Genomic DNA, 72,089 nt, shown 5'->3' on the forward strand with positions numbered 1-72,089 from the left:
TCCATATGCAAGCACCAAACCTCAAATCAACTCCAGGCCTTTTAACTGCTTAATTGATAATGACATAGCGATGGACTTGCCCACACCTGCTTATGCAATAGCCTTTGAGTCAATTGTCCAATTACATTTGAGCCCATGAAATGAAGAGATTATGCTAAAAAATGCTTTTTTATGAAATGTTATGCATGTTAAGAATTAAAACTGAAAGTCTGCACTTCAACTGCATCTGGGTTGTTTCATTTAAAATTCATTGTGTCAATGTACAGAGCCAAAATTAGAAAAAATAAGTTTTCTCCGTCCAAATACTGCTTGCTTGGCAGTTGGAAACAAAACAATGCAATGAGGATCACAGACAGGAAACTGTCAGGCCTATGGCCCTGACACCAAACCGTGGGAGGGGTTTCACCACAATATCAGCCAAACAGACCCCCTGATGATCTATTTAAGAAAAGGTAAAGATTTCTTGTGGAGAAGGAGGTATCGGATACTGATTGAGGTGAAGTTCAATCTTGGGTTAAAGTTATTCTTGAATTGACCAGTTGAGGGAAGAACCAGGCAAACATGAAAGAAACCCATGTAAAAATGGGAGCAACGTCATGTTGTCATTATCTATTTTGGCCATTGACTCAAAGGATACCTTCGTTTTAAAAGTATCTGCTAATTGACACTGTGTGTGTGAGGGGAGTTGTGCATAGGCTTACCTCACCTCCTGTGGCCCAGCGTCTTTCTCCATTTTCCCGCAATCCTCCTCGTTCTATGGGTCCTGGTTGGCGCCCACTGACCAGAACATAATATGCCGCGCATGTGCAGTTTGCGTGCACGCTCACGTCATATGGACTTGCTAGGGAGCAAAGTGGCAAGATGCTCAAGCGGGCATACTGCGCATGGGCAGCGTAGTATGTCCGGGTCAGAGGGAGCTGACTTTAGAACAGGTTGGATTAGGGGAAAACAGGGGCAGACGTCAAACCACAGGAGGTGCGGTGAGCCAATGCCAGAGGATAGCAGGAAAAACGGGTGCCTGCTGAGGGTGGACAAAAAGGGCGCCGCCATAGACTCTAATGCAATTATCGTTAATACTAAAAGGGCACCACAATAGATATCGTTAACAACATTAGAACATTGAAGTTTTTGAAGTATGTTATCGTTTTAGAAGCTTGCAATGTTATAGTTTTTTTTATAATATTATTTCATTTGTATGCACAGATATTACATTATCAAAGATATTATCATTTCTATGTGTAAAGGGGTGTTTCTGCAGAGGGAGTGGTTAGGGTTAGGCACCACCAGGGGGAGTGGTTAGGGTTAGGCACCACCAGGCGATTGGTTAGTTTTAGGCACCCCCAAGGGAGGGTTCTGTGTGAGAGTAGGGTTGGATTAAGCTGTATTGTTGAATTACGTAACAATTTTTAATGCTAATATTTTTTCGTTATTATTTTCCGTCGATTTTTACAACAACATTTATCGTTAACCAAGTTTGACAACGATGTTTATCGTTATCAGATTTTGTTATCCACTGACACCATTTCGTTACCCAGCTAGGCCCATTTCTCATGCACGCATGCAGAGGTATCTAGACCTAGAAAAAATGAGAACCTCCACCGGCATTTTTAAGTTTAGAAGCATTCAGAATTTTTTGCAGAAGGGGGTAAAAAAACCCAATAACCTGAGACTGTAAAACAATGCTATTATATGATAGCAAGTTTTGAAAGGCTGAGCGGTGTGTGTTTACACAAAGGGATGGGAAAGGAAGCTATAACAGGACATATGGATGTAATGTAGAAGGCTTTCTGCCAAACACAGTGTTAGAGTTCAGCAAAGGCCAGGCTGATCAGGAAGCAGGTACCTCCAGTGACGTCAAGGAAACTTGGTGGAGTAGCGTTAAATTACTGTACAAGACCACTCAGCAAAATATAGCTTATGTCTTGGCCAAACATCCAGATGATAATTTTCCATAAAATGTGCTCCAAATGGCAATATTTATGAACCTTCACTTCCAATTAAAAGTAGCAAAATGGAATAGAGAGGGAAATGAACTGTAGCAAGTTTCTGCGTACAAGTACAGATAGTGTATGTTTGGGGTAGTATTATTTTTATTATTTTTTTTTTCTAAAATAATATAAAGTAGTCATTTATAAATTTAAATCACCATATTTATCAGCGTGCAAAATGGGTTTAGAGGGTAAAAACCATGGAAATATATATATATATATATATATATATATATATATATATATATATACTACACTAATCCTGGTGTGTCCATGGCCCAGGAGCATCTTGTAGATGTTCTCCCCCAATTATTGTGTCCTCCTGTGTCCCCTTCTGTCCCCAGTGTGGCCCCTTCTGTCTCCCATTTTGACCCCTGTGTGCCCCGTTTTGCCGCCCCTTTCCTGTGTTTTGCCTCCTCTGTCCCATTTGTCTCCTTTGTCCCCCCCCCATGTGTCCCCCACTCCCCGTATATCCTCCTCTGCCCCCGTGTGTAAGCATGAGAAGCAGCAAGGCGGCTCACCTCATCAACGGCTCCAGCGGCGAACACTGATCTCTCCTCTCCTGCATGGCTCCCCCAGCGACGCTTCAGCTGATGACACGATCGGCAGAAGCCATCACTAGGGGAGCTATGCAGGCTACATGGGGTATTATTATTATTATTGACTTATAAAGTGCCAACATATTCCGTGGCGCTGTACAAAGTAAGAAACAAACATGGGGTACATAATAATACAGACAATAGTATACACCAAAATACAAGATACATAATTAGTGACAAAATACAAAGAATGATACAAAATACAAATTATAGAAGTGGTAATGACAGTGATAAAATTAACATGATGAATAAAATGTATAATGGTTACCAAGACACAAAAGGGGAGAGAGCCCTGCCCTTGTGAGCTTACAATCTAAAGGGAATGGGGGGGGGGGGGACAGGAGGAGCAACAAATATATAGAGGCTGTGAGTTTTAGGATACCTAGTAGGAGTGCAATTGTCTTAGGACAAAGGGAAGTGGCCTAAGGTAGAGCATATGCTTGTCGGAACAAATGTGTTTTTAGAGAGCGTTTAAAGGTAACAAAGGTTGGCGAGTGACGGATGTGTTGTGGGAGGGCATTTCGGAGGAGGGGTGAAGCGCGTGCGAAGTCTTGTAAACGTGAATGTGAGGAGTTGATTCTAGAGGAGGACAACAGAAGATCATGTGCCGATCTGAGATTGCGATTGGGTTTGTATCTGGAAATTAGTGAGGATATGTACCGGGGAGAGAGATTGTGGAGAGCTTTGTAGGTTAGGGTTAGGAGTTTGAACTGAATCTTCTGGTTAATTAGCAGCCAGTGAAGAGCTTGACAAAGAGGGTTGTTTTATTGTTACTTCAGGCAGGGAGGTGGACAGAGACGGTGGAAACATTTTTAGTTCTGTTTTACTCATATTAAGTTTTAGGAAGCGAGAGGACATGAAGGAGGATATAGCAGACAAGCAGTCAGGAACACGTTTAAGGAGGGAGTTAAGGTCTGGGGCAGAGAGGTACAGTTGTGTATCGTCTGAATAGAGGTGGTATTGAAACTCGAATGAGTTGATTAAATCACCAAGACCGTGCATGTAGATGGAAAAAAGGAGGGGACACAGGACAGAGCCTTGGGGAACCGCGAAACAAAGCATGAGGAGAAAAGATCTGATCTGAGTAGGAGACTGTGAAGGACCTTCCAGAGAGGTAGGAAGATAACCATGTGAGAGCAAGGCCCTTTATTCCTACATTTGAAAGTATTTGTAGGAGTAAGGTGTGGTCTACAGTATCAAATGCTAATGACAGGTCAAGAAGGATGAGTATGGAAAATTGACCTTCGGATTTGGCTGTAAGAAGGTCATTGGCCACTTTGGTAAGGGCTGTTTCCGTGGAGTGGTTGGAGCGAAAGCCAGACTGGAACAGATCAAGTAGGGAGTTAGCAGATCAATAATGGCTTAATTCTGCATGTATATGGCGTTCAAGTAGATTGGATGCAAATGGGAGAAGTGACACTGGGTGGTAGTTGGCAAGTGTGGTAGGATCTAGAGAAGGTTTTTTAAGTAGTGGTGTCACAACAGCTTTTTTGAGTGGGGACGGAAAGATGCCAGTAGAGAGGGACAGGTTAAATAGCGTTGTTAGTGCAGGCAAGAGAGATGAGGATAGCTGTGAAATGAAATGGGAGGGAATAGGATCCAAAGAACAGGTGGTTAAATTAGCTTTGGCAATTATAGAGCAGAGAGAGTGTTCAGAGAGTGGATAGAAGGCAGTTAGAGAACAGTCAATGAGAGGTGTGGAGGTGAGATTTGAGGGCTGCAAGGAGAATTCACTTCGGATTTTGTCAATTTTATCAGTGAAGTTTGTTGCAAATTCTTCAGCTGATAAGCAAGATGAAGGAGGAGGAGGAGGGGGGTGGAGAACGGAGTTGAAGGTGCTGAACAAGCGTTTTGGATTGTGTAAATGGGCGGATATTAGGGAAGAAAAATATAACTTTTTTTGCCACAAATAGTGCGTTTCTGAAGTTGTTCAAGGCAATTTTATATGAGATGAAGTCCTCACTTGTGTTACTTTTCCTCCATCGCCGTTCAGCTGCTCTAGAGCATCTTTTTAACCGTTTAGTGTCTTTGGTCATCCAGGGTTGGCGACTGACACGGTGAGGGCGGACATTGATGAGGGGGTGAAGTCATCCATGACTTTTGTAATGGAGCTGTTGTAGTGTATAGCAGCCGAGTCTGGGTCAGTGAAGGATTGTGTGAGGAGAGGTGCCAGGGCATCAGAGACACTTTGAATGTCTAGATTGCGATAGTTTCTTTGAGTATGTGAGCGGGCTTGTGCTAGGGTGGTAGGAAAAGAGGAGGAGAGAGAGAAGCTAAGTAGGTTATGGTCAGAGAGTGGTAGTGGATCATTAGTAAAGTCAGTGACAGAACATAAACGAGTGAATACGAGGTCAAGCGTATGGCCATCAGTGTGGGTTGAGGTAGAGGACCACTGAGACAAGCCATAGGAGGAAGTGAGTGATAGAAGTTTTTTGGAGACAGTGTTATCGGTGTCAATAGGAATGTTAAAATCACCCATGATGATGGTAGAGATGTCACAGGATAGGAACTGGAGAAGCCAGGCAGAGAAATGATCTACGAAATCAGAAACAGGGCCTGGAGGGCGGTAAATAACTGCAATTTGGAGGTTCGAGGGAGAGTATAGTCGGACTGCATGGACTTCAAAGGATGGCAGGGAGAGAGAGGGAATAGGAGTGAGAGGCTTGAAGGAGCATTTATCTGAGAGGAGAATGCCCACACCACCACCATGCTTATTCCCACTTCTAGGAGTGTGGCTAAAGTGGAAACCTCCATAGGAGAGGGCGGCAGGTGAGACTGTGTCAGAAGGGGTCAGTGATCCCAAAGAATGTGAAAGCATTGGAAATTAAAAGATCATGGATAAAGGGCAGTTTGTTGCAGACTGAGCGGGCATTCTATAGGATCCAGTGCCTAACCTCTCCTTATGTATCTGATTTTTTTTTGTAATTTTTGCTTCAGTTTTACTTTAAAAACATTTTTGGGATACAAAAAATGTAACTATAGGGCAGCCATGATTCTCTTTATGCAAAAAACACTGACCTTTTTAATAAAGTCCAACACTACCTGCATGCCTAAAGGCATCTAATTTAACACTGGGGTCATCTGAAAATTTATGGAACTGGGCTGGGAGAAATAGGAAAGAAGAATCATTCTTACGTGAGCCAATTCGAAGCCTTTGCAATCTGCTCTCTGAACAGCACACAGCTCACATGAGCTCCACCTGCTGGCTGCATAAGAAACATTCTAAATATTTACAACTGATAGTTCATATTAAAATATTTTAGTTGAGTACTGATAAGGAATTACAGGCATAAAGTACTTTGCTCTAGGAAGCCCAGTTCTCTGCCAGGAGAGGATAGATAAAAAGGTCAATAGTTCATATATTTGAGCATTCTGAAGCCTCGTACCCACGAGGTGATATTTGGGCCAGTGTTTCCCGACATCGGGGAACATTGTTTAACATAATCATGTTAAAAACGATGTTTCCCCCCACGGCAACCGCGCGTCGGTATGCGACTGACACGGTGGATCTGATCTTTAAGATCCCCGAAGACTCAGAGAACTGTGATTGCTTACTTTCCATTTGCGCCCGTTGTGTAGTCACGTGACGTTGGGAGCAGGAAGAGGCGTCGCTTTACGACCATCATCAAGAGTTTGTAGCTTGAGACAGACTCTTACATTCAGCTTAGAAAAAAAATAAATATGCTTTTTTTAAAGTTTTTAAAAATACCATAAAACTGTGAGATATCTAAAAGTCATTTTTAGAAGTAGGAGGATAGATACAAGTGTTTACCTCTTTATTTTGTTTTCACTTAAAGAGAACCCGAGGTGGGTTTGAAGAATATTATCTGCATACAGAGGCTGGATCTGCCTATACAGCCCAGCCTCTGTTGCTATCCCAAACCCCCCTAATGAAAAAGAGAAGAACCGAGAGCCCGATATGGTGTAGTATGTCAAGATAATTGGATTATTAGAAAGAGTATGAATTGTATACTCACAAACCAGGGTTACCTCCAGGTAACCACTGTATAGGCAGGTGAGGAGATTAGCCTGTCCCCACTCAGGATTAAGAAGTCGCTCTCTGTAGGCTTGAAAAACAAGAAGGGGTATCCCCCTCCACCAAAGGTGGATACAATCAGTATTATGATAGAGAACAGAGGCGCCAAAAGGATAAAAACAATATTTAAAAGTTTTAAAATTATTGCTTAGGAGGCAGTGGTGGACTCACCTCCCACAAGCAGACACAACAACTGTGTATTCACAAAAGGGAAATTTATTGGTATACTCCAGATAGGATCGCAACGCGTTTCGCAGGTCAAACGCGCTTCACCAGGCAATTACAGGAAGGAGCACACAACAGCAGTATGTCCAGATAGCACCTGGCGCCTCAGGTGCTATCTGGACATACTGCTGTTGTGTGCTCCTTCCTGTAATTGCCTGGTGAAGCGGGTTTGACCTGCGAAACGCGTTGCGATCCTATCTGGAGTATACCAATAAATTTCCCTTTTGTGAATACACAGTTGTTGTGTCTGCTTGTGGGAGGTGAGTCCACCACTGCCTCCTAAGCAATAATTTTAAAACTTTTAAATATTGTTTTTATCCTTTTGGCGCCTCTGTTCTCTATCATAACAAACCCCCCTAAGGTCCCCCTGCACTCTGCAATGCCTCATAAATCACAGCCACGCTGCTGACAAACAGCTTGTCAGAGCTGGCTGTGTTTATCTCTATAGTGTCAGTCTGCTGCTCTCCCCGCCATCTGCAGAACTCCAGTCCCCGCCTGCATCCCTTCCCTCCCTGCTGATTGGAGGGAAGGAACAGGGGCAGGGACCGGAGCTATGCAGGAAGCGGGGGAGCAGCTGAGACTGACACTACAGATGTAAACACAGCCTCACAGCACAGCTGTGATTTATGAGGGATTGTAGAGTGCAGGGGGACCTTAATGGGGTTTGGGATAGCAACAGAGGCTGGGCTGTATAAGCAGATCCAGCCTCTGTATGCAGATAACATTCTTTAAACACACCTCGGGTTCTCTTTAAGGAGGAGCCATCAGCCATACTATCGCAGGAAAAAAAAATATATATAAGTAGATAAATACTTGCTCTACTTAAATAACATATGTATTGCACTGTCCACGTTATGATTCCTGTGAATTTTATAAAGGAAAAGTAGAGAATCCTATTCTAGACAGTTTCCATATTTACTGTGGCTATTTTGAAGCCAGTCGTGATGTAATATCTGCCCTTAGTCTCCTCTGCCAGATTTGCCCACCCTTCACTATAGAAAGTACATTGTTTCAGCCTGAGAAATTTTGGCCAATCAGAGAGGAACAGAGGTGTGGGAGGGGAAAACAGGAGGGAAAGAGGCTCCAGCCAATCAGGCTGCATTAGCTAAAGGCTCGTACACACGGCGGATTTTTTCAAACGACCCGTCGTTTGGATGTCCGGTCATTCAGTTGTCCGGACGTCAAATCGGACGTGTGTACAGTCCGTCGTTCAGCTGATAAGACTGGACTTGAACAATCCGCGGATCGTTCAAGAGTAGACCAGTCTTATCAGCTGAACGACGGACTGTACACACGCCCGATTTGACGTCCGGACGACTGAAAAATCAAAAAAATCCGACGTGTGTATGCACCTTAAGTCTGAGGAGAACTAGAGAAGCAAAAAAAAGACAACCCAGCATGCCCTGCAACTTCTCTTTTGTGTACCAAATTTTCTGTTTACCAAATAAGAGTCAGGTAAACTGGGGAATGATAATTTATCAACAAGAAAAGTAATAGAGATTTTAACTTTTGGATTGCCTGATTAGCCTCCTTATTACTTGTTTACCAGATAAAAATAAAGAATTGATTTTTGATTTTATGCCCGACAGTTACTCTTTAAGTATCACTTTAAGCAGTCACATGTGTAAACACTTGCATTGGACAAATCACGTTTATATATAAGGTGGAACTGTGAAACGATAGGAGATTCCATGTTGGCTGCCAGAACATGTCATGATGATAACACTGTCAATTTAGCCGCAAGGAGTTTTTAGAATTCCTAAAACAATACTCTTGTTTCCATGACAACACATGAGTGAGCGCCCCCCTCCCCCCAAGGGATGGACAAAGCTATTTTGTTTTCATTGTTACAAGATTCATGAAGCAAAAAAATCATTGTCATACAGCAAGTGTGTGGCTTGCTGAAGCAATCCCCCCCAAAAAAATCTGATTTAATGCTAAAAAAAAGCTAAACCTCCCTCATCCAATTTCCCAGCATCCCGACCGATCTCCACAAACACGCCTCGTCTTTTCCTGTCAGAAGAGCTTCAGACGTCAGTGTCCTGATTGACAGCCTGAATCTCCTGTTGCTATGATACACGGCAAAGCCATTAAATATGCTTCATGAAAACAGCCATGTTAACATCTTCCAAATAATCCACTCTGGCTGCTATTCGTGGGTTTGCTTTATATTTCGGTGTGAGGATATTTCATTCTCTGGCAGTAATGTGAGAGGAACATGGCGTTATTGCATCTATCCTGTAATATTTATTACAGCTGGTTCTCAATGACTCGGTAATATAATATAATTAGACATTGCGCAAGCATAATGTGTCTACAATACACATGTATGATTGAAGTCTTTCACTGCTCGATCTACAGCTGGCTGTTCGCTGGTGTCAGATGGAAGCAACAGTTACAACACACAGTGTAACTCTGCAGTACAAACAAACAAATAAAAGACTATACAAGGCATTTGAGTGTCACTAGCACAATTAGGAACAGTCATATACTGCTACTGCTGATATACAGTATGTATCATTGTGTAGAGTAAATCTTTTTTGTGTGTTTTATTTTTTATAAATAATTTGGTATTGTACACTTTTGTACATAATTCTGTGCAAGTTCTATCACTTGAATGGCTACTATTATGCACATTTGTACCTAATTGTGTGTTAGTAATGTTCCTTCAAAGAGGGAAACAACATTCAATAAAAATGTGTTTTCCTACTTTTTATTACCCATACAATATAGTTACCACATTTGCTTTTGTGCACAAGTATGTTTACTTGTCTGTTTACTAATTCACAAAGTACTGTTTATCTGCTCTGAAAGCTGCCATTGCATTTTATTGCATAGCTGCTGTGTGTGTATATATAAAGTTAACATCCTGTGCTTACAAATTAGCTGCTCTGCCCAGGCAACCAGCTGACACAGCTGAGAGATCAGAATACAGTTGTGATTAGAGACAAATGAGGGGGCATTAGACAGGCTAAACTTTTGGAGGGACAGTCCCTCTTTGGGAGCCCTGTCCCCCTGCCCCTCTTTCTTCCTCATGTTTCCCTTTTTCAGGACTTTGTCCTATATATATATTTCTCTACTAAAAATGTGTTTGATTGACTTTATTCCCATCCTTTAAATTGATATATTATTAATTTTAAAATGTTTATATGAATGAAAATGAACCAGGATAGAAAGGACCAGTGTGGTTTGAGTTATAAAACAACATATTTTTCTTATGAAATCTTTATGGTATACGTGACTAGGGGTGTGAAGGGAGAGTGATCAAGCTATAGCAGGGGCATGGCTTAAGTGTCCCTCTTTCTCATTTCAAAAAGTTGTGAGGTATGTAAAACTCTAAATACATGCAAGGTGTTTTTATTCTGTCCTGTGCAAGAATGCAGGTCCACTTTAAACAAATCTCATTACATAGAAAGGCAGATATTTACCCTTGGTGGTGTTGGAGCAAAGGACGCTCAGTGCAGAACACTGTGCTCATTTCCTATTGTTCTATAAAAACACTGCACATTATCTCAGCATTGGCACTGGTTTTAAGACATCAAAAACTTGGAAGTATTAATAAGCTTTTAGGCCTAGGAAATGTTTATTGATTCAGCCATTATCTTAAATATTTGATATTGGTGCAGAGATGTCCTGCAGGAGATGTCGGCGGATGAGGAAACAGGATGTAGCTGTGGTTTATCAGCTGGGAGGAATACAAAACACTCCGCACATTTTCTCTTGTCTGTCTGATGAACCTGAGTGGCCTCCCCAGTGCGATACGGAGGTGACAGCCACACCGCTGTCTGACTCGCTGATAGATTTCAGTCATCATTGCCATTGGCTCTCTAAGGACATAAGTATGTTTTGGAATTTCTTCAGTACATAGAAAATTTTAAAAATACCTACATGGATAAAGATTTCAGCAAGGCTTGGTGTACAGAGGCGCCAGAGTAGAATAAAAACGTTTAAAAACCGTCTAAAAGAGGGGGATGTTCAGGTGGCCTTACCTCCCTCGAAAATATAAAACTCAATTGAGTCACAATATATCAATACAATTTTTTTTTATTTAACTCCACTTAGTGCAACGCGTTTCGCAGGTGTGGTCCTGCCTCATCAGGCAAACAGGAGCATAACTCAATGGGTCTAAATGCAGAAGTGAGCGCCTCTGCTTCTGCATTTAGACCCATTTAGACCCATTGAGTTATGCTCCTGTTTGGAAGTCCGGGGGAGACCTGGGAGGGCCAGCAGCACTCAGGGGCCCTGGGGCAATTGCCCACCTTAGCCCATATGGTATGCCTTTAATGGGAACCTTAATTGAAGTAAAAAAAAAGTAGTTTAACTCACCTAGGGCTTCTACCAGCCCCCTGCAGCCACCCTGTGCCTGCGCCGTCACTGAACGATCCTTCAGTCCCCTGCAGCGCCCCTCTTTTGGCCGGGGGACTTGGCGAGTCAAAACCTGCTGCCCATGCAATTGGCGAGGCTGCAGGTGTCCTCGATCATGCTCGCATTGCCGGGAGTGTTCTTCATATGCGCAGCAGAGATTTCCTCGTACTGCGCTTGCGCAGAGCGCTCCCAGCCACAGCAGCGTAATTAGGAGGCGCCGAACTGGGGCCGTGCATTCAAATGAAAGAGGGGCGGTGTGGGGGACTGGAGGATTGTTCAGTGACGGAGCAGGCACAGGGTGGTTGAAGGGGACTGGTGGTAGACCCAGGTAAATGAAACTCCTTTTTTTTTATTGTACTTTGATTTAGGTTCTCTTTAAAGAGACAGTGAAGCGAAAAAAAAATTATGATATAATGTATGTGTAGTACAGCTAAAAAAGAAAACATTATGAGCAGAGACATGAGTCTAATAATGTATCTAGTACAGGAAGAGTTAACAAACTCCAGTTGTTATCCATGCAAAAGAGCCATTGAGCTCCATGACTTTCAAAGTCGCAGAGAGCTCTGTCTTCTGCAGCTTGTTATCTCAACTGTCACTGTATTGTTTTTTTCTGGCAGAGGACAGTTCACAACTTCACCAGACTGCTCTGTAAAATCATTTAGAATGCTGAGTAGTGTGTAAACTGCAAATATTAGTGAATGATGCAATGTTATAAAAAAACACTATATAACTGAAAATAAAAACATGAGAATATTTTGTTTGCTACTAATGTTCTGGTAATTATCCGTACTACGCAACCAATTCATTCTATCATCATTTTGTTTCCGCTTCAGTGTCTAAAGGAAGATTAATGGAAGTCTTTAAAAACCTCATATCTACACAAGACCCCTTAGTGGGATCTTTCTCTCCATATTTCAGAGTATGTAAATATGGAAGACAGGAGGCAAAAATAGAATTCCAGGAATACTACCAGGAGAGGAGATTTAGATTATCAATACAGTTTAATCCCAGATAAAGCTGGTGAGAGTGGAGAGGCTGAGGCCAGACACAATAAAATCTATTACAGCAAAACCCCTCATATTTCCCTGTGGCCCAGTGCACACCAAAACCTCTAGCAGATCCTCAAAACGCTAGCGGTTTTTGGAGCCGATTTCATAGCGATGTTAGGCATGTTTAGAGACGTTTTCTACACATGCCTAGCGTTTTTGGGAGCGTTTTTGTGTAGCAGATTACAAATATTGTTACAGTAAAAGCTGTTACTGAACAGCTAATGTAACAAAAACGCATGGAAAACCGCTCTGATGTAGCGTTTTCCAGAGCGGTTTGCGTTTTTCCTATACTTTACATTGAGGCAGAAACGCTTCTGCAAACCGCACACGTCTAGTAGGAGGCACGTTTGCAGTTTGCTAAAAACCTCAAACCGCTGGTGTGCACCATCCCATTGAAATACATTAGCTAAGCGTTTTCACTGGCGGATGCGGTTGGCGGATCGCTCCTAAAACCGCTCGGTGTGCACCAGGCCTAAATTACAATCCCTGTAATATCAGGAAGGAGGGGGTGGGGGGGGGGAATCCTTGTGTATCATGACATTCTGCTAATCCCTGATAATCTCCTCTCAAAAGCCATGGGACACATCACAGCGATGATAATGTGTATAGTAGTGATTGTTATTAATCAACAAGTTTGGTAGAGAGAGCTGGTAATGTTGGTTGTCTGGAGTGATGGGGAGAATGCTAGGTAGATATATCCTTGCAGGTTATCTTTACTTTCTTCATGTTACACAGTGGTGTAAAAACAGTCCCTGTGAACCCTCCAACTGCAGGTGGGCCAGGGGCTATGGGGACCCACTTCTTCTTCCTCTTCTGCAGATAAAGTGCACAGGAGCAATGTAATATATACCTACTACAGTACTGAGGAGGAGGGGCCCGCTCAGGGTCATTTTTGGGGGCAGGAGGGGTCCCAGCATTGGCCTCCACATCGGCGAAGAGAGGGGCCACTCCTCTCACCTCGGGCTCTCCCCTCAGCGCTCCCCCTCCAGCATTAATTGGCAATAGGAGCAGCAGCGGCGGGAACAGCAGGAATGCCTCTAATGCCTAAGTGTCTGACGCTACTTCCTGATAAACAGGAAGTAGCGTGTGGCACTTAGACATCGGACCTCCGCGTCGGAAGCATGGAGGTATGCTTGTGTACCTGCCCCCGCTGCTCCTATTGCCGATTAATGCTGAGGGGAGAGCCTGAAGTTGCCCCCTCCCCGCCCATGTAGGTGGCCAATGCTCTCCCCTCATGCTGCGACCCCTCCTACCCCCAAAACGGCCCTGAGCTGGCCCCAGAGGTGTTCCGGGCCCTCCGCGGTTTCAGAGGCTGCAGACCCTATTGTTACGCCACTGCTGAGGAGGGAGTAGGTCAGGGGTGTAACTAGAGGGGAACAGTCCCTGTGAACACGAGGGGGGGGGGAGGAGCTGTAAGGGGGCCCTAACTACTACTTCCCTCCCTCCGATAAAGGGATCAATCCTTCAGATTAGGTATTTATGTGGCTACACTTGTTATGCCTGTGAAGATGATGGCCACACTTGTTTTAGGACCCTTGCAAGATGGGTCCCCAGACTGTGAGGGTCAGCAGGGGTAGGAAAGGGAAAAGGTGTGCACAGTTTTGCTGGGGAGGGCATGATTCGTAATTACACCACTGGAGTAGGCGTCCCAAAAATATAAAACAATTCAGAACGGTTTAAATAGTGAGCTTTACTAATGACACAAAATGACAGGTCAAAATGACTTGATTGAAAAATACACTGGACAATGCATTTCATGGGTTTCAACCCGCTTCCTCATTTCAATATCAGTGTCTATACGGAAGTGTGGCTTGGCTAGGAGTGCCTGTAGCCACAGGCAGTACAAGCTCTAACTGGTTATTATTAACGACGGAGACTGTGCTAGATGCAATTTTTGAAGCCATACCTCTACACTTTAGATTTTGGATTTTCCCATCTAAATTCCTAGACTTGCCCTTGAACTTTATGTCTGACCCAAGGGATCGGCCTCGGATCTACTGAGCCTTAGAAAAAAAAGAAGAAGAGTCAGATGCAGAGGAGAAAAGCCAAATTCCAGGCTGTGTACAGCTCTCAGAATCTCATTAAAATGAGTTATGGATTTTGGCTTCAATTTGCTAGAAGACTTCACACTCCAGACGCACCCAAGTAGGTCACGGTGGCTTTAATTAACAACTTTGTACTGTAAGAGGCTTATAAAACATCAACTTAGGGAAAAGCAATTCCGCACACAAAGTTAAAGAAATTAAAGTAGAAGTCTAAAAGACAATAAAATGAATAATAATCACATTGAGATCTGATGCTCCATCCTATAGAATGCTGCAACCAAAAGAGTACCTGTTCTCTGATCATGTGCGTAGTGTAACGATCGGTGTAACACAGAGATGATCCGATCACCGGCGATCCGCAGCATCACCGAGAACGCAGACACACACCCGATCACCGATGATCTGCAGCACCACCGACAATCAGACACATCTCCAACCTCCGGACACCCGAGTAATGAGAGTGTTTGATGCAACAGTAATACTTTGAGGACTGCACCTGGAGCAGGTACAAAAGCGGTAAAGAGTACTGCACAAATACAAGTTCCTTCCGTTAGCCTGGACTCTCCCTAGAGAGGAGTCAGGCTGAGAGTAGGAAGGACAGAACGTGAGTGACACCAATGAGGGAGTGTCACTGACAGATCTGTGAATTATCTCTAACAGGGAGATAGTTCTCGAGGTCGGGCAGGCCAGGTCGTAAACATACAGACAGATAAGGTACAGAGACAGGAGGCAGATGCGGAGTCTAAGGCAAGCAGAGTTTGGCAACAGAGTATCAGAATTACAAAGGTACAAAATCAGAGATCGGAAGAATGGTCAGGGAAGCAGAAGGTCATAACAAATAATCCACAATGCCTAAGCTAAGGTGTGAGTTCCTTAGTCGTCAACACCTAGGAAACTGATATAAAATATAATACAGATAATAACAGATTTCCTAGACTAAGGTGGGAGATCCTTGGCCATCAACACCTTGGAAACTGGTCTAATATAATACAGATAATAACAGATTTCCTAGACTAAGGTGTGAGATTCTTGGCCATCAACACCTTGGAAACTGGTCTAATAAACACAGATACTGACAAGGTCTGAGTGCTACCACGTAGTGATCGCAACGCCAGACACCAGAGGAATGACCAGCACCCAGTATATATACCCAAAGCGCTTCCCAGCGCCTCCCCTAAGTGCTGGACCAATGAGAACAGATGGTTTTGTCAGCTGACCGGCCTGGTCAGCTGTCTCTCCTCTGGGTGTCATATAAGCTTTGCCTCTCAGCGTGCGCGCGCGTCCTTCTGAACCTGTGTGGACTATCAGTCCCAGCCACACCAGAAATGTTTTGCAATGTATTAGCCTGTTCGAGCGCGGGGCCAGCCGCACCGCCAACCGAGGATGCGGCGGTTTTCCCGCGCTCAGCCACTGTGTCAGTAGTAGGCCTATGCGTACCGACTGCCGCGTCGGATGCGGATTCCGCCGCTTTGACCGCTGGGCATGCGGCGGTTTCTCCGCGTTCCGCCCCGCTAGTGGATGCGTGTCTAAACACTCCAGATGCCATGCTAGACGCGGAATCAGCCGCCTAACTCTGAGTACTTGCGGCGGCTCTTCCGTGTTTTCTCACACGTAGCCTGGGAGTTCTAATTGATGGGGATTTAAACTTCAGAACTCAAATCTCTGCTGTGGTGAAATCATCCTATTTTCACCTGAAGAACATTGCAAAAATCAAGCACTTCATCCCCCCAGAAGATCTGCCAACCTTAGTCCATGCCTTCATCACATCCCGACTGGACTACTGTAATGCTCTCTACACTGGCCTTCCAAAAAAGGTCTTGTACCGCCTACAGCTGATACAGAATACTGCTGCCAGTCTGCTAACCATCCCCGTCACTGCCACATAACGCCAGTCCTGCACTCCCTTCACTGGCTTCCTATAGAATGGAGGGTCCTATTCAAGATCGGTCTACTGACATTTAAATCCCTGAATAATCTGGGCCCTTGATACATGAAAGATATGTTGCAGCTGCGTAGCAATCCCCGCATTCTCAGATCCACAGGTTCTAATAATCTAGTCATACCCAGAGTCCACTTGGAAACTTTTGGTCCCAGAGCCTTCTGTCATGCTGCCCCTACGTTTTGGAACTCCTTACCTCAACAGATCAGGACAGCTCCATCCCTGGACGTGTTGAAATCCAGACTGAAAACCCACCTGTTCAGTTTGGCATTTGCAAAAATATAACTTTTGTTGTGTGAATACTTCATCCTACTACCAATTACTGAATCTGAGAGAGCCTAAGCGCTTTGAGTCCTATGGGAGAAAAGCGCTATAGAAATGTTATTGTATTGTACTGTAGATAATGGGGACTAACACCTAGGGTGGCCATACACCATGTGATCCTTCAAACAATTTAACAATTTAATCGAAAACTTGGACTTTGAAATCATGGTTGATAACTTGTATCATCACAAGTGAGAGACCACTTCAATCTAAATCATAATTTTCCACTTGTTTCAATCAATACGATCAATTAAAATTTAATTGGATATCAATGATCATAACAAGTCATAAAACTGGTTTAGATGTGGTCGCAAATGGAATTCTTAAAAGCTGTGGATCAATTAAATATTATTATTTTTTAGAGTTTATATAGCACTGACATCTTCCGCAGCGATGTACAGAGTAAATCTTGTCACTTAAAGGGGCATTACAGCGAAAAACTGTAAAATTTAAAATATGTGCAAACATATACAAATAAGTACAATTTTTCCAGAGTAAAATGAGCCATAAATTACTTTTCTCCTATATTGCTGTCACTACAGTAGGTAGCAGAAATCTGACAGAAGTTACAGGTTTTGGATCAGTCCATCTCTTCATAGGGGATTCTCAACAAGGCTTTTATTCTTTATAAAGATATTCCCTAAAAAGGATTTAAACAATGATGCTGGCCAGCTTCCCTGCTTGCTACACAGTTTTTTGGCAGTTGGACAGAGCAACTGTCATTCACCAAGTGCTTTTGAAAATAAATATATCCCTTAGAATCCCTTATAAAGAGATGGACTAGTCCAAAACCTGTCACTTCTGTCAGATTTCTACTATCTACTGTAAGTGACAGCAACATAGGAGAAAAGTAATTGATGGCTCATTTTACTCTGGAAAAAATGTACTCCTTATTTGTACATGTTTGAACATATTTTACATTTTACAGTTTTTCGCTGTAGTGCCCCTTTAACTGTCCTTCAGAGGGGCTCACAATTGGGGCTTATGATCTAAGTCTTCCTTTCCTTTCTGCTTATGATCTAATCCCTACCACAGTCATATGTCTATGTATCCATAGTGTAGTGTATGTATCGTAGTCTAGGGCCAATTTCAACGGGGAAGCCAATTAACTTATCTGTATGCTTTCAGGATGTGGGAGGAAACTGGAGTGCCTGGAGGAAACCCACACAGACATGAACGCAAAACTCTGTGCAACATAATGTTGCGTACAAATTGCAACACTAATAGCCTCCTCCTAGAGATGAGGCTTTAGCTAGATTTAGATAAGCCATATCAGTCAGTACATAAGTGTAGGTTATCTTCACACACTATAAGTATAATTGCATCACCTGAGCAACTTGTGACTCATTACGCACTTATCAATTGTTTACATGTCTGGAGGTATGCATGGAGAAAACATGGCATTGTATACTGCTGATGATTGATGGTGAACAGACCATCTGTGGAATGACTGTTACAGACATAGATGGATTTTTTTCACGCCCCTGGTAACATGCGTTCTACGATGTCATAAATGTGCACCTTGTTGCCCTCAAAAGAGTCAACTGTAACTTGACCATGATCGGTTCCTTTGACATGAACAGGGAATTCTTGCCCACTTCTAGGGCCTATTTGAATTTACCACTGGAACTGGTGACTCATTGCTTACCACAGCTGCAGTAAATAACCCCTTCAGTCTGAATGTATTCTGGGGAATTAAGAAAAAAGATATCTAGGGCCTGATTCACAAAGCGGTGCTAACAGTTAGCACGCTGGTGAAAAGCCCTTTATCATGCCTAAACTCAGTTTAGGCATGATAAGTTTAGGTGTGATATGTTTAGGTGTGATAAGTTTAGGCATGATAAGTTTAGGTGTGATAAGTTTAGGCATGCTAAGTTTAAGCGCCAACTGCGTTAGCACCGCAGTGCACAGCTGATCAAAAGTTTTACGCTAGCAAAGACTGGTGCACTTTGTATAAAGTTTAATGGCGCTGCTTTGCGTGCGGGACTTTGCAAGCGATCTAAACTTATCTAAACTTAGCATGCCTAAACTTATCACACCTAAACTTATCACACCTAAACTTATCACGCCTAAACTGGCTTTTCACCAGCATGGTGCAATGGTTATCATGCCTAAAGTCTTTTAGGCATGCTAACTGGGTTAGCACCGCTTTGTGAATCGAGCCCCTAATGTCAATGTTATTTCTGAGCATACTGGTGCCTTAAGATGGCCACTAACGGTCCAATTTCTAGTGAAAAATCGTTCGGGCGATCAGAAATTCTGATTGGATTGGTTGTAAATAATCTCCATTGGTGGACACAATCGATTATGAACGAGTGAAAAAAATGTTGCCGAATGAATTTTCGGCTAACCAAAATTTGGATTTTCTTGTTGGTTGTGATAGATAGGAAGCAAATATTGGTTCGATGATGGTGTAGTGAACGATGTATTACAATATTTCACTTCCGATCAGAATTTCTGATCTCTCGAACGATTTTTCGCTAGAAATTGGCCAGTTAGTGGCCAGCTTTAGGCAAATCTGACTGGCCAATTTTACCACTCGCACAGACACACACATGGATGTATGCACACGAACGTACCGGTGCATACTTAAACTAGTGTTGGGCGAACAGTGTTCGCCACTGTTCGGGTTCTGCAGAACATCACCCTGTTCGGGTGATGTTCGAGTTCGGCCGAACACCTGATTGGTGTTCAGCCAAACCGTTCGGCCACATGGCCGAACTAAGAGCGCATGGCCGAACGTTCCCCGAACGTTCGGCTAGCGCTGTGATTGGTCGACCGGGTCACGTGGTTCGGACCCGAACGCGCTCTGATTGGCCGAACTGTCACGTGGTTCGGGTAAATAAATACCCGAACCACGTCATATCTCCGCCATTTGTCTGTGGGTTTAGCTTTGGGTAGGCAGGCAGGGTAGTTCGCGCTCCAGCCACGCTAGCCAGGGTCCCCCCAGTCATTGTGTCGCTGCTGGGAATAGTAGTACACCTTTTGCTCAGCCACACTATATAGCATTGTGTTTACTGCCACTCTGTGTACCTCGCTCTGCCACACTATATAGCATTCTGTTTACTGCCACTCTGTGTCTGCTGGGAATAGTAGTACACCGCTCGCTCAGCCACACTATATAGCATTCTGTTTACTGCCACTCTGTGTACCTCGCTCAGCCACACTATATAGCATTCTGTTTACTGCCACTCTGTGTCTGCTGGGAATAGTAGTACACCGCTCGCTCAGCCACACTATATAGCATTCTGTTTACTGCCACTCTGTGTACCTCGCTCAGCCACACTATATAGCATTGTGTTTACTGCCACTCTGTGTCTGCTGGGAATAGTAGTACACCGCTCGCTCAGCCACACTATATAGCATTCTGTTTACTGCCACTCTGTGTACCTCGCTCAGCCACACTATATAGCATTCTGTTTACTGCCACTCTGTGTCTGCTGGGAATAGTAGTACACCGCTCGCTCAGCCACACTATATAGCATTCTGTTTACTGCCACTCTGTGTACCTCGCTCAGCCACACTATATAGCATTCTGTTTACTGCCACTCTGTGTACCTCGCTCAGCCACACTATATTCCTTTGAAACTTTACAATCAATTTTCTCAAAAACTATAAGCTCTTTTTCAAAAAAAAAATTTCCTCTTGTACCCACTCCCAAGGTGCACATACCCTGCAAATTTGGGGTATGTAGCATGTAAGGAAGCTTTACAAAGCACGAAAGTTCAGGTCCCCATTGACTTCCATTATGTTCGGAGTTCGGCGCGAACACCCGAACATCGCGGCGATGTTCGGCGAACGTTCGCGAACCCGAACATCTAGGTGTTCGCCCAACACTAACTTAAACAGAGAAATCACTCATTTAATTAGAATTACTTTGACCACAAGTACAAGCACTACTCACTGAAAGTTTCACAGGGGTGTTGCTCGGCTCTCAGTTTAAATAAATATATATCTCTATGTGTGTTGGGTGATAGTGTGGTGTGTGTGTGTGTGAGATGTACGTGTGTGTGTGTGTGTGTGTGTGTGTGTGTGTGTGTGTGTGTGTGTGTGTGTGTGTGTGTGTGTGTGTGTGTGTGTGTGTTGGGTGGCAGTGCCACAAATCAATCCAAGATTGTCCAGGCCAAAATGCAATGGTAGCTCCTCCCACCCCACATGACCACACTCCTACCCACCTCCCCCACCACCTGAAGCTGCTCTAGCCCCTCCCATCGGTACTCATGGGGATGGTGCAAGTAGAAACAGCTGACAGCCTTGGAGCATACCATGTGCTCACTTAAAGGACCACTCCATCGAAAAAAGTAAGTAATTAATATCTGACAGAACCAACAGGTTTTGGACTAGTCCGTCCCCTCACGCGCTATTCTCAGGGTTTTCTTTGTTTTGTATTAGGTAGCTAGAAGAAGCTCAGTATTAAGTAGTTAGAGGTGCCCCCAAGTATTATGTAGTTAGAGGTGCCCCCAACTTGAGGTAGATCTGGTCAGTGGAATGCCAAGAGCAGGGTGAGTAACCTCTTATATACACTCTCATCAGGACTCTGCATAGGGAAGGAGAGAGGGAGGCGGTCTGGTAGGGGAGTGAGCCGCCTTTCCACTATTAGGCGCCTGTAGGCACGTGCCTACAGTGCCTTATAGTAATCAGCCAACGATAGTAAATGGGCATATAGAAGAGGAGTCTAAGGGGTAGATCATGGAAATGTCAACCACCTAGGGCCCATTCTGACCCTCAGGCTCCTCAGCCAGCCAATATCTTGTATTTACTTTCCGTTTCCACCTATTGCGTTTCTGTAGCCCACACTCATGACGTTTTGGCTGGTTTGTTTTGCAGTAAATGCTCTCCAGATCAGGTTTTAATATAATATGTTCCTAATGTAATTTGCGATAAAACCATTCATCCATGTAAGGTCAGCACAAACAAACCCTGCAGCCATTCTCTTGTACTTTAAATGAAATATTGACATTATCTTGATACTACGCAGCTCCCTGCACTGTTTCCTGGCTGATGCTACTGCTGGCAGTACTTTGGCTTTAGAAAAATGTTAGAAAATAAAAGGAAGATAAGACTGCGTGCGTCGTCAAGGTCCAATGGCCACTTTATTGTTGTTGTTGCGTTCCTGCGATGTTAGTCATGGACGGCACATTGCTCGCATAGTTTCAGTTTGAGATATAGTACATATCTATTAAATGACATGAAATTTACCATCATTCCGTGAAATTTAAAACGTGTTAAAAGTTTCAAAGTTCAAGTAAGTTAGATTTAGTCAGTTAGTTTGTTGGTGTGGGTGGGGCTACAGTGGGCTAAGTAACTACAGGCTAGGTTCACAGTGGGGCGTTGTGGAGCTGCGTTATAAAGTCTTATAACGCAGTTTACCGGACCACAATGATAAGCCTATGAGACGTTCACAGTGCGACATTAGCATTGCGTTGTGATGTGTAGTGTTATGGTAAATCAGATCCAAGCGAAGCAGGCACCACCTTCAGTAATTTAGTAGCTCTATATTGGAAAAGTCATAAAAAATGACAATTGCGCAAAAGGTGAATCAGCGCATCACCAGGCCGCCTCCGAATGGCCTCGAATCAGAGGTGCGCTGAGCCCCCGCAGAAACTGCAAATGCACCTTGAACCCAAACGGAAGCTCTGCATATACACCAAAAGCAAAGCTGTTAAGTGGGAGCAGCTGACCAAAAATGAATTAAATTAGTACATGGCAAGGAAATGAACAGCATTACTTAAAAACAGACAAGTGCCTACCTGCAAAAGAGTGCAAGCCTCCTGCACTCTTTTGCAGGTAGGCACTTGTCTGTTTTTAAGTAGCGCTGTTCATTTCCTTACCACATAAAAAATGACAAGTCATCGATAAAAATGGCTGTAGCGGCTGACAGCCCGCTGTTTCAAGCTCAATAGCTCTTTCTCAAAGCCAGAAGCCATATACACAAACAGAGGAACAACTCCTCCTTAAATAGGAACTAGACAAGTGATTAACCAATCAGTTTAAAATCTTGCTGACCAATAGGAACACTCAGAAGGGCTGTGGACCTGATGGGGAACTGATAAAAGTGACATCACCAAAAAAGCACCTCCCAGCCTTGCTTCCGCCTAGCGCATGCGTATACTGCCGTCCAGATGCGGAAAAACGTACGCTTGATACGCGGAAAATCATACCGGCGTCAAAATTATGCGTGCACATAGAATAATCCGCACGTGTAAAACCATACGCGTCTAACACGGAAAATCACAGTCACATGCGGAAATACAGCCGCAAAAGTAGCTGTGGATGAGGATTAGAAGTAGGACAGCAGCAAAAAAGTAACAGTGTTATGGTAATGCACTGCTGCAGTGCGTCACCTCAAAAAGCACACATTACCAGGTACAGAGAAGCATACTTTTCACTGCCTGTATGCTTTACTGTACCTACTGTATGTGACGGTAATGCAGCATTAATGTGCGTTACCACCTTTTTTTGTTGCGTTGTGAATTTAACGTCACATTACAACGCAACGTCCCATTGTGAATAAGCCCTAAAAATAAAGCAAACCTGAAAAGTGAGAATAAACTTATGAGATAAGGAATTGTATGACTAATACAGCTAAGAAATAGATCATTAGTAGCAAAGAAAAAGTCTCATGCTGTTTTCCAGTACAGGAGGAGTTAAACAAACTTCAGTTATCTATGCAAAAGAGCTTCTCTGAGCTTTTCGACCCATTGGGTCGAATACAGTCCTGTAATCTGAAGCACTAAAGCAGGCAACAATCAGTGAAAGACAGCTGGAGATAAGGTTGTACTGCAGGAAAGTTCAAAGAGTAGTCATTTCTGCTTTGATTTATAGCTTAAAGGGGAACTTCAGCCTAAACAAACATACTGTCATTAAGTTACATTAGTTATGTTAATTAGAATAGATAGGTAATATAATTTTTTACCCACACTGTTTTAAAAGAACAGGCAAATGTTTGTGATTCATGGGGGCTGCCATCTTTGTCATGGGGGCAGCCATCTTTTTGGTTGAAAGGAGGTGACAAGGAGCAGGAGACACAGTTCCAACTGTCCTGTGTCCTGATAACCCCTCTCAGCTGCACACGCTAGGCTTCAAATGTCAAATTAAAAATGTAAAAAAAAAATTTTGCACCAAAACAGCAGAACGAGAGCAACAACATCAGAAATCCCATCATGCTTTGCACAGCATCAGGGGAAAAAAGCCCGGGCAGTTTTCTTCTGTGCAGCTAAAAATGAGGCTTGGATAAGAGAAACAAAGTTCTGATGCTGTGATACTGTTAAAGAAACACAAGGCCTTTTCAGTGCTGCTGAGTCGATTTTTAGTCCGGAGGTTCACTTTAAAAGACAGAGTGTGGTGTCTAAACTGTGAGTATCACAGAATGATGGAATATGGAGTTATATTAAAAAAAGCTATGTAACTGAAAATAACAAGACTCTTTTCTTTGCTACTAATGTTCTGTTCATTATCTGTACTACACATACAATTCATTATATCCTATATCATATTCATTATATTTTTCACTTCAGGTTTGCTTTACATTGGATTCCATTGTGGGTAGTTACGGTAATACTGGGGCTACAGGTGAAGGCATAATGCATATTATGATGCAGATATTGGCTAGAAATGATGGTATTGTCGGTGGAAATGAGCGCACAGAGTTAGCGGTATTCCAAAGTTTGCATCAAAATTTCAAGTTAAATTTAGAATTCGCAGCATTCCAGCTTGTAAATTCCCAAACAATTTAACAATTTTTGGGGTTTATGCAGAGAAGACATTCATTTCTCTAATTTTTACAAGCTTGGTGTAATTTTCCTTCTTAAAGAGAAACTCCGACCAAGAATTGAACTTTATCCCAATCAGTAGCTGATACCCACTTTTACATGAAAAATATAATGATTTTCACAAACAGACCATCAGGGGGCGCTGTATGACTGATTTTGTGCTGAAACCCCTCCCACAAGAGGCTCTGGTACCGTACGGTACTCTGGGCAAACTGCCACAATGTAACAATGACACACACAGGAAATGGCTGTTTATAGCTGTCTGTTAAAGCCAGAACAGCTACATAATCTGCCCACAGTAACAATGTCACCATGTAATACATGTCAGAATGTGAATCTGGGAGAGGAAAGATTTTACAATGAGCAAACTCTGACTAAATCATGTATACATAATTATTGTAAAAATTAAGCACCTTTTTATATTAAATTATTTTCACTGGAGTTCCTCTTTAAAACAGAAGGGAATCTGCAATAATTCAGCTATAAGTGAACATTTGTGGTTACCCACAATGCACTACTACTGAATATGCATATTATCCCTTTTCGCCCTTGTTAAGCCAAGCAAGCATCCAGAATCACTGGTGTATAGCAAGCCTATAGCTTTAAATTTTATACAGCCATATCAAACCCACATGTAGACAGCCTGTTTCAGACTTTTGATCCTCATCAGTACATGGCAGGGATTTCCTTCTGTCGGTTTTAAGAAGGCAATTACACCAAGCTTTGCTTTTTTTAGTAGGAGGGCTTTTTGGTCCCTTTTATCCCCCTATACATTCATAGTAGTTTGGGTCACCCCGAGCTGCTTGGTTACTATAATTTTTACATAAATAGTGGAAACATTTCTACTCATTATGATCGCGAATGTGAACATTTTAAGCAAATATGTGGAAATTCTGAGTATAAATGTGAAAATTCTAAGTGAAATTGTAACCTATTTTAACCAGGGGCGTAGCAATAGGGGGTGCAGAGGTAGCGACCGCATCGGGGCCCTTGGGCCAGAGGGGCCCCAAAGGGCCCTCCTTCAACTACAGCATTAGCTCTCTATTGGTCCTGTGCTCATAATAATCACTTCTGTAGATACTTTGAATAGTGGTAATCATTAACAAACTGTTCCCCATCCCCTTCTTGCACCTCTGACACTGTAGTTGCCATTGGCAGGTTTTGGTGCGCCGCATCAATTGTTATGTAAAGAGTGCTTGGGGGGCCCCATTGTAAAACTTGCATCGGGGCCCACAACTCCTTAGCTACGCCACTGGTTTAAAGGGACTCCGAGCAGTGCAGAAACTATGGGAAAATGCATATCATTTTAAAGATCTCTTTCTCCTCTTTCCAATGATATATAAACCACCGCCCTACGCCTTTTAGTTTTTGCTATTTTCGCGATCGAAATTGCCGCGGCCGCGACTTGGATCGCGAAAATAGAGAAAACTAAAAGGCGTAGGGTGACGATTTAGGTGTCGTCAGAAAGAGGAGAAAGATAGCTTTAAAATTATATCCATCTTTCCATAGTTTCTGCACCGCTCGGAGTCCCTTTAAAATATAACTGTACTCAAAGAGTAATTTTAGCGAAAAGGGGAAAAAATAAATCAATACATTGCAAAGTGAGAAGTTAAAAAATAGAAGAGAGATCAAGAAATGATTGATATTCGCCATGTAATTTGTTCATATTGTTTGATCCACAATAAGTTTGCACGTAATCATATTTACTACTAAACACCCACTAACACCTTACTACTTACACTCAGTAACAATGCATGATATACATATGCACAGAGGAAGATACTGGTTGCTTGGCAGTTGGAAGCAGCTGTTTTTTACCACACTGCAACAAAGTTCACAGAAAGGAAACTGTCAGGACCTAGGTCCTGACATCACACTGTGGGAGGGGTTTCACCAAAATATCAGCCATACAGACTCCACCTAGTGGTCTATTTGAGAAAAGGTAAAGTTTTCTCATGGGAAAGGGGGAATCAGCTACTGATTGGGGTGAAGCTCAATCCTTGGTTACAGTTCCTCTTTAAGTGCAACTGTAAATACAGTCATCCTTGTACCCCTCAAAGTTCTTCTTAAATGTAACAGCTGATAGCCTCTCTCGTTACATCCGGGTGATAACTTGGACATCACTCGACGCCTACTGAAGTAGTGGAAGGTCTAAAAGGAGGGGTGGAACTTCTGCTGTTATGGCTGTGTTTGCCGGATGTAATAATGGTGGACATCCAGACCCTCATTTGAAACCCTCTGAAACTATTATTTTTCCAAGAAATTGGATGCTCCATTAAAATGCCACCCATGAGCTACTATCAGAGTAATCTGCCTGGGTAGTAATCTCAGTGTCTCTCCCCCGAGATAGGTGTAGATAATGGGGAGTGCATCAAAGTTTTGCTGGGGGACCCCGTGATTTGTAGTTACGCCTCTGGTTTGGGGCCAAGTGCTGCACAAGATGGGGGCGGAACCAACGGCATAGCACACAACAGAGTGGGAGGGGCAAGGAAGTAAACATAAGATCAAGCAAGCCGGAACTCTCGCCATTGTCGTTGTTGCACACACATTAGATTCCTTAGCAGAGATGGCTGAGTACATGTCAAACTCTGGCCCACGGGCCAAATTTGGCCCTCAGAGCCATTAAATTTGGTCCTCAATGGTTTCCCCACTTTGCATTGTATATAGCCCACTATAAACCACCAGGGAAGCTATATTGGAGGTGAAGCCCTAGAACCCCAGAGAAACCATATGGGGAGTTAGGAGGAAAGCACTAAACATTAGGGAACTGTATAGGAGGGGGGGGGGGGGGGGTCTGTAGACCCCAGGGAACTGTATAAGGGAGGGAGGACCAATAGACACCAGAGAACTTTATAAGGGAGGAAGGTGGCCAGTAGACATTGAGGTTGGCCCATGACTTGGTCCCAGTGTACAATTTCGGCCCACTTTGTATTTGAGTTTGACACCCATGGTCTAGTGTGCTTACAGAGTACCTATAAGTAAGTAGATTACCTGTACTTTTAACTGCCTAGTAGTGTTGGTATTTGAATTTAGGACCACATGGTTCAGAACCAGAACAGCCGCATTCAGCACCAGACAGCAGGATGGGGTGCATTTAATGCAGCTCTGATACTTCCTGAATCCAAGCTGGGAGGAGGAAGCATGGAACGCACCCAGTCCAGCTGTTCCGTGCTTAAAAGGGGCTGAATCCAGCTGTTCGGGTTCCTAACAACGTTTTCTCATATTCAAACTCCAACAGAAGATATCCTTCAGAAGGGTTCAGAGAAAGAGCAGGGACAAGGTCCTCCAGCACCAAAGGCTGAGACACCAAAGTGCGCCCCTCCATCCCTCCCAACCCAGCCGTCACACACTGATTGCTATTAGACTAAGTGGCACCCCAGGGCCCCCAATACCTTAATCTCTAGTTACTGTATCTAGCTTGCAGTCACTGCCATGTGTCCCCTTTTCTTATTTCTCTCTGCTTCAAACACAATAGGGGAATGATAGCTGAGTGAGTTGTACGCCCCTCCTACACTGCGCCCTAAAGATGGAGCCTCTCTCGCCTCTGCCTCAGCCCGGCCCTGTTCAGTGGTTCTTGTAGGGACCAAGAGTACCAATGTTGCAGTATCAATAGTTATAAGGGGACAATCACCATCAGGGCTGGTTTTAGTAAATCTGGGGGCCTCCTCCTTTACCCCCACCCCCCACCCCCCAACCTTCACATAATTTCTATGTATAAACAAAAGAGCCATGTAGGCTGAGAATCTTCCCTCCTTAAACCCGTGCCTGCTCTAATGATAACACATTGCTAGCAGGGCTGGGAAGACGGTACCCCGGCTGACCCCACACATTTGTCTTACAGAAGCTGCTGATGCATCTCCGCATTTCACATCAGGCTGGTGGAATTTGCACATTTTTTCGCAGCTACCTCTTATATCTTAATATCACCTCCATCTATCACAGTGTTCTGCTTCAGCACCAGAATCTAAGCTTTTAATGATAATGAATCATGACTCATATTACAAATTACAGCGAATCGCTGAATGCAGTTGTATCTAAATTGATTTTTGCATGCAGGCCAGGCGGTGGTACTGTTACTGGAAGAGAAATATATTAAGATTGGAATGCCCTTGTTGTTGCATCTCTGGGCAGCCGATCAGCCATTTCAGAGGAAGACCAAGGCCTGGAACCCACTGAAAACCGCAAACGCAAAACGCAACCGCTAGCGTTTTGTCTGAGCGGTTTGCAAGCGGATTCATGCGCGTTTTTGGTCGTGTTTTGCAACATTGTATTTTTTTCCCCAGCGGGTGCCTAGCGTTTTGCGTTTTGCGTTTTTATCCTGATTGGTCCTGTGAATTATTTTTCATTTTGTTAGTGTGCTGAACCGCAAAACGATAGCAAAACCGCTCAGTTTAGGTTTTGCTGAGCGTTTCTGCTAGCGTTTCAATACTTTACATTGAAGCGCTAACGCTCCCAAAATGCTGCAGGTCCTGCGTTTGCGTTTCTGGGAAACGCAAACGCTCCTGTGGAAGTTGCCCCATCCATTAACATTAGCCCAGCGTTTTGGCAAACTGCTAGCGTATCGCAGTGCTGCCAAAACGCTGCCAAAAGCGCTCCTGTGGGTTCCAGCCCTAAGGCCTGGAACCCACTGAAATCCGCAAACGCAAAACGCAACCGCTAGCGTTTTGTCTGAGCGGTTTGCAAGCGGATTCATGCGCGTTTGCAACAGTGTATTTTTTTCCTCAGCGGTTGTGTAGCGTTTTGTGTTTCGCGTTTTTATACTGATTGGTCCTGTGAATTATTTTTAAATTTGTTACAGTGTGCTGAACCGCAAAACGCTAGCAAAACCGCTCAGTTTAGGTTTTGCTGAGCGTTTCTGCTAGCGTTTCAATACTTTAAATTAAAGCGCTAACGCTCCCAGAATGCTGCAGGTCCTGCGTTTGCGTTTCTGGGAAACGCAAACGCTCCTGTGGAAGTTGCCCCATCCATTAACATCAGCTGAGCGTTTTGGCAAAACGCTAGCGTATCGCAGCGCTGCCAAAATGCTCAAAAAAACGCTCTTGTGGGTTCCAGCCCTGAGGGTTTGTTCACATTGAGTGCTTTAAGCTTTTTAAAAGCACTGGCAATTTTAAAAAGCGCTTTAAGGCTTTATTCACATTATAAATCGCCAGCGCTATCGTAAGCGATGAGAGATTTATTGATTTTTTTTCAAAGCGCTTTTTCTCTATGCTTTGCACTTAGAAAAGTACTTTCACTAACTAAACTCTTTGACCTGGAAATGAATAAATACACAGTATACATTCATAAAACCGCTTGGGAAATCGATACACAAAGCACATTTTCAATCGCTTTGCAATTTCCCTATACCTTCCATTGAGCCAAAGCGCTATGAAAATGGTACATGTAGCGGGTTTGCAATTTTAATAAAATCGAAACACACACATGTGAACACTCTGTCTAGAAGCATCGCAAAATCACTTTGAAAAGCGATTTTGCTGGGATTTGGGGACCCAGGGTTTTGATTTTTAAATAAAGTTAATTAAACTTACGGAGTGTCCTTATGTCTAGCTCCCGTCTGTAGCCCCGCCCCCTAGCAGAAGAGGTCACAGGCGCTTCTCTGATTGGTCGTAGACAAGCACCTATGACCTCTTCCATTATGGAGCGGGGCTACAGACAGAAGCTGGACATCGGGACACAAGTACAGTATAGTAAAGAAATAAATAAATGCTAAATAAAGAAAGAAACGCTAATCAGAAGCACCGTGCAGTTTAAATCCGAGGGAAACAAGAATGCAATCGGCCTAGGAATCGCGATATATAGCGCTTGCTCTATTTAATTAGAATTAATAATGAGGCTGCCTGATTGGAATGTTAATGAAGTGCACAACGTTGCCACGTTTTCTCTGCAGATCAAATATGAAAATCCAACTTTAAAAAGAGCTGTGCTGAACATGAAAACATGAGCAGTTTTTAAAGGGTAACTGAAGTGAGAGAGATGCGGAGGTTGCCATATTGATTTCCTTTTAAGTAATACCAGTTGCCTGGCTATCCTGCTGATCCTCTGCCTCTAACACTTTTAGCCATAGCCCCTGAGCAAGCATGCAGCAGATCAGGTGTTTCTGCATGCTTGTTTCTGGTGTGATTCAGACACTATTATAGCCAAATAGATCAGCAGGACAGCCAGGCAACTGGTATTGTTTGAAAGGAGAAAAATATGGCAGCCACCATATCACTCTCACTTCAGTTCCCCTTTAAATAGAATCTCATAAGAAAATACAACATAGGGTGCTACTTCTTAGCTTGGCATGGCCATAATTAGAGATTGGATGCAAATGTCATGCAAATTGTATGCAGGTTGAAACCAGGCCAGTCAGATTCACTTCGGCTAGGTGCACACTGAGGTGAAAGGCTAGCGTTTCGGAAAATGCTGCGTTTTTGCCGCTAATGAAAGTCTATGGGCTGCAGGAAAAAACACTTTTATAAAATGCACATGCGTTTTGTATGCGTGCGTTTTTAAAAACGCTGGTTTTGCTGCATAATATTCAAAAACGCATTAAAAACGCGCCTTCATTTTTACAATTATGTATAAATGATTTAGTCAGTGTTTCCCATTGTAATATCGGTACTTTTCCGTTAGCCAGGCACATCCACTAGGTGGCGATAATACTCCACCAGAATAACATCTTTCCCTACTATCCATGGCGGCCTGGAGGGGGAATAGAAATTAACGCCACCTAGTGGATGCGCCCGGCTAACGGAAAAGTACCGTAATATCTTTCCTCCCCCTGATTTACATTCTGACATTTACCACATGGTGACATTTTACTGCTGGCAGGTGATGTCAGTGGAAGGAGATGCTGCTTGCTTTTTTGGCCTTTGGAAACAGCTGTAAACAGTTGTTATTTCCCACAATGCAACAAGGCTCCCACAGTGTGATGTCAGAACCATGGTCCTCTTTGACCTGGAAATGAATAAATACACTGTATACATTCATAAAACGCTTGGGAAATCGATACACAAAGCACATTTTCAATCGCTTTGCAATTTCCCTATACCTTCCATTGAGCCAAAGCGCTATGAAAATGGTACATGTAGCGTGTTTGCAATTTTAATAAAATCGAAACGCACACATGTGAACACTCTGTCTAGAAGCATCGCAAAATCACTTTGAAAAGCGATTTTGCTGGGATTTGGGGACCCAGGGTTTTGATTTTTAAATAAAGTTAACTAGCCGACCCGCGGCGTAGCATACGCCGCATAAGAGGGTAGAGGGCAGGAAGGGGGTATTGGGCACAGTGGCGGGGAGGGGGGTTGGACCCCCCCTCAACTGGGTCCCCAATGTGTGCTCTACCTCCAGCTTAAGCTCAGCAGGAACCCCCCCCCCCACCACCACCTGGGTCCCCCATGTGCACTCCTCCTCCAGCTTAAGCTCAGCAGGACCCCCCCTCCCCCTTAAGCTCAGCAGGAACCCCCCCTCACCTGGGTCCCCCATGTGCACTCCCCCTTCAGCTTAAAGGGAAGGTTCAGGGATTATCCCAAAAAAATAAAAATCCCCATCCACTTACCTGGGGCTTCCTCCAGCCCGTGGCAGGCAGGAGGTGCCCTCGGTGCCGCTCCGCGGGCTCCCGGTGGTCTCCGGTGGGCGGCCGATCTGGCCAGGCCGGCGGCCAGGTTGGGCTTCTTGTGCGCTCCAAAATGCGCCTCACGGCGGCTCGCTGACGTCATCGGACGTCCTCCGGGCTGTACTGCGCAGGCTCAGTAGTTCTGAGCCTGTGCAGTACAGCCCGGAGGACGTCCGATGATGTCAGCGAGTCGCCGTGAGGCGCATTTTGGAGTGCACAAGAAGCCCAGCCTGGCCAGGTCGGGCGCTCTACCGGAGACCACCGGGAGCCCGCGGAGCGGCGCCGAGGGCACCTCCTGCCTGCCACGGGCTGGAGGAAGCCCCAGGTAAGTGGATGGGGATTTTTATTTTTTTTGGGATAGTCCCTGAACCTTCCCTTTAAGCTCTGCAGGAACACCCCCCCCCGGGTCCCCCATGTGCGCTCCTCCTCCTGCTTAAGCACAGTAGCAGCCGCCACTATTAGTAAGAGGCAACGGGCGGGGATGACTCACCTCTTCCGTGTTCCATCGTGCGTTCCACTGTCGTCACTTCCTGCAATTCCGCACACTGTATTGTTGTAATTTGCCAGAAAATCTGCAATAATTCAGCTATAAGTGAACATTTGTGGCTACCCACAATGTACTGCTACTTATGCAAATTACCACTTTTCCCACTTGGTAAGCCAATCAAGGTTCCAGAGCCACTGGTGTATAGCAAGCATATCTATCTTCTATATATATAATAGAGTAAGTGCCTCAACCTTCAAACAAGAAGAAGAAGTAGCGCCCCGCCCCCAGGGCCGGTCCAAGCAAGAAGAAGAAGTAGCGCCCTGCCCCCAGGGCTGGTACAAGCAAGAAGAAGGGGCTGGTCCAAGCAAGAAGAAGAAGTAGTGTCCTATCAAACCAAGGGCAAAAAGGGATAATTTGCATATTCAGTAGCAGTGCATTGATGGTAACCACAAATGTTCACTTATAGCTGAATTATTGCAGATTTGCTTCTGTTTTAAGAAGGAAAATTACACCAAGATTTTCTTTTTTTTAGTAGGAGGGCTTTTTGGTCTATTTTATCCTCCTATACATTCTTAGTAGCTTGGGTCACCCTGAGCTGCTTGGTTACTCTGTTGTACTGGTCCAAGCCCTATCTCATACAGCCGTATCAATCCTTGCTATGTACTGTTGAAAACCAAATGTCAGAAACAGGCTATCACATGTTGGATTGATATGACTGTGTAAAACTTAAATCTATAAGCTTGCTAAGGGTGAAAAGGAATAATTTGCATATTTAGTAGCAGTACATTGTGGGTAATCACAAATGTTCACTTAGGCCTGGTGCACACCAAAAACCGCTAGCAGATCCGCAAAATGCTAGCAAATTTTGAAATGCTTTTTCTTATTTTTCTGTAGCCTAGCATTTTGCGGTTTTGTGAAGCGTTTTTGGTGTAGTAGATTTCAGATATTGTTACAGTAAAGCTGTTACTGAACAGCTTCTGTAACAAAAACGCCTGCAAAACCGCTCTGAACTGCCGTTTTTCAGAGCGGTTTGCGTTTTTCCTATTCTTAACATTGAGGCAGAAATGCATCCACAATCCAAAAAATGCCTCACCCCGGGAGTATGCGTTTCTGCAAAACGCCTCCCGCTCTGGTGTGAACCACCCCATTGAGATACATTGACCAAGCGGATCCGCAGCCGCAAGCGGCTGCAGAAACGCTGAAAAAGCCGCTCGGTGTGCACCAGCCCTTATAGCTGAATTATTGCAGATTTTCTTCTGTTTAAGGCACTGTTAAGGCACACCAAAACCCGCTAGCAGATCATTTTACTAGGGAAGCATTGGGGGGGGGGGGGGGGGAAGACTAGCAGGACAGGACTTTCCCTGCAGTGGACAGACAAAGAAGGGGAAGGGGGTGGACAGACAGAGAAGGGGAGGGGGGTGGACAGACAAAGAAGGGGAGGGGGGTGGACAGACAGAGAAGGGGGGATGGGGGACAGAGACGGGCAGGGAGTGAACAGAAGGGAGGAGGTGAACGAAGAGGGGTGAGCAGAGAGCAGAAATGTTTTTTGCACACAATACCCAATTGCAATCATATGCTTTACATATATTGCCCGCTGAGAGAGGGGGGCATGCCGCTCCTGGCTCCACCCCTTTTGTCGTTCATGATCCGGACAACACTATTATCCACCTATACATGCCGAGTGGTTTGGGTCACCCTGAGCTGCTTGGTTACTCTGTTGTACTGGTCCAAGCCCTAACTCATATAGCCATATCAATCCTTGCCATGTACAGATGAGGACCAAAAGTCTGAAACAGGCTGTCACAAGTGGGTTTGATATGGCTGTGTAAAATTTAAAGCTATAGGCTTGCTATACACCAACTAAGGGTTACTAAGGGTGAAAAGGAATTATTTGCATATTTAGTAGCAGTGCATTGTGGGTAACCACAAATGTTCACTTATAGCTGAATTATTGCAGATTTCCTTCTGTTTTAGGAAGGCAAATTACACCAAGCTTTGCTTTTCTTAGTAGGAGGTCTTTTTGGTCCCTTTTATCCCCCTGTACATTCTGAGTGGTTTGGGTCACCCCGAGCTGCTTGGTTACTCTGTTGTACTGGTCCAAGCCCTATCTCATACAGCTGTTGTACCAAGCCTGTCTGAAACAGGCTTTCTACATGTGGGTTTGGTATGACTGTGTAAAATTTAAAGCTATGTGCTTGCTATACACCAGCGGCTCTGGATGCTTGCTTGGCTTACCAAGGGGGAAAAGGGGTAATTTGCATATTTAGCAACAGTGCATTGTGGGTAACCACAAATGTTCACTTATAGCTGAATTATTTCAGATTCCCTTCTGTTTTAAAAAGGCAAATTACACCAATACATTGTGCGACATTGCAGGAAGTGACGACAGTGGAACGCACGATGGAGCACGGAAGAGGTGAGTCATCCCCGCCCGCTGCCTCTTACTAATAGTGGCGGCTGCTACTGTGCTTAAGCAGGAGGGGGAGGTTCCTGCTGTGCTTAAGCTGGAGGTAGAGCACACATGGGAGACCCAGTTGAGGGGGGGGTCTGACCCCCCTCCTCGCCGCTGTGCCCATTACTCCCTTCCTGCCCTCTACCCTCTTATGCGGCGTATGCTACGCCGCGGGTCAGCTATAGCTTTAAATTTTATACAGTCATATCAAACCCACATGTAGACAGCCTGTTTCAGACTTATGGTCCTCATCAGTACATGGCAGGGATTGAAACAGCTGTATGAGATAGGGCTTGAACCAGTACAACAGAGTAACCAAGCAGCTCAGGGTGACCCAAACCACTCAGAATGTATAGGGGGATAAAAGGGACCAAAAAGACCTCCTACTAAAAAAAAGCAAAGCTTGGTGTAATTTGCCTTCCTAAAACAGAAGGAAATATGCAATAATTCAGCTATAAGTGAACATTTGTGGTTACCCACAATGCACTGCTACTAAATATGCAAATAATTCCTTTTCACCCTTAGTAAGCCAAGCAAGCATCTAGAACCACTGGTGTATAGCAAGCATATAGCTTTAAATTTTACACAGTCATATCAAACCCACATGTGACAGCCTGTTTCAGACTTTTGGTCCTCATCTGTACATGGCAAGGATTGATATGGCTGTATGAAATAGGACTTGGACAAGTACAACAGAGTAACCAAGCAGCTCAGGGTGACCCAAACCACTCGGAATGTATAGGTGAATAAAAGGGACCAAAAAGACCTTCTACTAAAAAAAAATCAAAGCTTGGTGTAATTTGCCTTCTTAAAACAGAAGAAAATCTGCAATAAGTCAGCTATACGTGAACATTTGTGATTACCCACAATGCACTGCTACTAAATATGCAAATTACTTCTTTTCACCTTTGGTAAGTCAAGCAAGCCTATAGCTTTAGGTTTTACACAGTCATATCAAACCCACATGTGACAGCCTAGTTCAGACATTTGGTCCTCATCAGTACACAGCAGGGATTGATATGGATGTATGAGATAGGGCTTGGACCAGTACAACAGAGTAACCAAGCAGCTCAGGGTGACCCAAACTACTAAGAATGTATAGGAGGATAAAAGAGACCAAAAAGTACTCCTACTAAAAAAAGCAAAGGTTGGTGTAATTGTCCTTCTTAAAACAGAAGCAAATCTGCAATAATTCAGCTATAAGTGAACATTTGTGGTTACCCACAATGCACTGCTACTGAATATGCAAATTATCCCTCTTTGCCCTTGGTTTGATATGACACTACTTCTTCTTCTTGCTTGGACCAGCCCCTTCTTCTTGCTTGGACCGGCCCTGGGGGCAGGGCACTACTTCTTTTTCTTGCTTGAAGGTTGAGGCACTTACTCTATTATATATATAGATTAAACTCACGGAGTGTCCTTATGTCTAGCTCCCGCCTGTAGCCCCGCCCCCTAGCAGAAGAGGTCACAGGCGCTTCTCTGATTGGTCCTAGACAAGCACCAATGACCTCTTCCATTATGGAGCGGGGCTACAGACAGAAGCTGGACATCGGGATACAAGTACAGTATAGTAAAGAAAGAAAGAAATACTAAATAAAGAAAGAAACGCTAATCGAAAGCACTGTGCAGTTTAAATCCGAGGGAAACAAGAATGCAATCGGCCTAGGAATCGCGACATACAGCGCTTGCTCTATTTAAAAGCGCTGCAAGGATTCCTAGTGGGTTCTAACCTTAAAGAGACTCTGTAACATTAAAAAGATCCCCTGGGGGGTACTCACCTCGGGTGGGGGAAGCCTCCGGATCCTAATGAGGCTTCCCACGCCGTCCTCTGTCCCACGGAGGTCTCGCCGCAGCCCTCCGAACAGCCGGCGACTGTGCCGACTGTCAGTTCAATATTTACCTTTGCTGGCTCCAGCGGGGGCGCTGTGGCGGCTTTCCGTTCCGAACTACATGGAAATACCCGATCTCATTCGGGTCCGCTCTACTGCGCAGGCGCAGGACACTTGCGCCTGCGCAGTAGAGCGGACCCGACGGCGATCGGGTATTTCCGTGTAGTTCGGAGCCGACAGCCGTCAGAGCGCCTGCGCAGGAGCCAGGAAGGTAAATATTGACGTCACCGCTGCACGGACTCCACGGAGGGCTGCAGCGAGACCCCTGACGGATGAAGGACGACGTGGGAAGCCTCATTAGGATCCGGAGGCTTCCCCCACCCAAGGTGAGTACCCCCCAGGGGATCTTTTCATGTTACAGTTCCTCTTTAAGATGGCCACACACCATACAATTTTCATGCAATCTGGCTGTACAATCAATCATCAAGTGCTGTTATACTACATGGATGTTGGTAAGATTGTATAAAAATTGTACTGTCAGATTGGGTGTGGCCACCTTTAAGGGGCCCATACACCTAACGATTTTCCCACCGCTATATGGCCGATTCGATCACAGTGATCGAATCGGCTGTGAAATCGCCACGCACACCGCTGACAAAACGATCGATTTCCGTCCGAAATCGATCGTTCCCGTCGATTCATCCGTGCGGAAGATTTTTCTCGATCGCCGGCGGGTCGGGAGTGCGTCGATAGCAGCATTCGAATGCCGACGACGGAATACAGCGGGTATACATTACCTGTTCCGGCCGGCACGAGTCCCCTGGTCCTCGCTGTCTCTTTTCCGCTGGGTTCCGGACCGTTCCTGCAACTACACAGAACTTCCTGTCCCGGCAGGACGTTTAAACAGTAGAGCGCCCTCTACTGTTTAAACTTCCCCTGGACAGGAAGTTCAGTAGCCGCAGGAACGGTCTAGAGCCCGGAGCGGAGAAGAGACAGCTGGGACCAGGGGACTCGTGCCGGCCGGAACAGGTAATGTATGCGGGGGGGGCAGTAAAGGCAGCCATACAATCCCTCTCTGATCAGATTCGATCAGAGACGGATCTATCTGTTGGTCGAATCTGATGGCAAATCGACCAGTGTATGGCCACCTTTACAGTTGCTGGATAGTGTACTGGTTAAGGCACACCAGAAGTGAGAGGAATATAAAAGTGCCATATTTGTTTACTTCTAAACAATGCACATTGCCTGGCAGGCCTGCTGGTCTCTTTGGCTGCAGTAGTGTCTGAATCACGCACCTGAAACAAGCTTGTGGCTAATCCAGTCACACTTCAGTCAGAGCACCTGATCTGCATGCTTGTTCAGGGTCTATGGCTAAATGTATTAGAGGCAGTTAATCAACAGGACTGCCAGGTAAAATGCATGAATTAAAAAAAATAAATATGGCAGCCCCCATAATCCCTCTCACTTCAGTTTTCCTTCTGCATCTGACACAGCAAGACCAGGGTTCAAATCCTGGCTCTTCCTGTTCAGTAAGCCTGCACCTATTCAGAAGGAGTCCTTGGACAAGACTCCCTAACACTGCTACTGCCTATAGAGCGCGCCCTAGTGGCTGCAGCTCTGGTGCTTTGAGTCCGCCAGGAGAAAATTGCAATATAAATGTTCTCTGTCTTGTCTACACCTGCTATTATTATTATTTTCATCAGTCAGCTGCAGAAAACACAGTTTGGCGGCAGCGAGCTGTACAGACACGTGAAAGACAAGCGGCAGATGATTCCAAATACAATTCTGTGCAGCTAATTAGAATTAATAATGAGGCTGCCTGATTGGAATGTTAATGAAGTGCAAAACGTTGTCACGTTTTCTCTGCAGATCAAATATGAAAATCCAACTTTAAAAAGAGCTGTGCTGAACATGAAAACATGAGCAGTTTAAAGGGCAACTGAAGTGAGAGAGATGTGGAGGCTGGCGCTGCCATATGTATTTACTTTTAAAGGAGAACTGTAGTGAGTGGTATATGGAGGCTGCCATATTGATTTCCTTTTAAGTAATACCAGTTGCCTGGCAGCCCTGCTGAGCTATTTGCCTGCAGTAGTGTGAATCACACCAGAAACAAGCATGCAGCTAATCTTGTCAGATCTGTCAAAAATGTCAGAAACACCTGATCTGCTGCATGCTTGTTCAGGGTCTATGGCTAAAAGTATTAGAGGCAGAGGTTCAGCAGGGCAGCCAGGCAACTGGTATTGCTTAGATGGAAATAAATATGGCAGCCTCCATATCCGTCCCCCTACAGTTCTCCTTTAAGCAATACCAGTTGAGTGGCAGCCCTGCTAATCCTTTGCCTCCAATACTTTTAGCCATAGACCCCGAACAAGCATACAGCAAATCATGTGTTTCTGACATTATTGTCAGATCTGACAGGATTAGCTGCATGCTTGTTTCTGGTGTGATTCAGACACTATTAGGCCTAGTGCACACCAAAAACCGCTAGCAGATCCGCAATGCTAGCAGATTTTGAAACGCTTTTTCTTCTTTTTCTGCAGCGTTTCAGCTAGCGTTTTGCGGTTTTGTGAAGCGGTTTTGGTATAGTAGATTTCAAGTATTGTTACAGTAAAGCTGTTTCTGAACAGCTACTGTAACAAAAAACGCCTGGCAAACCGCTCTGAAGTGCCGTTTTTCAGAGCGGTTTGCGTTTTTCCTATACTTAACATTGAGGCAGAAACGCATCCGCAATCCAAAATCTGCAGCAGCCCGGGAGTATGCGTTTCTGCAAAACGCCTCCCGCTCTGGTGTGCACCAGCCCATTGAAATACATTACCCTAGCGGATCCGCACCCGCAAGCGGATCGCAAACTGCAGCCGAACCGCTCTGGTGTGCACTAGGCCTTATAGCCAAATAGATCAGCAGGACAGCCAGGCAACTGGTATTGTTTGAAAGGAGAAAAATATGGCAGGCACCATATCACTCTCACTTCAGTTCTCCTTTAAATGGAATCTCATAAGAAAATATAACATAGGGTGCAACTTCTTAGCTTGGCATGGCCAGGATTAGAGATTGGATGCAAATGTCATGCAAATTGTATGCAGGTTGAAACCAGGCCAGTCCGATTCACTTCGGCTAGGTGCACACTGAGCAGAAAGGCTAGCGTTTCGGAAAATGCTGCGTTTTTGCCGCTAATGAAAGTCTATGGGCCGCAGGAAAAAACGCATTTATAAAATGCATATGCGTTTTGTATGCATGCGTTTTTAAAAACACTGGTTTTGCTGCATGATATTCAAAAACGCGCCTTCATTTTTACAATTATGTATAAATGATTTATTCAGTGTTTGCCCATTGTAATATCGGTACTTTTCCGTTAGCCGGGCGCATCCACTAGGTGGCGATAATACTCCACCAGAATTACATCTTTCCCTACTATCCATGGCGGCCTGGAGGGGGAATAGAAATTAACGCCACCTAGTGGATGCGCCCGGCTAACGGAAAAGTACCGTAATATCTTTCCTCCCCCTGATTTACATTCTGACATTTACCACATGGTGACATTTTTACTGCTGGCAGGTTATGTCAGTGGAAGGAGATGCTGCTTGCTTTTTTAGCAGCTAAAAACAGCTGTAAACAGTTGTTATTTCCCACAATGCAACAAGGCTCCCACAGTGTGATGTCAGAACCATGGTCCTGACATCACACTGTAGGAGGGGTTTCACCACAATATCAGCCATACAGAGCCCCCTGATGATGCATTTGTGAAAAGGAAAAGATTTCTCATGGGAAAGGGGGTATCAGCTACTGATTGGGATGAAGTTCAATTCTCAGTTACGGTTTCTCTTTAATGTCATATGTCAGCATGAAAAATCTTGATTATTAATGATCTTCCTTTAGGGGCACCAGGAAAGTGTAATATTTTCTTATAACGAACGTGACTATCATAACCACACCCCCCTCCACCCACGCTGCCCTATAGAATTGCACATTCTTGTCTGTCAGAAAGTAAATCACCTAAACGCTTTCAGTATTTACCGTAAGTTTGGATCTTAACTCCTCTTTCTTAAACCCTTTACCAAAACTAAAACGATTCAACTTTCACTGGAGGTTGTCTTAGGCTAGGCAAAACCAGTGACAGAACTCCAAATATTGAGCCTATCAAAGATAAATAACGCTTTGCTTAAAATATCAGTTTAAACAATACTGAAGGCCGGAGCCAAAGACGTCAAGCTTGCTAATCAGGATTTCTACAAACAGTTTACTTTTAAAGCATACAACCTTTATAAAATCTGCGATCTAATGCTACACAGCTCTAGTGCTGTGTAAACTGTGGAGGGGAGATGTGTATTCTGCTCAATGTGGTTTTAATCCTCACTGCAAATTTATGATCGCGAAGGGGAACCGAAACTTTTTGCTAAGTTGTTTTAGGGTTGTGGCATTTAAGCCGCCGCACTTTTTCAGCAGATTCAGTCAGGCATATAAAGTGTTTTTTTCCGATTCCGATCACACAATTAGGACAGTACTGTTTTCCTTGTGGCCATAATGAAATCCAAAAAGCTTGTTATGATGAGATTTCATTTATATATATATATTTTTACATTCAGAAATGTTGATCGTTGTGATACTTTGGTAAGTGTATTTAATTCCAATGCCAGTGTTTATTTGTACTGTACAGACTGTTTACAAGTTATTTACGCTACGTATAGGTGATGGGTAATAAAATATAAGCAGACACCTTGCCACTAGATAGATTACTAACTAAATTTAAAGTTCAGATTCTTTTCTACAGGGAGCAAACCTACCATTTGTCCCAAATAAAAATAAATAACTGGAAAACCACAAGCTAGTCTTTTTACAGCAGAGTAGTCAGATAGCTTTTATTTCTTAGTCCAGCACCACCATGTGCTTTCCAGAGTAGGATTTCATTAGGCTGATCTAATCAGAATTTTATTTCTCATTTCAGCACTTCTCCCAGACGGAAGACCAAATGGATTTGTTAAAATCACAGTGCTCATCTTTCCTGATTCTGGTCCCCATCCCCAGGCCTCTTATGATAGATCTCCTGCCCTCCCTGTCCCCTGATTCCCTGATCTCCCATAGAGACAGTTATAGGAGCCCTTTTACTTACACATGATTATGTAAATAACTTTATATTATATAATCTTACTTGGACCACTCAAGTTCCAGCGTTGACATCATCACTCTCCTAAAACAAAAACAAAAATGTAACTGTAGGATTTTCAGGGACAGCAAGCATTTACTTACCTTTGGGGGCTGTTCTCTATCTCTCTTTCTATATTTGGACCTGCATCTTGCATCTCCCTGTGCAAAAGATGAAGCAGCTCAAATTAGCCGTGGTGATGATGTCATGCGCAGTGGTGCTCGTCGTCACGACCTCGTAAGGCCTAGTTCACATTTGCTGCGCTGAGAAACCAGTGAAAGCGCATGGCAAAAAACGCATGCGCTTGTGCGCGCTTTAGTGTGCGTTTCAGTGCGTTGCGCTTCTTTAAAAGGATACTGTAGGGGGGTCGGGGGAAAATGAGCTGAACTTACCCGGGGCTTCTAATGGTCCCCCGCAGACATCCTGTGCCCGCGCAGCCGCTCACCGATGCTCCGGCCCCGCCTCCGGTTCACTTCTGGAATTTCTGACTTTAAAGTCAGAAAACCACTGCGCCTGCGTTGCCGTGTCCTCGATCCCGCTGATGTCATCAAGAGCGCACAGCGCAGGCCCAGTATGGTCTGTGTCTGCGCAGTACACTCCTGGTGACATCAGCGGGAGCGAGGACACGGCAACGCAGGCGCAGTGGTTTTCTGACTTTAAGGTCAGAAATTCCAGAAGTGTACCGGAGGCGGGGCCGGAGCATTGGTGAGTGGCTGCGCGGGCACAGGATGTCTGCGGGGGACCATTAGAAGCCCCGGGTAAGTTCAGCTCATTTTCCCCCGACCCCCTACAGTATCCCTTTAAGGCACGTTTTGCTTAATGTAGCAGTAGCAGTTGTCAATAAAGCTTTGTTTTTCTATGTAAATGTATTTTTTTTTCCAAATAGGGGTAAAAAACGCATGCGCTTCTATGCGCTTAAAAAGCGCACCCATTCACTTGCATTGATGTGCACTTTACAGCTCAACGCACAGAAATGCATGCAACCCTACGTTCTTGTAACGCTGCTCAGCGCAGTGCATAGATGTGAACCAGGCACATTTAATTACATGGGAAAATCAATACCTTGCAGAACGCACAGGGCAATGCGCTGTGAAAAGCGCACAGAAACGGCCCTGATGTGAACGAGGCCTAACTCGTGATCATGAGTCGTTTTTGCGATCACAAGGTCGTAATCAGCAATCGTGATCGGATTTTGACCACGAACGCCGATCAGGAATGCACTCATGATTGCACTCGTTACCCAACTCGTGATGACGAGTTACTAGAAATCACTAGTCGGTATTCGTGATTAAAAACCTGCCGACTTTAGCGGTTAATAGCAAAGCCCCATTACAGGCTAGAAACAACAAATTTGTCAGATATGTTAAGAAGAACAGTGGAGAAAAAATTTCAAAAAGACCTTATAGTTTTTGTGAAAATCGATTTTAAAGTTTCAAAGGAAAAAGTATACATCTAAATGCGGTAAATGACAGTTAATGTATTCCCACTGTTCTTCTTAAAGGGGTTCTGTGGGGGTGTGCTAAGGATCAAAAACTGCCACTTACTTGGGGCTTCTCTCTGCCCCATGTAGCAGTAATGTCCCGCGCCGTCCTCCTCCGATCTGCCGTTCCCCGCCGCTGGCACCGAGCATTATTTGTCTGTCATAGCCGAATAATGCGCACTGCTGTTCGCGTCACCGGCCGCTTACTGCGCAGGCGCAGTATGAAGTTTTCTTGTACTGCGCCTGCGCAGTAAGCTTCTGATGACATGGGTGGGAGCGAGCACGGCCACGCAGCCGCAGTTGCACGGTGTGCCGCGCTACACCGGGACCGGCGGCGGCGAACGGCGGATGGGAAGAGGACGGCGTGGGACATTACTGCTATAGATAGGAGCCCTAGGTAAGTGGCGTTTTTTATCTGTAGCAGAACCTCACAGAACTCCTTTAACATTTCTGGCAAATTTAGTGTTTCTAGCATGCAAGAGGGCTTTGCTATAACCGTTAACGTCAAATCGTGATCATGGCCGTAATCACAGTTAAAATTCGAGTTGAAATCAGAATTGGGCATCAAGTCCCAATCACGATCACGCCGTATCCGTATTTCGATACTGCCGTGATCGGATTTACTAGAATCCGTGATTGGGGTATCCGAGCACCACTGGTCATGCGTCCCCAGCAGCCGCAATGCATCCTGGGAGATATTGTGCATTAATGTGATTACATCTCCCAGCATGCATTGTGGTGGCCGGGGATGCATCAGCGCTATGGAAGATGCTGGCAGGGCCACAGAATATCCTGGTGCTATATAAATCAATAATAATAAATTCTAGCTGCGGTACAGTGGCACAGGGAGAAGCAAGATGCAGCTCTGCATATGGACAGTAGGGGGGCTAGAGAGCAGCCCCCCAGAATGTAAGTAAATGCTTGCTGCCCCCCAAAAGCTAACACCATTTACGAACCTCCCTTAGTGGGGAGGTTTGCTTGATATGCTTTTTCAATTATGCTGCTCAGATTCCTTTAAATCGGACCTGAACTCTTGCACATAAAGCAAGGAAAATATAGAAAAATCCACCCTGTGTCCACCCTGCATGTGTTTATAGAGAAAAGCCTGTCTAAGTTTCCCTTCTCAGCAAGTAATGAGCTAGTGTAATTTGAGCTCCCAGCTAACTGCAGGCCAGCCGAGTTGTGAGCTAATATGTAAACACAGGAGGTTAACCCTTTCTGTGCTCCCAGTAAACCTGGACGCAACTACACTGCAGTATCTCTGAAGGAGCTCTATAAGCTGCAACAAAGAACCGTTTTTCTGTAAAGGTTATTATGCTGTTGCTTATCTTTTAGAGCAGAGAGTAAGTTCTGTATTTATGTCCGCTTTAAAGTATACCCGAACTGAAATGTGACATGATGAGATAGACATGGGTATGTACAGTGCCTAGCACACAAATATAACTATGTTGTGTTCCTTTTTTTTCTTTCTCTGCCTGAAAGAGTTAAATATCAGGTATGCAAGTGGCTGACTCAGTCCTGACTCAGACAGGAAGTGACTACAGTGTGACCCTCACTGATAAGAAATTCCAACCATAAAACACTTTCCTAGCAGAAAATGGCTTCTGAGAGCAAGAAAGGGGTAAAAAAGGGGAATTTCTTATCAGTGAGGGTCACACTGTAGTCACTTCCTGTCTGAGTCAGGACTGAGTCAGCTACTTACATAACTGATATTTAACTCTTTCAGGCAGAGAAAGAAAAAAAGGAACACAGCATAGTTATTTGTGTGCTAGGCACTGTACATACACAAGTCTATCTCATCATGTCACATGTCACTTCGGGTATCCTTTAACTTCCTTATGACAAAAACAGCCAGGCAAGTATCATTTTTAAACAGAAAATAGCAACGGCAGCCTCTCTATTTCTCCCGCTTCAGCTGTTCTTGAAGGTTTATTATTACGTTTTTAGCTTTCAGAGAAAAAGTAATTTAATAGTTTATCCACAAGTGAAATATTTAATTTTGTTTCTGATGTTTTATGTGCTATTGTAAGTGAAATGCAGTCTAAACACTGAAATGCATCAGGACACAATAATCAGGAGAGCCAGTAGTGGAAATGGAGGAGACATACTTCCATTAGAGTCAGTGCTGCTCTGCACAGTAATTGATACAGGTTTGCCCAGTTTTCATCATTCTTATTATGTGTCTCAGACTATTAAAATCCCTGGCAGTAGATTCATTACACACAGACGGGAGTAAACTGCACTGGCGGCAGAGTCCAGAGTCTAGACTCACTCAAGTAATATTGTGTTCTGTGTATAAAAACTGTAAGGAATGAAAAACGAAGGTGTTACCCACGGCGTCCAATCAGATGCAAAGATGTTTTCCATTTAATTAGTGGAGTTCAGTACGAAGTAGGGCAGAGGTCAATGTTTATGTGTAGTTGTGAGTTCTGTGGTCATTCTGATATATACAGGCTACAAAGTATAGGAATATGTGTATTGTCTGTATTGCAGTGCTATATAAAGGGATCCAAGCAGCTTCTTTTTTCCAGCAGTTTGTCCTGGTTTCTAATAGCTATAGGAGCTGCTATTACGCCCCCTCCCCTTCTCTCTGCCCTTATCTATCTGGGGGAAGGTGTGAATGTAATCAAGCGTGACACAAGTACCGTGTCCTATCTCCCCCACCCCCTGCTGCTAAAAGCTTTTGTTTGCTCATTGCTACTGCTAATTACATCAGTGTAACGATCGGTGTAACACAGAGAGGATCTGATTACCGGTGATCTGCAGTATCACCTAGAATGCAGATATATACCCAATTATAGATGATCTGCAGTATCACCGATAATCAGATATATCTCTAACCTCTGGACACCTGAGTGATAAGAGTGTTTTGGTGCAACAGTAATACTTTGAGGAGCACACCCTGAAGGCAGGTGCAAGAGCAGATAGGAATACTGCTTGGCAACTGGTTCCTTCCGTAGTCTGAACTCTCCCCGGGGAGGAGTCAGACAGCGAGAGGGAAGGACAGAACGTGAGTGACACTAATGGAGAAATATCACTGACAGATCTGTGAACTATCTCCTATCAGGAGAGATAGTTCTCGAGGTCGGACAAGCCAGGTCGTAATCAACAATGTCTAAGCTAAGGTGTGAGTTCCGTGGCCGTCAACACCTAGGAAACTGATCTAGAATATAATACAGATAATAACAGAATTCCTAGACTAAGGTGTGAGATCCTTGGCCATCAACACCTTTGGAAACTGGTCTAATAACACAGATACAGGTCTGAGTGCTACCACGTAGTGATCGCAACGGCAGACAACCAGCAAATGCCCAGCCACCAGTATATATAGTTCAGCTCTCTCCAGCGCCTCCCCCAAGTGCTGGACCAATGGAAACCGTTTCTGGCGTCAGCTGACCAGCCTGGTCAGCTGATCCCCCACTGACTGGCATAAAGCTCTTCCTCTCAGCGCGCGCGAGCGTCCACCTAAACCTATGTGGACTACAGCTCCCAGCCACACCAGAACCTTGCTGTGAAATGCCCGCTGTGCTGCACGCGGAATCCGCCGCCATGCCGCCAGCGCATGCGGCGGTTCCTCTGCATTCAGGCAGACACAAAGACGAGTGAGCACATACATCAGTAGTCACGCTGGATGCGGAATCCGCCACCTTGCCAGAAGTGCATGCGGCAGTGCTTCCGCGTTCTCTCACAATCAGCTCTTATCTGCCTTCTCTTTCTGGCCATGGAAGTAGAGCAATAAAAGACTCTAATAAACATTTCAATGTAAAAAGAAAATGTTTTTTTAAAGTAATGAGCCATATTGTTAGCATTCATTTTTAATGTGCTGTTGAGATGCCCTGGTGGCTAAAAATGCTGACTGGTTCTCTTTAACTGTGTGCAAAAGAGTAGGACTAACAATGCCACTTCTATATCCTGATTTTTGCTGTCTCCCCTTCAACTGGACCTCTTTAAATCTTGGCCCTTCCTCAGGGGCCTAGCTCAAACCACCTGTATGATTGCTTTCATTGCTTGTGGTTTTGATGCTGGTGTCATGAGATGTGATTATCTGTCCTAATTCACCAAATCTTGTCCTCCTACTGACAACCCATTTCCTGATGCCTAAGTGTAATTCACCAAAACAAAAAACAATTCCTAGGGTCTGGTGATGATGGTGGGGGGGGGGGGGGGGGGGAGAACCACAGGCTGGATAGCGCTGGATAGTGTAATGGTTAATGGCTCTGCCTCTGACATAGGAGACCAGGGTTCGAATCTCGGCTCTGCCTGTTCAGTAAGCCAGCACCTATTCAGCAGGAGACCTTAGTCAAGTCTCCCTAACACTGCTACTGCCTATAGAGCGTGTCCTAGTGGCTGCAGCTCTGGCGCTTTGAGTCCGCCAGGAGAAAAGCGCTATATAAGTGTTTGTCTTTTGGTCAACTCCATGGTCATTCTTGCCTTGGAGGTTTCTTAGCTACCATCTTTCCCAATGTACCCCCTCAAAAAACTCTTACTCTTCCATCCAAAGATTGATATGTCTACTGGATCATGCCAAGCAACTCATAATAATACTAAGGACGTTACTCCTATACACCTTGTTCTGTTAGAACTTTGGAGCCATACTTAGACTAACACAAATACACTATTAAGGTAAACCTGCAGTGAAAATAAACTTATGAGATAATCAATCCTATGTGTAGTATGAATAATAAATAGAACATTAGTAACATACAAAATGAGTCTCATATTTTTTATTTTCAGTTTAATGGCTTAACTTTTAAAGAGAAACTCTGACCAAATATTGAACTTTATCCCAATCACTAGCTGATACCCCCTTTTACATGAGAAATCGATTCCTTTTCACAAACAGACCATCAGGGGGCACTGTATGACTGATATTGTGGTGAAACCCCTCCCACAAGTAACCCCTCCCACAAGAAAAGTTCAAACTTTTGTGGGAAATAGGTGTTTACAGCTGTTTCCAACTGCCAAAAACCATGCAGCAGCTACATCACTTGCCCACAGTAAAATGTTCACTGGAGTTCCTCTTTAAGATTGCATTAGACTGTCACAGTTTCTGTTTAGAATCGGCACGCTGCCTTCTTAAGCTGTAAGAGAAAGAGACGTAATGACCCTGTTAACTTCCATGCAGTAAAACCTCATTAGAAGCCTTATCTCACTTTCTTCAGCTGTTTTAGCCTCTATTTGCTTTTCAGGAAACCGGACTGAATTGAACAAGCTGTCGGCAGGCTCTTTTGCATAGATAACAACTTACGTTTTTTAACTCTTCATGTACCGGAAAACAGAAAGGGGCTTTAGCGAATTTCTTACTGGGGCAAGTATTAGCTGTACCTATATTTACCTCATCATGTCACATGGCACTTCAGATTTGTTTTAAATTCTGGCAGTTGGTTACATACGCAGGTGCCCAGAGAAGCAAAATTTAATTATGAATGATAAGTCTTTCTGGGGGCTTCTTGTGTCAGTTTTGAATTCACAGCAGAGGTAAGCCTAGGCAGTTGCCTAGGGCCTGGCGAGAGTCTAGGGGCCTGGTGGACGATAGCACCCATTGAATCTTACTAAAAAAGCCAGTGATCATCAGCGGTTGGCAAAAACTACCATCTTGCCTAGGGCCCCATTTCATCTCAATCATTTTCTGATTCACAGGAATGGGGGTGGGAGGTGGAATAAAATGAGAAGCAAACTCCTGTGGAAAGTTCTGAAGTTCTTGAAGATATTTTGGTAAACAAGGGATACATGTTGTCATCGGTGGAGGGAGTCGGCTCTTTCCTTCACACTTCATGTTTTCTTGTGACACTGATAGAATCTATGGTGCGGCCTCAGATGTGTATGATGCAGCTGAACATGTGTTTGTGTAAAATGATGCAAACAGGGATGCAGGTGTCCTCCTATCAGCGTGTGATCTGCTGTCAGGCTGATTGGGGTGCAGTCCTGCTGCTTCCTTCACCAACACAAGGAAAAATGGCTAATTTTCCTCTCAGGAAGCCCGCCGGAGGGGGCAGGAAAGCTGTGTCAATACCCAAACAGAGCTGAGGCTTTCCTTATCTGAGAGGATTGTTTTCACGCTGTAAATATTATGCAATGAGCCGTGAGCAAATGTTTATACTAATATAACGCTGCTACTGTTGATGTTCTCAGCTGGAGGGCAGAGGAACTTTGATGTGAAATTTATATCCAAAGCTAAATAAGAAGAAACAATACTATCTCACTGTATAGAATGTGCTCATATGCCAAAGAAAATTCCCCCTCCGGTCGGTCAGGGGCTCTGAACGGACTGAAGAACTCAAAGCAAGGCTGTATTCCAGTATAATCTGAGGCTGGACTGGGGAGCTGCCAAGTGCTGGTTTTGTTAATGAGGACATTTTGTAGAGTTGATGTCTTGTCATTGGACATCTGCGCCCTTCTGGCTGGCTGTATGTGGGTCTGGCATATAATACCACATTCTTTTAGGTATCCCTTGTATTTAGTGTCGCATAAGCACAATACTAGACCCAAGACGGTAGACTCGTCCTCATTTTCCACATTTCGCGCAGTTGTAAACAAGCAGAAACTATTTGAATTAGACAATCGTGACCTCAAAGTTTTCTTAGAGGGTACCTCCTAGGGACGGTTGGAAATTTCCATCAGGAATAAAAATTTCCAGTTTTCCGATCGGCAATTGGGTTATAACCCTATTAACTTGGTTATAACCATTCGCCAATTGGATTTCCACGAAAATATTATTTACCGCAACTTGGTAAATTTAGCCCAACTCGAAAGGACTCGAAAGCAATGGGCCAATCAGAGAATTTTTCAGTGAAAACCATATTGCTGCCATAATTATAGACCAATCACCAGACTCGGATATTACCAAGTATTTTTCAAGTCTTCTAATTGGCCTAAAATTTCCATGGTTTTCTGATTTTCGCGGTAACTTACCACTTTCACTGATTGGTCCAATACTTCTGAGTATTTCCAATTTTCCGTTTTACGATTTACCGTGAAAAATTAGAAATACTCGGTAGTATTAGACCAATCAGAGAATGACGTGATTTACTGCAAAAATAAAAGTAAATCACAGAGATTTAAAGAGAACCAGAGATGAAGCACCCTCATGTATTTTACCATATATATCAGTGGGAACATTAGAGAAAACACCTACCATGCTTTCTGTTTCATTCTGCACTGCACAGCTTGTTTCTTATCAGCCCTGATAAAATCCCCGACTGAGCATTCAGTCTGGCTTTGCTATAATGACTCGGCTATAATGATTCCTGAGCAGAGCCAGCAGAAGGCAGGCTTGGGCTTGAAAAGACACCAGAGAACACAGACTCAGCTATAAAGATTCCTGAGCAAAGCCAGACTGAATGCTCAGTTGGGGATTTTATCAGGGCTGATTTCAGGGTAGGGGATTTCTCTAATGTTCCCACTGATATATATGGTAAAATACATGAGGGTGCTTCGTCTCTGGTTCCCTTTAAGGCCAATCAGAAGACTCAAAAATACTCGGTAGTATCCGAGTCTTTTGATTGACCTATAATTCTCTGATATCTAATTTCCAGCTTTGAAAATTCTGCATTCTCTTATTGGTGGAATGCGTCCCGGGGGCTGTGAATGGCTTAAAATTATCAAGTTGCGGTAAATTGGGGATGCTGTTTCTGATTTTTGATTTTCTGATCGGAAAGTCGATTTTTCTGAATTTTCGTTCTGCCAGAAATCTCCGATCATCCCTACTTACGCGTTTTCCCATGAGTAGATATAATAAAATATTTTTAAAAATGCGAGATATTATATATAAAAGTCCACCAAGATTGTGAGACGCAGAGGCGTAACTAGGGGGGAGCAGCACCTGTGATCACTGAGGGTTCCAGAGCTTTGGGAGGCCCCCAACTGCTAACCTTCCCTTCCACCGATACAGGGGACTATACTTCACATCAGGTGCTTTGTGGCTACACTTGTTTTATGACCCTTGTGAGATTGGCCTCAAAGCCGTGGAGAGCTACAAGGAGAGGCAAGGGAAGGGGTGTGAACTTGGGGGGTCCCATCATAGTTTTGCAGGGGGGAGGGAAGGGGGCATAAATAGTAGTTACACCACTGAGACAGGTGACTTTTTTTTCTCCTGCTGACACGGGCATAGCAATAGGGGGTGCAGAGGTAGCGACCGCATCGGGGCCCTTGGGCCAGAGGGGCCCCGAAGGGCCCTCCCTTAACTACAGTATTAGCTTTCTATTGGTCCTGTGCTCATAATTATCACTTCTATAGATACTGTGAATGGTGGTAATCACTAACAAACTGCTCCCCATCCCCTTCTTGCACCTCTGACACTGTAGTTGCCATTGGCAGGTTTTGGTGCGCTGTATCAATTGTTATGTATAGAGTGCTTGGGGGGCCCCACTGTAAAACTTGCATCAGGGTCCACAGCACCTTAGCTACGCCCCTGTGCTGACAATTTGCAATGTTAGTAGCTTAGACAGGGACCTTTCTCCCAGATAATGCTGAATGTCTGACAGGACTGGAGTGCTTTCCCCTGACCTCCACCCTCAGGCCATGTACTGCCCTCAGCTCACAGCTGGATACTTACGCAGTGATTGTCAATTTAAAATGCTGTCAAGAAAAATGCAGTTTTTAGGCTGACTGCAATTAGAGTCTATAGGTTTATGGGAATAGCAGTACACTGGGTCAGCAGCACTGCTGTTATTTCAGTATCTATTCTAGAGGGCCTTTGTGCTGGGATTTATCTTGGTTGGTGGCAGTGACCTCTAGTGGCAAATCATTTCAACAAGGCTGGCTAAAGAGCTTCATCCTCCAGTCTCTGGCAGACAAATTCTTTATTTTTATCTCAGAGATTTGTCATTTAAAGCACACCTGAAGTGAGAGGGATATGGAGGCTCCCATATTTATTTTCTTTTAAATAATGCACATTGCCTGGCTGTCCTCCTGATCCTCTGCCTCTAATTCTTCTAGCTATAGACCATGAACAAGCATTTAGATCAGATGTTTCTGACTGAAGTCTGACTAGATTAGCTGCATGCTTGTTTCTAGTGTGATTCAGACACTACTGCAGCCAAAGAGATCAGCAGGACTGCCGGGCAACTGGTATCGTTTAAAAGAAAAAAATATACGACAGCCTCAACTAGATAATGGTAAAGTATATATGCTAAGAGGGCGCTGGGGAAATTTGGGGGCCAGAAGTAGCGGCTGGTAGAATATTGGTAAAATTAATGATATTCTACTATTGTGCAGTGCTAATTCCGATAGTGATGAGCGAAAATGCCAATATTATTTTCGCAAAAAAAAAAATTTGACTTTTGAGTGAAAATGCCATCGAAAATCATTTTGTAATAAGTTAGTTTTTTTCTTTTCATTTTTTAGCACTAAAAATAAATGATTTTGCGCTTTTCACAAATTTTTAGGGTAAAATAACGATTTTTCACATTTTTTATGATATTCTGCAAATTTGTTTCCTTTGACAATTTTGTGAAAATACAATGTATTTTTGCGAATATTTTCTTGAAATCCAAAACAACTTTTTCGATGTAAAAATAAATTTGGCGAAAATTCTCAAGCAACACTGTTAACCCTAACAACCCCCTCTGCCAATACCTAACTACCCTCTTATCAATGATTAACCATAACTGACCCCACCCTCCTATGTCTAATCCTAACAGGCCTCACTGACGATACTTAACACTATCGGGGGTTGATAGAGTTAAGTATCGTCAGTGAGGCCTGTTATGCTAGGAATACACGGTACGTTTTTGTACCGTGTAATCGAGCCGCTGATGGCTCGATTGATAAAATCCAAACTAACAAAAAGAAGCTAAAAGTCCCCCTATAATTATATATGTATAATTATGCCATAATGAGCAAAAAAATCCCAAGTCAGGATGCAAGATGTATACAAAAAAACTTTATTAAAGTAGCCAACTACAACCAATAATAAAAACAATTTAAAAACAATGCGACCAGACCTGGACTAAAAAGGCCCCTAATATATTATAAAGTCACTGAGCCAGGTGCTGAAGGTAATAATGATTATTAATGCCTTACCTAGGAGTCTCTGCGGTCTAAATACTAACAGTGCCATGGCCTATTAATAGTGAAAAACGTTCTAATGACACTGGACCACAGTAGATCTCCCACGGAAAGGCATTCACAAAAATACTATATTCAAAAATCCTCAGACAATAGCTGCCACTGATAAAGTGCTAGTGCATTAATCAATTAATAATGTGCAAATTTACATCAAAACATCATATATAGTTGTACCATATAGTAGGTGAAAAAAGAGTGAGGTAGATACAAGAGAATCAGCAGCATGAGAATAAGATAACACACAGTGTGTAAAGATAACGTGTGAGAAGATGGAGGCAAGAAGAACGCCAATAAGATAGTGAAGGTATGAAAATAATCAGTACCAGTGATGCTCGGATACCCTTTTTTATTATTCGAGTTAGGTCGAATTCGAATAGTAAATTATTCGAGTTCGGTCGAATATTCAAGCTCACTATTCGAGTCGGTATTCGAGCTCATTATTCGAGCTGACTATTCGAATTGGCCTTAAATAGCTTCCAACACTTGTTTTGGGGGTGAATGATGCAAGAAACATCTTTTTTTCCAAGTAACAACAGCAAGTGATTATGTGGGGATGTTCCTTTAAAAAAAAAAAGGTGGAAAGAGAAGTTGTGTCCAAAATTCTGTTCAGTACTGTATACTTCTTCTTCTTATTCTATATCTTCTTATTATTATTATTCTATATCTTCTTCTTCTTCTTCTATATCTTCTTCTTCTTCTTCTTCTTCTTCTTCTTCATCTTCATCTTCATCTTCTTCTTCTTCTTCTTCATCTTCTTCTTCTTCATCTTCTTCATCTTCATCTTCTTCTTCTTCTTCATCTTCTTCTTCTTCTTCATCTTCTTCTTCTTCTTCATCTTCTTCTTCTTCATCTTCTTTTTCTTCATCTTCATCTTCTTCTTCATCTTCTTCTTCTTCATCTTCTTTTTCTATATCTTCTTCTTCTTTTTATTTTTCTATTTCTTCTTCTTCTTTTTCTATATCTTCTTCTTATTATTATTTTTCTATTTCTTCTTCTTCTTCTTTTTCTATATCTTCTTCTTCTCCTCCTTCTTCTTTTTCTATATCTTCTTCTTCTTCTTCTATATCGTCCTCTTCTTCTTCACTTATTTCTCTTCTATTTTTTTTTTTAAAGAAATGCAGCTATTTTTGAGCGTAATAAATAGCTGGTGGCGCATGATGGAAGCACCATTGTATGTGCTCCCTGGCAGTGGAAACACACAGACAGCAGGAGGTAAATTCAGCAGCAGCAGCAGGAGGAGGATGATTGTATGGCAGCAGGCAGTCAATGAGGCAGGCAGCGAGACATAATAGGCTGTGGTACCTAGCGGTGGTACCAGGCCGTAAATACACAGCATGAGGTTCCAGGCAGCAGCGGTCGTGAAGCCCACATCGTGTCCAATACACAACTGGGACAACACAGTTTTCAACCCGGACACCTCTAAAAATAATATCACAAAGTATTAAAAAGTATATATTTTTTTTTCGTTTTTTTTAAAGAAATGCAGCTATTTTTGAGCGTAATAAATAGCTGGTGGCGCATGTTGGAAGCGCCATTGTATGTGCTCCCTGGCAGTGGAAACACACAGACAGCAGGAGGTAAATTCAGCAGCAGCAGCAGGAGGAGGATGATTGTGTGGCAGCAGGCAGTCAATGAGGCAGGCAGCGAGACATAATAGGCTGTGGTACCTAGCGGTGGCACCAGCCCATAAATACACAACAGGAGGTCCCAGACAGCGGTCGTGAAGCCCACATCGTGTCCAATACACAACTGGGACAACACAGTTTTCAACCCGGACACCTCTAAAAATAATATCACAAAGTATTAAAAAGTATATATTTTTTTTCGTTTTTTTAAAGAAATGCAGCTATTTTTGAGCGTAATAAATAGCTGGTGGCGCATGGTGGAAGCGCCATTGTATGTGCTCCCTGGCAGTGGAAACACACAGACAGCAGGAGGTAAATTCAGCAGCAGCAGCAGGAGGAGGATGATTGTGTGGCAGCAGGCAGTCAATGAGGCAGGCAGCGAGACATAATAGGCTGTGGAACCTAGCGGTGGCACCAGCCCATAAATACACAACAGGAGGTCCCAGACAACGGTCGTGAAGCCCACATCATGTCCAATACACAACTGGGACAACACAGTTTTCAACCCGGGCACCTCAGAAAAATTAAACCTTTTGTTTTTATTTTTATTTTTTTTTAAGGCAAATTTAACAGATAGCTATTGTTGGACGTAATAGCTGGTGGCAGAGTGGCAGCAGAAGTTAAATCTGTGTACCCTGGCAGTGGGAAACACAGACAGCAGCAGCAGCAGGAGGAATGGAGGAGTAGTGTGAGTGTGGCAGCAGGTAGGCATCGTGACATAATAGCCCTGGTACCTAGCGGTGATGCCAGGGCTGTAAATAAACACAACAGGAGGTCCCAGACAGCGGTCGTGCAGCCCACATTGTGTCCAATACACAACTGGGACAACACAGTTTTCAACCCGGGCACCTCAGAAAAATTAAACCTTTTTTTTTTTTAATGTTTTTTTTTTTTTACAGCAAATTACACATATAGCTATTGTTGGACGTAATAGCTGGTGGCAGAGTGGCAGCAGAAGGTAAATCTGTGTACCCTGGCAGTGGGAAACACAGAAATAAGGTGGACTGTGCAGCTGCATGCCGCTCCTGCTGGGCCAAGGCTGCCGCTCCCTGTTCCAGCAAAGCATCGAGGGCCCTGTTCAGCAGACAAACCAGGGGCACCCACCCGCACACCATAGCATGGTCCCTGCTCACCATGTTGGTGGCCTGCAGAAAGGGAGCCAGCACTAAGCACACCTGCTGCATGTGCCCCCAGTCGTCATCGGGGACGATGGACGGGATGTTGCTGGTCTTGTCCCTTCTCTGAGCGGCGGAAACAGTGGCCAGGGCAAGGTACTGGTTGACAGCGTGCTTCTGTTCAACCAGACGCTCCAACATCGTCAGGGTGGAGTTCCAGCGAGTTGGAACGTCAAGGATCAGCCGATGGCGTGGCAGCTCCAGCTCCTTTTACACGTCTTCCAGGCTCGCAGAGGCTGCAGTCGAGCGCCGGAAGTGATGCACAACATTCTTTGCCGTTTCCAGCAGTTCGCCCATCCCCTGGTAGGTGCGCAAGAACTTCTGCATCACCAGGTTCAGCACGTGGGCAAGACAGGGGATGTGGGTCAGGTTTCCCCTGTCGATTGCGGCAACCAGATTGGCCCCATTGTCGGCCACCACCTCTCCGACTCTGAGGCCTCTGGGTGTCAGCCAAATCCTCTCCTGCTCCTGGAGTTTGGCCAACACATGGGTTGCCGTCAGTTTGGTCTTCCCAAGGCTGACCAACTGCAGCAGCGCTTGGCAGTGGCGTGGCTTCACACTGCTGCTGAGGCGGGGGGTTTGGCCAGGTGTGCCGGAGGATGGCAGAGGATCGGAGGAACCTGCTGCAGTTTCCCTGACCCTGCGGGGTGGCACCACCCACTGTGTTGCTGCTGCTGCTGCTGTGCCCGCTGCTGCTCTCCCTTCCTCACCCCCTTCCACCAAGCTGACCCAGTGGACAGTGAAGGACAGGTAGCGGCCTGTCCCGAAGCGGCTGCTCCAGGAGTCCATGGTGAAGTGGACCCTTTTACCAACCGCGTGCTCCAGCCCTCGCTCCACATTTGCCATGACAAAGCGGTGCAGTGCAGGCATGACCTGGCGGGCGAAGAAGTGTCTGCTGGGGAGCTGCCAGTCTGGGGCTGCACAAGCAAGCAGCGCACGCATGTCGCTCCCCTCCTGCACGAGCGTGTACGGCAGGAGTTGGGAGCACATGGCCCGTGCCAGCAAGCCGTTCAGCTGCCGCACGCGACGGCTGCTAGGAGGCAGAGCCCTAACCACCCTCTGGAAGGACTCGCTCAAAAGGTTCTGGCGTCGCTTTTTGCTAGCACAGGAATCAGCGGAGACAGCAGAGGAGGCCACTGAGGACTGGCTGCCAGAACAGGCCTCAGTGTCGGCGGCAGGAGTTGCAGAGGGGGGAGGAGCAGTGCGTTTCCGCACTCCTGCTGGTGGTGCTGGAGGAGCAGGAGGGCGGGTGGCTGCTGTTGCTGCTGCTGCTGCTGCTGAAGGCTGTGCAGTGATGGGTGTGGTGCCACTGCCAGCACCAGATGCCTTCAGCCTCTGGAACTCCTCATGCTGGTGGAAATGTTTAGCAGCAAGATGGTTGATAAGAGAGCTGGTGCTGAACTTTAAGGGGTCTGCACCTCTGCTCAACTTCCGCTGACAGTGGTTGCAAATGGCGTACTTGCTGTAAACTGTGGGCATGGTGAAAAATTGCCAGATTGGTGACAAGAAAACCCCCCTACGGCCTGGAGCTGCTGCTGCCTGTCTCCCTGTGGTGGTTGGGGGGGGGGGGGGGGCTTGGGTGCGGCTGGTGGTGGTACTGGCAGATGCTGCTGCTGCTGCTGAGCCTGAGACACCAGCAGGCTGTGGGACCTGCCTACTGCTGCCAATGCTTGCAATGATGCGCCTCCTTGCAAGGTCCACAAGCGCATCCTCCTCCTCCTCCTCAGAGCTGCTGATGGTGACATCCCCAGGTGCTGGTGGTGGCACCCAGTCTTTGTCTGTCACCCTGTCATCATCATCATCCTCCCCCTCCTGAAACATGTCCTGCTGGGATAATGACCCCCCAAACTCCTCTCCTGATGCATGGATGGGCTGCTTGACTGTCGCCACAGTCTTGCTGTCCAATCCCTCCTCCGCCAAAATGCCCATCAGCATCTCCTCCTCAAAATCGCCAACAACAGCAGACAATTGACTCATGATGCCTGGGGTCAAAAGACTGCTGAATGACAGATCGCCAACTGACGGTGAACTGGCCTCCTCCCCAGGCCCTGCTGGGCGGCTGCTGCGAACAGGGGTGGTGGTGGTGGTGAGGGTGGAGGCCTCGGATGCAGAGCTGATGGCGGGCTGCTCATCCTCCGTCATCAGTTGCACCACAGTGGCTGCATCCTTTTCCTCAATGGGACGTTTCCGACCCGGCTGGAGGAAAATAGGAGCAGGTACTACACACTGCTGCTGCTGTGTCTCTGCAGCGTGAGTTGCAGATGTTCCAGCTGGGCGCCCAAGGCGTCCACGGCCAGTGGCTATAGGCGGAATGTTAGCCACTGACGCAGCTGCTGCTGCTGCGGAACTGTGCATGGTGGCGCGGCTTGCCACAATGCTGCTCCCTCTCCTCCCGATTCCCTTGCTGCCCTTCCCCTTGCCCAAACCGCGCTGGCTGCCACTTCCAGACATCTTAGATGTTTTGGGCGTAAACAAAAAAGTTTTTTAAAAGGGCGGGTGAAAAAGTGGGGTACTTTAACGGAGTGGGTTGGTGGGTGAGGTGACACTAATCACTAAGTGATTAAATCGCTAAGTGATTACTAGTACAGTACAAATACAAAATACAATAATCAGTAATCAGTAAGTGTGAACAGTGAACAGTGAGTGTGTCCCCTAGTACACTAACTAGAAAATACAATAATCAGTAGTAATCAGATTCAGTAGAAGGAAATAGAGTGTGTGTACACTACAGACAGTGCACGCACACACACACGCAGGAGCTATCCAATGAACATTGACTGAGTGTCCCTAGTACAGTAAGTACAACTAGAAAATACAATAATTAGATTCAGTAGTAACTAATCAGATGATTCAGTAGAAGGGAATACTGTGTACTGTGTACACTACAGACAGTGCACGCACACACACACGCAGGAGCTATGAACAGTAACAGTGAGTGTCCCTAGTACAGTAGTATAACTACAAAATACAATAATCACTCAGTAAGTAAAGGACAAGACAGGGTAGAATACACAGCAGAAACACTGGTATAGATGAGAAATAACTTAAAGAGAAACTCCGACCAAGAATTGAACTTTATCCAAATCAGTAGCTGATACCCACTTTTACATGAAAAATATAATGATTTTCACAAACAGACCATCAGGGGGCGCTGTATGACTGATTTTGTGCTGAAACCCCTCCCACAAGAGGCTCTGGTACCGTACGGTACTCTGGGCAAACTGCCACAATGTAACAATGACACACACAGGAAATGGCTGTTTATAGCTGTCTGTTAAAGCCAGAACAGCTACATAATCTGCCCACAGTAACAATGTCACCATGTAATACATGTCAGAATGTGAATCTGGGAGAGGAAAGATTTTACAATGAGCAAACTCTGACTAAATCATGTATACATAATTATTGTAAAAATTAAGCACCTTTTTATATTAAATTATTTTCACTGGAGTTCCTCTTTAACAGAGGACAGGAGGACAGCTGCCCACACAGGCAAGGCCCTGAGGCCTAAAGCTGCGTAAGCTTGCCTGCAGCAGCAGCTGTCTCTATGTAACACACAAGCTACTAACTAAAATACAATCTCTATCTAGCTAACAACAATATAGGTGTATATAGCAGGTGTATGTGAGCAAAAACGCTAGGTGATTGACCACAATAGAGCACTTGCTAAGCCAAAGCACAAAGGAGACGATCTCTCTCTGTACAAGTCAGGCAAGGACGGAAAAACCGAACATGGCGGCCGCTATTTATAGGGTAGGGGCTGGCCAGGGTCCCCCTCTGTGATTGGCTGCCGTCAGATGGCCTGGGAGCCCTCTGTTTGGCTCTAAGGACATCAATCTGGGCTATGACGCTATTCGAGCTCGGTATTCGACCTCGAATAGCTGAAAAAGAGCTTGAATATTCGAGCTACTCGAATATTCGAGCTCTGCTGAGCATCCCTGATCAGTACCAGTAATGAAGGAGGAGAATGTAGGTGAGCCTTTTGCGCGATTCTCCTCCTTCATTACTGGTACTGATTATTTTCATTCCTTCACTATCTTATTGGCGTTCTTCTTGCCGCCATCTTCTCACACGTTATCTTTACACACTGTGTGTTATCTTATTCTCATGCTGCTGATTCTCTTGTATCTACCTCACTCTTTTTTTCACCTACTACTATATGGTACAACTATATATGATGTTTTGATGTAAATTTGTGATTATTAATTGATTAATGCACTAGCACTTTATCAGTGGCAGCTATTGTCTGAGGATTTTTGAATATAGTATTTTTGTGAATGCCTTTCCGTGGGAGATCTACTGTGGTCCAGTGTCATTAGAACGTTTTTCACTATTAATAGGCCATGGCACTGTTAGTATTTAGACCGCAGAGACTCCTAGGTAAGGCATTAATAATCATTATTACCTTCAGCACCTGGCTCAGTGACTTTATAATATATTAGGGGCCTTTTTAGTCCAGGTCTGGTCGCATTGTTTTTCAATTATTTTTATTATTGGTTGTAGTTGGCTACTTTAATAAAGTTTTTTTGTATACATCTTGCATCCTGACTTGGGAATTTTTTGCTCATTATGGCATAATTATACATATATAATTATAGGGGGACTTTTAGCTTCTTTTTGTTAGTTTGGCTCTAGTATGATTTAGGTCGGTGACCTTCCCCCTATCAATTAACCTACTTAGGTACTTTCAGTAACATTGTTACATAAATATGTCTGCTCATTTTTCTTGTGTCGATTGATAAAATCCAACGTGTCCGATCACCCGCCGGATCGATTCCGTGCTCGATACCGCGGGCAGGACAAGCCGGGACGCGCCGGAATCAATCCAGCGGTTCGATTACACGGTACAAAACGTACCGTGTATTCCTAGCATTAGGATTAGACATAGGAGGGTGGGGTCGGTTATGGTTAATCATTGATAAGAGAGTAGTTAGGTATTGGCAGAGAGGGTTGTTAGGGTTAACAGTGTTGCTTAAGAAATTTTTGCCGATGCCCAATGGAGTCCATACACAATAAAAACATTCAATTTTCCCATTTATTTGACCAAAATGAATCAAATGAAAGTTGAAAAAAATATTTTTTTCGATCAAGAAAAACAAACGATTATCCCATTTTAAGATCCGATCAGACATGTTGGAAAAATCTCACCCAGATAACACACATACATGTTACAGGGCATTACACAAAGAACGGGAAATATTTAATTAAATAATGTAGTACAGTTGAGTAGTATGGATAATTACTATAACATTAGTAGCAAAGAAAATATTCTCATTTTTATTTTCAGTTACATAGTGTTTTTTTATAACATTGCATCATTTTCTAATATTTACAGTTTACACACTACTCAGCATTCTAAATGATTTTACAGAGCAGGCCAGTGAACTTTTGAACTGCCCTCTGCAGAGAAAAAGAAGATACAGTGACTGACAGTTGAGATAACAAGTTTCAGAAGACAGAGCTCTCTGTATGGGCACCATTACCCTAACCACCCCCTCTGCTGATACCTAACCACCCCGTTATCAATGCCTAGGCCTAACCTAATGTAATGCCTAAACTTAAAGGGGAACTGAAGAGAGAGGTATATGGAGGCTGTCATGTTTATTTCCTTTTAATCAATACCAGTTGCCTGGCAGCCCCGCTGGTCTATTTCTCTGCAGTAGTATCTGATTAAAACCAGAAACAAGCATGCAGCTAGTCTTGTCAGATCAGACTTATAAGTCTGAACCACTGAAACACCTGATCTGCTGCATGCTTGTTCAGGGGCTATGGCTAATAGTATAAGAGGCAGAGGATCCGCAGGGCTGCCAGGCAACTGGTATTGTCTAAAAGGAAATAAACATGACAGCCTCCATATACCTCTCTCTTCAGTTCCCCTTTAAGTCCCCACCCACACGCAGATAGCACACATCAATTTACAGGGCATTACACAAAGAATGTGAAATATTTAATTAAATAGCACCAAACAAGACGTTGGCACATTATTATTACTTGGTGCTGCGTTAACATTTTACAAGGCCAGTGCCTTGTAAAATGTTAACGCAGCACCATTAGCTTACAGATCAGGATAGTCAGAGCCCCTGATCCACATACTTGTTTTAGGTGAGAGATTTAGGTGAGTATTGCAGCCAGAGGCTTGCAGTAAGTGTAAAGCAATTTACAGCTTTCGCATGTCTCTGATTATTATAGTCCTCATTAATTGTTGACATATAATCATCTTTCACGGTGCTATAAATGATAAGTGTACATTACTGCAGCATCCAGTAATACCCCGTGACCGGGCACATGTGCCACAACAGGAAGGGGAGACTCTACAGATGAAGTTGTTGGAAGTAATCAGTGGAGAGAGAAGCTTCCCAGGGAAGGCTTGCTGGGAACACACAGCCCCATTATATATCACTTCCCAGCAATTAAAGGAAGAGGCCAGGATGCAAATGACTGTGTGAGCTGCAATTTACTGCTAATTACATCTACTTCAGTCTCTTCTTACATTGTAAGTTTCTTGAAATTAAATGGATTTTTCAACTGATAGACTCCAACTGTCCTTTCTGGAAGAGTGTCTGCAAAGGGCACTATTCATAAGGAACAAGGCCAGAGTTATACTTTTTGTGGCCCTAGGCAGGCCCGGCCCTAGACTTTTTGCTGCCTGAGGCAATCTTTAAAGAAATCGCTGCCCCCCCCCCCCAAGCCGTGGGTGTGAGGGGCCGCCCGAGCTGGAGGGGATAGCGGGCAGGAAGGGCGTATTAGGCCTAGCGGCGGGGAGGGGGGTCGGACCCCCCCCTCCCTCGCCTGGGTCCCCCTGTCCTCCGCTCCCCTCCAGCTTTAAAAAGCTACGTCGCTGGCTGCAGCTATTGTAAGAGGCAACGGGCGGGGATCACTCACCTCTTCCTCGTTCCAGCCTGCGATCCACTGACGTCACTTCCTGCTACGCCGCAGGAAGTGACGTCAGTGGAGCGCACGCTGGAACGAGGAAGAGCTGAGTGATCCCCACCCGTTGCCTCTTACAATAGCTGCAGGCAGCGACGTAACTTTTTAAAGCTGGAGGGGAGCGGAGGACGGGGGACCCAGGCGAGGGAGGGGGCGGGTCCGACCCCCCTCCCCGCCGCTAGGCCCAATATCCCCTTCCTTCCCGCTATCCCCTCCAGCTCGGGCGGCCCCCCACACCCACGGACGGGCGGGTGCCGCGCCCCCCCCCCCCCCTCAGAAGTGCCACCTGAGGCAAAAGTTTCACCCCGCCTCATGGGCGGGCTGGCCCTGCCCCTAGGCCAAGTATGTTGTGGCTCCCCTTTTATGTGCAGTAGCATCCCTCCCATTCCATGTGCAGCCCCCTCTTCCATGTGTATCATCCATGTACAGCAGCCCCCCTCCCATTCCATGTGCAGCCCCCTCTTCCATGTGTATCATCCATGCACTGCAGCCCCCATCCCCTTCCATGTGCAGCCTCCTCTTCCATGTGTATGATCCATGCACTGCAGCCCCTCTCTTTCATGAACAGCTCCCTTGGCCATCCTTTTTCATGTGCTCCTCCCTATTTCCAGCTTCCTCTTTTATCTGTAGCAATGCCTCTCTGATGTCCAGGCGCCCCATTGGGCTGCAGCCGCACAAGGCCCTGGCCTTTGTGGCCTTTTCAGAAATCTGGCCCTGAGAATGCACTGGCCCAAAACCTGTCGTTTCTGTCAGATTTCAACTGCCTACTTTTTTTGCGATAGTGGTCCTTTAAAAATAAATAATAAAGCCATAAGACTTATTAAACACATGTATTGTTATTAATATATACAAATGTAATTTGTTATAAACTGAAGCCTGATTTTATTAATCAGTTCATTCCCTCATTGTGGCTTGGTAAGGTAACCTGTAAACCATTCTGCATGTTTAGCCTGATGGTGTGACTGTTGCCAGCGGAGTCATGCTTTTAGATTTCCGCTGCGGTGACACTGCATTAGTCACGTAGCTCGTGTTCTGAACTCTATTCTCCCCCTTAGCGATTGTTTTGTCCTATACATTTCTCAGTTTTCAGGGCCTGCTGTTTGCCACAATACTTATTCTGCAGAAGTGGTGCTCATTGTTTATCGGTGAGTGTCGCATATTATGAAGCCATGTGGTACTCGCGATCATTTGTCTGGATACCCTACTGTACCCCTTGCAGTACTTACAGCCATTGTGCTCATATTAAATGACTGGAAATATTCCAGCCATTAGATCATTCAGTGACCAAGTTCTATATTTAGCTCATGGTTTCACTTCATATTTTCTAAGAATAATTAATTAAAACTGAATGCCAGAAATGTTTAAATGATCCTGGTTTGGACCCCATCCTGCTAACTGTTGGTCCTTTTTAAAGAAAAAATATTGGCCCAAAGAGGTAAGAACAGTAAAATAACTACCGCTCTCCGCTTATTCCTAGACCCAGGCCCAGATTTAACACACAGGAGTGTATACTAGGCACAGATTTTCTGGCACTTTAGACTTCGCCCCCCAATAAACAACAAACCCTCACCAAACTGCACGGCAAGTACGGCTGTCCCAGCTGTCGCTTCTCCCTTACTTCCCTTGCCTGTCATAGGTAGCTACAGGTGCACCTTAGTATTAGGTAGCCAAAAGTACCCACATTATTAAGTAGCTAGAGGTGTCCCCAAGTATTAGGTAGATAGAGGAACCTCAGTATTAACCACCCTGGCGTTCTATTAAGATCGCCAGGGTGACGGCACAGCTGTAATTTTTGCATTTTTTTTTTTAAATCATGTAGCTAGCCTAGTGCTAGCTATATGATTCCCCCCTCCCTGCGGCGTCTGCACGTACCCTCCAATCACCGCTGGCGCGTATGCCCATAAGGAAATCCCGTTCTGAATGGGATTTCCTTTAGGGCTTCCCCCGTCGCCATGGCGACGATCGCGATGACGTCGACGATGTTGTGACGTCACACGGTGTCCCGATCCACCCCTCAGCGCTGCCTGGCACTGATTGGCCAGGCTGCGCAGGGGTCTTGGGGGGGGCCTATTACGCAGCGGGCAGCGGCGCATCGGTGTGGGCAAAGTGCCAGCTGCGTGTTTAAAAAAAAAAAAGGAAATTGGCCCACCAGGGCCTGAGCGGCGCCCTCCAGCGGTAATGGACGAGCTGAGCTCGTCATTACCGCCAAGGAGGTTAAGTAGCTAGAGGTGCCCCTGGATGAAGGGAGATCTCATCACTGGAATGACGAGAACTGGATAACTTCTCATATACACTCTCATCAGGACTCTGCATAGGGAAGGAGGAACTCACGGAGAGGAGTGAGGGCCTTTCCATCATCAGGCGCCTGTAGGCACGTGCCCATAGTGCCTTATGGTAAATCTGGCCCTGCTAGCCCCCTCTTAGCTCTGACAGGAGGCTCCACTTACCTTGTAAGAAACCCCTACACCTCTTAAAAGAAACCTAAGGTGAGAGGGATATGGAGGCTGCAATATTTATTTCCTTTTAAACAATACCAGTTGCCTGGCAGTCCTGCTGATCTTGTCTGAGAGTCATACACATGAAGCAAGCATGTAGCTAATCTTGTGAGATTTTAGTCAGAAACACCTGATCTGCTGCATGCTTGTTCAGTGTCTATGCGTAAAGGTATTAGAGGCAGAGGATCAGCAGGGCAGCCAGGCAATGTGCATTGTTTAAAAGGAAATAAATATGGCAGCTTCCATATCCATTTCACCTCAGGTTCTCTTAAAAGCCGTGGTGTACCGAGGCCATTTCACACCCGGTGCTGGGTAAAAGGAAATATATATGGCAACCTCTGAATGCCTCTCACCTCAGGTTCCTTTTAACATCTCTGGCGGTAGCCCTGTGTCAGGCTCTGGGTTTGAAATCCGCAGCTCAGAGCGGTAACCCTGAGCCTGACTCGTGGTGACCGCCGCGAGGTCTATGCAGAGCAATGGCACGCAGGGGACGTTTTCACTCACCTCCCTCAGAATCCAGACGTCAGCTGACATTCTTCTTCCTGTCCTCCGAGGCTCTGCATCCCGCTGGTGAGATTGCCACCTGTCCTCATGACAACAGCCGGCGATCTCACTACAGGGTTACAGCACCACCCGCAGGACGGAGGGATAACTGCAGCGCTGGATCCCGGCAGACTCTCTAGCAGCATGATTATTTTGCGGTGCAATTTTTTGCACGCTTTTTGACCCTAAAATCTGGAAATAAGCATAGTGCCAAGGGGGTTAACACATTCAGTTCCTAATGCAAAAAAAAAAAAAGATGTTTTGCCCTCTGTATGTTGTGCAGCTGACTGTGAAGAAGGATTATGTGCAATGGCTAAAAGGTGGTCACACATGATACAATAAAAAGATTCGATTTTTTTCAGTAATTTGACAAAAACACGAAGAGAAGAAACAACAAAAAAAATTATGCGATAAATCTCATCAAATTTTCCATTTTTTATCAATGGAGCATAGAAGTCTGTAGGGAGCGGCTAATTTTTCTAATAAAGTTTTATAAAAATTGAATGGTATAGGATAGAATGTGAATTTCTTGATTAACCGTCCGCAGACGTTAGAAGAATCTATGCTGCATCTATGGCTCTGTAGTTCTGCTGCGGCGTAGACTATGCGCGGCGGCTTTGCACAATCCTGTGCCAATAACGGCTCCCCACGGTTGCAGACTTGACTGTCACATGACAGCCACATTTCCGCCTATCGGTAAGAAGTCAGTTTCAATAGCTCCTTACCAGGTGATTACGGTGATCACTGTGAGCTTATCACAGTGTCCGCATGCAAAAAAGGCCCTGGTTTAAAGGACTAGAGCCTTGCGGTCCAAAATGAGTTAACAGACCCATGCAAAAAAAATTTCGATCATTTTTCATAACTGGAAAGAAACTGAACGTATGTGAAACATCAGGTCAGATTTTTCAAATGTTTTTGTCCTGTCTCAAATTTTAGTCAGATACAGCAGATACTGCAGATCCATGGCTAAAAGTGTTAGAGACAGTGAATCAGCAGGACAGCCAGGCAAAGTGCATTGTTTAACCTCCCTGGCGGTAAGCCCCGCCAGGGGCCCAATGCAGAGCATACCGTGCGGCAGGCGTACTCACCTCCCGGGGGATCCAGACATCGGTAGCCATTCTCCTTCCTGTCCTCGGAGGCCCTGAATCACTCTGGGGAGATCACCATCACTACAGAGTTAGAGCGCCACCAAGAGGACGGACGTAAATTTGCTGCACTGGAGCCCAGGGAGGTGAGCAAGTGCAGGGCCTGCTGCAGGCATTCTGGCGGCATGATTTTTTCATGATTTTAGGGTCTGAAATGGGCTGAAAGGACTCTAAAATCCGGAAATAATCATACCGCCAGGGAGGTTAAAAGAAACAAATATGTCAGCTTCCTTATGTCTCTCACCTCGGGCTTCCTTTAACTCTAGAAATCAATTTTAAAGAGAACCAGAGTAGGGCAAACCGGATCAGGTACCGTATATTACCACCGCTCCCTAACCCCTCTGAAGCCTGTAATAGCTTGCTTTCACTTCCAGGGTTCAGGGGTCACGACGCCGCAGACAGAGCTCTGTGCTCTCATCCAAGAAGCAAAAAGCTCAGAAAGGCGGGTAATGGACGAGGCATAGGTGGCAAAGGGCCAGTGAGAGGAGGGAGGGGGCGTTCCTGGTGACCAGATTGGTTGTTTGCAGGAGTGCCTCTCTTGGGAGGGATGCCTTTTCCCCTCTAGATTGCCGACAAGCTGTATGTTGGCAATTTCGAGGGGGTGATGGCACGGGGAAGGGGGGGACAACAAAGAACGGTGCATAGGGGACACAGAGGCATCTCATGGACCAGGGAACATGCCTCTGTATCCCATATACCCCCCTTGCACCACCTTGGTTGCACTTTAATTTTTTTTTCTTTTTCTCACCCTGCACCAGAAAAGTGAATGAAAAAAGTCTGGTTGCTATGAGAGCATCTCATTAACATCACGGTGGTGACCAGCGGCTGCAGCTCTTGATGGAGACAAGCCAATCCCATAGACAATTACGTCTGAATTCCACAGAACGTTTAATGAGGTTATTCCATCAATGGTTTGCAATCATAGGTGTTTCTTCTCTCTAGGTGGAGTTAGCTACACCCTAGTAAAAGCTACCAGGCTACTGCATTGCATTGTTATTAATATCTAATTAATACAGAACAAACAAGCAAAACTCTAGACACTTTGCCTTCCCAAATTCTTGTCTGGAGCAATGATTGCCTGGGAAAGCAAACGGAGGATAATAAAGAAAGATGAGTGGTAAACTTCAGAGTAACCACTCAGGATGCAGCATATGAGAAGCAGCATCCGGGACAACCAATCAGAAGCCATTTTGTGATTGTCTGATTTCTGTATTGGGGTGTTTAGGTACACATGCTATAATAAACTTGGCTGTGGCTGTCGATTAAAGTGTATATGAACTCTTGCACAGGACAGAAGGAAAATGTAGTGAAATGCACCCTGTATGTATTTAGAGAGTTTAGCCAGTCTAAATCCCCCTCATCTGTGACTAAACTGTAATTTAAGCTGTGTCAGCTGGCTGCCTCGGCAGAGCAGCTAATTTGTAAAAACAGGATGTTAACCCTATCTCTGCTTCCGTTAAAGCAAGTAGACACACACATGATTTGTATCATCTGTAACAAAGAAATGTTTTTCTTTATATGTTATTATGCTGTTGCTTATCCTTTAGAGCAGAGTGGAAGTTCTGAGTTTAGGTCCGCTTTAAAGGGAACCCAAGGTGAGGATAGGGAGGCTGACATATGTATTTCCTTTTGAACAATGCACGTTGCCTGGTTGTCCTCCTGATCCTGTGTCTCTAATACTTTTAGCCATTTACTCTGAACAAGCATGCATAGATTCTTACTGAAGTCTGAATGGATTAGCCAAATGCTTGTTTCAGGTGCTTGATTCAGACACTACTGATGCTTGAGATGAGCAGGGCTGCCAGGCAACTTGTATTGGTTAAAAGGAATTACATATGGCGGCCTCCCTTTCCCCTCAGGTTCCCTTTAAGTACCATCTCAGCTGAAGATCTAGTGTGTGTACATGAACCTCCCCGACATTGCCTAAAAATCCAGCATGCTGTTTCTTCACCAATACAGGCACGGGCCGGACCCATTGAGTCTATTGTTCTGCCTCCTCAACCATGAAACCACAGCACTCCTAGGAGTGGTGACATGCACAGTACACAAGTCGGCTATTTCAGAGACCAATCTGTCCCTGACTGGCCAGTAAGTTGTGTTTAAAGTGGAACTGTCGCGAAAATATTAAAATTTAAAACACATACAAATAAGAAGTACATTTCTCCCAGAGTAAAATGAGCCATAAATTACTTTTCTCCTATGTTGCCGTCTCTTACAGTAGGTAGTAGAAATCTGACATTACCGACCGGTTTTGGGCTGATCCATCTGTCCATAGGGGATTCTCAGCATGGCCTGTATTCTTTATAAAGACACTCCCTGAAAAGGATTTACATAAAGATGCTGGCCAACCTCCCAGCTCGCTGCACAATATTTTGGCAGTTGGACAGAGCAACTGCCATTCACTAAGTGCTTTTAAAAATAAAGAAAACCCTGAGGACCCCCTATGAGAAGATGGGCTAGTCCAAAACCTGTCGCTAATGTCAGATTTCTACTACCTACTGTAAGTGACAGCAACATAGGAGAAAAGTACTTTATGGCTCATTTTACTTAGGGAGAAATGTACTTCTTATTTGTATGTGTTTAAAATGTTAAGATTTTTGGGACAGTTACTCTTTAAGTGTCCGTGGGTCCCACAGGTGCAGCGCAGCTTACACATAATGGTGCCAATTCCGCTAGTCAGGGGTGTAACTACAGGGGAGCAGCCCTTGTGACTCTAGGGGGAACCAGAGGTGTGGGAGGGCCCCAACTACTAACCCTCCCTCCTTCCGATACTCCATATCAGGTGTTTGTGGCTACAGGTTATGGGTGTGAAGAACCTGATGGTCACACCAGTTTTATTGTAAGGTGGTCCCTCAAGCTAAGGGGGTCACCAAGGGGTGGGTTGTGATCATTGGGGGGCCCTATGAAAGTTTTGCAGGGGGGCGGGGGGTGATTTGTGGTTATGCCCCTGCTGCTAGTACTCTCATGGGAGCAGGAGAAGTCATTACATTCATCCAATGTTACTTCCACAGCACCACCGGGGGGATTTCAGCAGGGCCAGCGCTACCATAGAGGCAAAGGAGGCAATTGCCCCAGGGCCCCAGAGCCTGTAGGGACCCCCAGTGGCTACAGGAGAATTTTTTTTTGCAAAAAGACCTTATAGTTTTTGAGAAAATCGATTTTAAAGTTTCAAAGGAAAAAAAATACACACTTAAAAACCCGCCGACTTTAACGGTTAATAGCAAATCCACCTTAAATGCTAGAAACCCCAAATTTGCTAATTTCTCAAAAACTATAAGGTCTTTTTGAAAAATTGTTTTTCCTCTTATTCCCAATGATCTCCTTAACATATCCTAAATTATGCGGGGTCCCCCCTCCTGAAACTTTTTAACCCCTTGTCCCCCGTGCAGGCTGGGATAGCCAGAATGTGGAGCTCCGACTGATTGGGGCTTAACACCCTGACTATACGGCCTAGTGCACACCAGATCGGTTCTGCTGCGGTTTGCGATCCGCTTGCGGGTGCGGATCCGCTAGGGTAATGTATTTCAATGGGCTGGTGCACACCAGAGTGGGAGGCGTTTTGCAAAACGCATACTCCCGGGCTGCTGCAGATTTTGGATTGCGGATGCGTTTCTTCCTCAATGTTAAGTATAGGAAAAACGCAAACCGCTCTGAAAAACGGCACTTTAGAGCGGTTTGCCAGGCGTTTTTTGTTACAGTAGCTGTTCAGTAACAGCTTTACTGTAACAATACATGAAATCTACTACAACGAAAACGCTTCCCAAAACCGCAAAATGCTAGCTGAAACACTGCAGAAAAAGAAGAAAAAGCGTTTCAAAATCTGCTAGCATTTTACTGATCTGCTAGCGGTTTTTGGTGTGCACCAGGCCTACCAGCTGCAAAAAGGTCCCTTAATGCCGATTTTTGTTCCGGGGTATCTGTTGGGGGGTCCCCCAGGTTTATTTTGCCCTGGGGCATCATTGCTGCTAAAACCGGCCCTGGATTTCAAGTGTTCAAAAAAAGGACTATTTAAACTCTCTTGATGGAGAATGTATTCTTCCAAAGTCTGTCGGGAAGAGAATTTCCGGCCAGTGTAGACAGTCATATAAAAGTTACCAGTGACTTCTTTTTATTTTGATGATAATTTACAAATACACAAGACTATGTCTGTGTGATCATCTTCATCTTTTCATTTTGATGCAATTCACAATACTGTCATTTTAAGAACAAATACCCCCCCCTCCCTCCTTCTGGCCCTCATAGTAGCCCCTTCATCTGCTACAACCGGTCCTACATCTGCTACCACCAGTATTACCAGGGCCGGCGCTACCATTAAGGCAAAGGAGGCAGCTGCCCCAGGGCCCCAGAGCTTGTAGGGACCCCCAGTGGCTACAAGAGGAAATTTTTTTTTTTCAAATCGGCCTTATTTTTTGAGAAAATCGATTTTAAAGTTTCAAAGGAAAAAAAAAACACATTTAAAAACCTGCCGACTTTAATGGTTAATAGCAAATCCACCTTAAATGCTAGAAACCCTAAATTTGCAGGATATGTTAAGGAGATCATTAGGAATAAGAGGAAAAAACAATTTTTCAAAAAGACCTTATAGTTTTTGAGAAAATCGATTTTAAAGTTTAGAAGGAAAAAAGTATAGTTTTAAATGCGTTAAATGTCACTTTTAGTAGCAAACCTGGTAGTTTAATTTTAATTAGTAGTAATTTTACATGCATCAAACGAAAGCGCAATACATTTCCTGACGGGGTTTCCAGGGGGTCCATACGCAGCCGCAGCGCTTTGGCCAGGGA

This window comes from Hyperolius riggenbachi, chromosome 1, assembly GCF_040937935.1.
Source record: "Hyperolius riggenbachi isolate aHypRig1 chromosome 1, aHypRig1.pri, whole genome shotgun sequence".
Lineage (NCBI taxonomy): Eukaryota > Metazoa > Chordata > Amphibia > Anura > Hyperoliidae > Hyperolius > Hyperolius riggenbachi.